We start from the raw sequence: 72,089 nt of genomic DNA on the forward strand, positions 1-72,089 counted from the left end.
ATATCTCACTGCACTAACAGTGCATAATGATTGAGCAAATCATAAATATGCACTTGACGGCAGCATCCCAGCTGCTTCACAATATGATCGTGAGGGATAATAAAACCTGATAGAGAAAATAGTAGTAAATGTCATTATAATCATTGCAGTCTTCGATACCAACGTGAGGCTCTTCATTCTAAGCCTTTTTCTCCCCTATTGCCAATCTACAATTATTACCCCTACTAACTGCTAGGTAGCCACTTTAACTTCCGAGAATAGAAGAACTTATTGTATTGGGCAGGATTGACAAATCAGACTCTCCTTGTGAGAGCCGAAAGCCACAAGGAATAATATACCTGAACTGTGCAAGCAATGACAGTAATGAAAACAGGAAACTATACAGGCCTGTTACTTTTATAAAGAAAAAAAAAATCCGCTCAAAAATGTCATCCATTTCCTATGAAACGGGAAAAATCCCCGCATAACAGTGTAAAATAATCAAAATCGGACAAGAAGAAAGGAAGTGATGACATTCTGTGATTTATAATTTTTTTATTGTAAAACAATATTTTTGACCTGTCGTTATGAATATTCAAATTAGCAAGTCGATTATGTTATGCTCCCACAATTTCTTATTTATTTCATATACAGAAATAAAAAAAAAATCTCTTAAATCAGCTTCATGAGTGTAAACATGCCTTAAAAAAACACCCAAAGTAAAAAAGAATGAGTATTACCTGTGATGTATTAGGTACGGAAATACGTTTTTCCTGTAGGACCCTTATTAGCTGATATGTATTTTTTTCCAAACTTCATTTGTATTGTACGTGAAAAATTGTGAAGGCATGACATCATCAACTCGCTCAATTGAGCATTCATAAAGACTGGTCGAGAAATGTTTTCCGGAAAAAAAATGGCATTTCAAAATGTCATACTTTCCTTATCTCTTATCCAATTTTTGGAACCTTCTGTAAGGCATTTTTCTCTTCTTTTGGAGTTTATTTATTTTCAGGGTGGATTTCGTGTTTAAGTTCATTCCAAAGGACTAAGCACTGAGGATAAAACGCCCTGCGTATAGGTCCCCAAAAGGCGTGCTCAACTTTAAGTGTAAAGCTTGTGAACCTGTTTTATTTGGTGTCTAGCTCATGGGCTGTATGACTCCTGGGCAGCTACTGTATGTCTCGTGGGTGTCCAGCTCGTGGGATGTTAACAACTTACTGTATATGGCCAGAAGCACGGCTGCGACGACCATGAGGATGAGGAGGAGTAAGGCAATGATAGACGCAACGAAACACAGCATCCGCGTCTTGCGTAATCCATCCATGCGCCTGTCCGGGCCGTACATGTGGTGTCCTCGGCGGTCATATCCATCGAAGCTGCCATTGTGGCCCCTCCGGAACAGTCGATCGTCGCCGTTTTGGTCGCTGTGGAAACCATCGTGCACCACGCCGAAGAACATATCCTGCCGCGCGCTTGGAGGTCGTTTCGTCAGAGGTTGACGTGGGGTGGAGCCGTTCCTCCGCGATTCGTGATAGCTGAATCCATTGTACAGATCTCGAGCAACCTGTCAACATTTCAGACACATCTTAAACGTTCACATACACTATCAATTTAGGAAACATTTGTTATGGGTTTTTTTTACCAGACATGACGTGTAACGCCACAAACTATTTTGAAGTTAAAAGGTCTCAACAAGCAAAGTCGTACGCATTTTAATTGTAAACGTCTAGCCGTTTGGGACATAGGCCTATGCGACATACACGGGTGATGTTCGTTTTTCCAAAGGTTTGCTTATCAGGAAATAAGATTCTTTATTCCCACGGTTAGTTATCTCAAAACACAGAAATTACTCATACCTGGAAAATTGTTAATCCGAAAATGAAAAAAAAAAGTTCTGTAGTCCGAACACTTGAGGCATTATTCCGAAGGTTCGTTATTTTGCAGGTTCGTAATTCCGAAAACGAAATCAGATTCGTTGATCCGAAAATGACATAAGGTACGCTGTTCCGAAGTTTCGTTGATTCGAAAATGATAATATGATGTTCGGTTTTTCCAAAATTTCGTTGACAGAAGGTTCGTTGATCTGAAGAATGATGTAAAAACGTTGCGTAAAAAATGAATCTCCGGCATATCATTACTGTCCGGAATTCGAACCTCATTTCGTTATCGGATTAACGAACCTTCTGAATGAACAAGCTTTATCTCTTTTTCGGATTAACGATCCTTGGGAATAACGGACCTTGCTTTATTGTCGGAATGACGAACTTTCCAAATAACGAACCTTTGCAATAACACCACAAATGTTCGGATTTACGATACTTGTTTAATTTTCTGATCAACAAACCTTCGAAAAGGCGAGCCTTTGGAAAAAAAGCCAGAAAAGTCCGGATGAACGAACCCTTTTTATTTTCGAGCGAACTGTAACCTTCATTCAGCACATTGCGTGATCTATTCAAAGGGAAGACACAACTCTCATCATTCTAAGTAAATTGCTGGATAATACTTTCATTCTTTGGATGAATCAGAGTAAGTGTGAACAAAGGTTTTTAAGAAAGAGGGAACTTAAATTTGTTTCCAAAATAAAGCGATTACAAGAGGATGAAAACATATTTTGTTTTATTGTGTTGTGCATAAACATCGATTAATTTGAAGCCCAAAATCTTTTAACATTGAATGTTAATACTCTGACTCACATCCTTTCAAAGCCATGTTTCGGAGTAATAGTGATAATAATAATAATTCAAAGTTTTAAAACGCATAACAATTATCAGTAATTCTCTATGCGCTCGACATAACATATACAATCATTAATTTCTTAAACAGGTATATGGTATATCAAAAAGAATAATGTGGGCATGCATTTCCGCAATTTAAGAGGGCAGATACATCTCATTCACGATAAAGTTGAAAAAAGGGGTATTAACTAGTCATGGAAAGTTGTCGACGACTAACTGTTCCCTATTTGTCACCAGATATCTATAAAAACAAACTATTCATTGCGCAATATTTGGTTCAAACATTCTCAAATTGATATTATACAGATTTTGCAAACCTTATGCTACAGTCAACGCAGCATATGGAAGTTCTCCCCGTGGAAACATACGGCATGCAAATCGATCTATCTCTTGATCGTGACATTATGAGATTCAAAGTAAGCAGACTTAATAGTGCCAATACTAACTGTCGTAACAGGAATTTAGTGTATTGCAAAATTCACATTTTAGTGTGTGACCTTCTTGGATGATTTCGATGCATATTCATCAGATTGTATAGATCCATAACATCGCGTCAAGAAAGAAAAATTCCTGCACCGACAGTTTTTGCTCCTCAGGTAACCTATGGTGAACACCACTGGATTTTTGTCACACGGAAGTCCGGTATGTCAACATCTTTAAAGAATAATTCGCTTTTATTGTTTATGCTGTATTAACTGTACAGTAATCAGGAGCAGGCTGTTTACATAATCATGTTGCATTGTTGTGGTAGCTTATTGTCTTTATTCAATTTCAAAAGCCTTTGGTGAATCTCCGTATGTATTTGTGAAGGGCGTTCCACAACTATTCAGCTAAAGAGACATTACAATGGTGCTAACCAGATAGCGTATAGAATCGTGGGTTATGGCTATAACGGCAGTTTTTGCACTGTAAAATGTAAAATTTTCAAGCTCCCTCGTTCCGCTCGCTCGCATGTGATCGTTATGCTCTCCTGATATTGCTGCCAGTAAATGCCAGCAGTTGCGCACGATGCGCCCCCCTTAAATTCCAAAGCGAAAAAAATATAGCTACAAACGGCAGTTTTTTTTTAACTGTAAAATGTCACAATTTTCAAGCTCGCTCGCTCCGCTCGCTCGCATTTAATTGTTATGCCATTCACCTGATGTTGCTGCCAGTAATTGCCAGCAGTTGCGCCCGGTGCGCCCCCCCCCCTTAATTTCCAAAGCAAAAAATACGGCTATAAATGGCTGTTTTTGGACTGTAAAATGTCAACATTTTCATGCTTGCTCGCTCCGCTCGCTCGCATGTAGTCGTTATGCCTTTCTCCTGATATTGCTGCCAGTAATTTGTTCAACAACAATTTCCATCAAAATGTACTGCTACCTTAAACAAGTGTGACACGCAAAAAGCCTGCATCAAATTGCACCATTTACAACATCAAAATGCAAAAAGTTCTCACCGTGGGAGGAGGGGGGGGGGGGGGGGACAACAGGCACTTCCACACCCCCCCCCCCCCCTTGCTCGCTCCCTCGCATACTAACACCCCCCCCCCCCCCCCCCCCCCTCCAAGATGAAATCCTAGATACGCCGGTGCCCTTTCCCGCTTGGTTTCCCTAAAAAAAAAAAAAAAAAAACAGTTAAAGTCTAGGGATTGAGAGCTTCCTATATTCCAAATGTGTGTCAAAAAAAAAAAAATATCTCGTTACATTTAGTGTCAAAACGCACCCCCCTTGAAAAAAAGCTGGTGACGCCCCTGTTGTGTAAGCCTTTGGTCCAATGATTACTTTCTTTTCAAAAATTGAAATTAATTCAGACTTAAACCTGTGCATAGTTATCACAATTGCTGTGAAAAATAAAAATCCTGATTGAATACCTGACTTTTTTGTACCGGCCTAGAGCCATGTGAGGTGCCTGATGCCATAAAGGAGTCTGATCTGAGGTGTCGGCGAACATACAGCTTCAGTAACGATGAGGAGAGGGATTTCTCTGAGGGATGGATACCAGCCAATGTATCAGGTGAACTTGAGTAGAAGAAGCACCTGGTGTCCATGGTAGAAGTCAAATTATGCTCAAGGACTCAGCTATACTATATCATGAAAAAAACAAAACAAAAATGAAAAGTCCTGTAGACAACAGGTGCAAGCATGTTCAGAATAGACCATTATTAGTAAAATGTTTGTATCACTGAATTGTTGTTTCATTGTAACATTTGATGGTCTATTTCAAATGCCCACAGCCAGGTGTTGTTCCCAATTCTGTTTTTGTTTTTTTGTTTTTTAATTGCAAACTTGAATTTAAGTGTAATTGTGACCACATGAGTGTTTAAAGTTGAATCAAAGTCGAATGAATTGATATGCAGTTCCATCTCTCATAGTAACCATTGCATGATCTGTATCAAATTTTGTATTTTTTAGAATTGATTGAAATGGAGGTACAAATGCTGTAGTGATACTCTTTATGCCAGATTATTCTAGAGTTGTCATGCCTCTTCACTAGTAAATGTTTAAGATACTAAATCAGTGATCGAGAAACAATACATGATTTTCAGATTATCCATCATTGACAAAGTCAAGAGGAGAGTTTTGAGGTCTTGGCATTTGTTATCCCCATCTCTGTACAATGGAACTCTTCAGTAATTTAGAGTATTCTGCCCTCTACTATCCACAGGTCCTCCTGACTACACTGTCTGGAAGAACTCTGTGTGGGAGCACCATCACTGGGCGGACATCGACTCCTTCCCGTACTGGGGCATCCTAGCAACCTACAAAGGAGGGGGTTATCTGGCCCCACTTGACTGTACCCCACAGTCTGCACTGGGTAATGGGGCATGATTTTACAGATGTTTGTTTTGTGTCATGATTGTGATATAGTGTGTTTTTGTTTCATTTCATTCTAGGTATCTTTATTGAGTTTTAATTCAATTCAGTTTCATTTATTTTGATTCAATTTAATTTGATTGTTATGTGTTTTATTCAATTCTGTTCTATTGTACATTTAATATCTATCTTATATATTCTATTGTACTTAAATTAATTTTATATATCCTATTATACTTAAATTAATTTTATGTCAATTTATTGTATAATATATTATTTCATTTAACTTTTTAAGTTTTTTTTTCAGTTTGTTTGTCTTGATTTATTTTTGCTTCATACTCTGTTTTTTATAGTCTTCATTTCAGTATGTTTGGCAATGTTTCATCATTCCGTTGTTTTATGTACATGTATTTCACATTGCCTTGTCTTACTTTAGAATTTTATCTTTATTTCTTTGGAAGACAAACTGTTGTGACAATACACTTAGAGTTTGTTTACAATATTGGTCCTTGAGAGTGTACATGATGACGCAAGTTACAGCTGATTGCAATGAGATATTGAAACTTTTGCATGTTATCACACCACTAAAAAGTGTTTTATAGACCCTGAAGACACAAGTAGAATATTTCTGTCTCTCCTCCTTTGGTATACAATCTTTAGCATTGCAGTATTATGCACCACCGTTTTCTTTGTTTTCAGATGAAGCTAGGTACCTTCGAAATTCACTCTGGATAGACCAGTACACGAGGGCAGTGTTCATAGAATTTGTCGCCTACAACCCAGTCATCAACATGTTCTGCATTTCATTCCTTCTGGTTGAATTTCCTGCCATTGGTGGTGAGGATCATCATGTTTGTGAGAGATATATTCTGTTATGCAGTTTGTTAAAAGGATGAAAAATCATAGCAAGTGGCATAATATTTATCAACTGCATATTCATTATCTAAACAGAATTACTTTAAAGTTAAAGTTGGTTGATGCCTGACACTTACGTATTTTTGAAAATATACCACCTGCATTATAAGCTTTTTCTGATCCAGTGTTTCTTGGTTTATGCACACGTGCTACATTAATTTCATATTAGTGGAGCGGCATAGCCAAACAATTGTGCATTTTGTGATAAAAGCACCAAATTTCGTACAAATGTTGACAATAACGTTTAGATTAAATTTAGATATTGGGCCATCGAAAATAGCGCCCTCAACGTCCATGGCAGCCATTTTTTCAAAATGGCTGCCATAAATGCCATGTTTTCGTAAAATTTGCTAATTTTAGGAGAGAAAAGTTAATAAGATTTGGGTTACAAATGGGAAATTACATTCAAAATAAATCTAGATATCTGGCCATCGGAAATAGTGCCCTCAACGGCCATGGCAGCCATTTTTCAAAATGGCCGCCATAAATGTCATTTTTTCAAAATATTTGCTAACTTCAGAAGGGAAAGCCAGTAAGGTTTTGCAAACAAGTGGGAAATTACATTCAAAATGCATTTAAATATTTGGCCATTGTTAATTGCGCCCTCAACGTCCATCTGTCTAATAACAGAATAATGTGCCAGTTCTTCGATGATTTTGAAAATTTCAGATGGGAAAAGTTAATAAGATTTTGCCCATAAATGTTGATTACATTCAAAATAAATCTAGATATTTGGCCATTGGAAATTGCGCCCTCAACGGCCATGGTAGCCATTTTTTTCAAAATGGCCGCCATAAATGCCATTTTTCGTTAAAAAATGCAGATTTCAGAAGGGAAAGCCATTTTTTTTTTCTTTTTTGCAAACAAGCGGGAAATTACATCCAAAATAAATCAAGGTATTGGGCAATTGAAAATTGCGCTCTCAATGGCTATGGCAGCCAATTTTTTTAAAACTCTTTATGTGCCATGGTGGAAACCCCCTGTGTGCCACGTTATTCTGAGACACGAAGGTAGTCATGCTTTGAGAAAGAATTCTGTTTTTATAATTTGTATAACTTCTACAAATTTCTGTTAAGATGGGCGTAATAGTAGGCAAAGTTAAAGGGGAATGCCAAGCTTTGTTTCGATATAAATTGTATGCCCACTCTATTTTCAAATTTTTCTTTTAATGACTAGTTGCTACATTACTATAAAGGCATGGCTTTCGCACATTAAACATTGTCCCTCGGATAGGACATAAAATGGAGGTCCCGTGTATGAGAGAGTCACAGCTCATGCACGTAAAAGATCCCGCTTCATTCATTCATCGCAAAGAGCAGGGTGTCTAACCCGGTGAAGTGGTCCTACCCCACATCCAACTGGACCCCATGGAAGACCAGCTTAGTGTAGCTGAATATGGGCTATCCAGCCATCTTCACAGATGGAAAATGAACAACCGTGACAGAAACATAGAATGTACGAGTAAATCTAATTGGGAACATCGCTTGATTGTCGATCACCACATAGAATGCAAGCCGTATATGAGAGGAACAAAAGCACGAGAAACGCTTTCATTGTGCCGCGGGATTAGCAGTAATTAGCGGTTTATCGATCGGTCTTGGCGGCTTTGTTTGTTGAGTAGAATATGCGAAGTTGGCACGCCGTCGACTGAGTCAGAGGTGCGAACGTGGCACATAAAGAGTTAATGGGCACCATAAGTGTCACTTTTTCATTTAAAAAGAAAAATGCTAATTTCAAAAGGAAAAGTCAATGAAATTTTGGTTATTAATGGGAAATGACATTTGAAACAAATCTCCATATTGGGCCATCGGAAACTGCGCCCTCAACAGTCATGACAGCCATTTTTCAAAATGGCCGCCATAAATGCTATATTTTCGAAAAGATTTACTGAAATCAGAAGGGAAAGCCAACGAGATTTTACAAACAGATGGGAAATTACATTAAAAAGTAAACTTATTGGGCCATTGCAAATTGCCCCCTCAATGGCCATTCCAGCCATTTTTCAAAATGGCCACCATGAATGTCTTTTTTTTCGTAAAGTGTTGCAGACGTCAATCAGAATTTCCACAAAGGTGAAAAATTACATTCAAACTGAATTTGATAATAGGCCATCCAAAAGTGCACCCTCAACAGCCGTAGCAGCCAAGTTTCAAAACAGCTGCCATGGATGTCCCCCCCTCCCCCACGTTTTGGTTTTTTCTTTTTTGCAAAAATTTGCTGATGTCAGAAGGAAAAGTCAATAAGACTTTGCAAACAAGTTAAAAATTATGCTCAAAAATAGATTTAAGTATAAGGTCTTCTTAGAAGGCGCCCTCAAGGGCCATACTGACCGCCATGGATGTCTGGTTTTTTTTCTTTTCTTTTTGATAGAAAAAAGAAGAGTGTATTGAAGCCATTTTCACAAATAGCTGAAATAGCAATTGAGAACACAGCTTATGATGGCTAAATGTCTAAACTTCTTTGTTTGTAATTGTCAACTTGCGCAAAAAAAAAAAAAAAAAAAATGTTTATTGTCTTCTTCCGGCATTAGGACATCTTCATTAAAAAAAATGGCATCTATGACAGCCATTTTGGAAAATGGCTGCAATTGCCGTTATTAGCAATTTTTTCTTCTTGAAAATTTGTGAAGGAACAATTTCTAGAGTTAATGTAATCTAGATATATTGTTTGATTTAAAACATGATTTTTCAATTTATGTACACATTTTTTAACTTTTCTTTCAGAAATTACCATTTTTTAAAACAAAATGATTATGACAATGGCAGCCATTTTGGAATATGGCGGCCATGGCCGTTGAGAGCAGTATTATAGTTATCTAATACAAACATTTATTTCAAACATAATTTTCAAATTGTGTGCAAAATCTTACTGACTTTTCCTTTGGTGAAATCAGGAAATAAAAAATAATGGAATCCATGGTGGCCATTTTGAAAAATGGCTGCAATGGCCATTGAGGGCGCTATTCACAATAATGTAATACATAGGCGCAAGATATATTTCAAGTGGAATTTTTGAATTGAGTGCAAGATCTTATTGACTTTTCCTTCTGGAATTAGTAAATTCAGAGAAAAAGGTGGTATTTATGGCAGTCAATTTTAAACATGGCGGCCATTGGCGTTGAGGGCGCAATTTGCAATGGCCCAACATCTAAATTTATTTTGAATTTTATTTCCCACTCGTTTGCAAAATCTTGTTGATTTTCCCTTCTGAAATTAATTTTTATAAAAAATTGAATTTATGGCGACCATTTTGAAAAAAAATGGCTGCCATGACCGTTATGGGGCGCAATTTGCGATGGTCCAATATCTAAATTTATTTTGAATGTTATTTCCCACTCGTTTGCGAAATCTTACTGATTTCCCTTCTGAAATTTGTAAAATTTTACGAAAACTGGCATTTATGGCGGCCATTTCGAAAAATCCCTGCCACGGCCATTGAGGGCGCAATTTGTGATGACCCAATATCTAAATTCATTTTAAATGCTAAATTCCAGTCGTTTGCAAAATCTTATTGATTTTCCCTATTGAAATTTGTAAATTTTTACGAAAAATGGCATTTATGGCAGCCATTTTGAAAAAAATGGCTGCTATGGCCGTTGAGGGCGCTATTTACAATGGCCCAATATCTGAATTTATTTTTGATGTTATTTCCCACTCGTTCGGAAAATCTTCCTGATCTTCCCTTCTGAAATTTTTAATTTTTTGCGAAAAATGGCATTTATGGCGGCCATTTTGAAAAATGGCTGCCATGGCCGTTGAGGGCGCAATTTGCGGCGGCCCAATATCTAAATTTATTTCAAATGTTATTTCCCACTCGTTTGCAAAATCTTATTGATTTTCCCTTCTGAAATTTTTATGAAAAATGGCATTTTATGACGGCCATTTTGAAAAATGGCATTTTATGACGGCCATTTTGAAAAATGGCTGCCATGGCCGCTGAGGGCGCTATTTACGATGGCCCAATATCTGAATTTATTTCAAATGTCATTGTCAACATGTGTGTGAAATTTGGTGCTTTTATCATAAAATGCACAATTCCTCTAATTTTTCAAGCTATGCCGCTCCACTATATCTCACATAGATATCTATGTTAGTAGTGACTTATGTCATTGCAATACAATAGTCATCAAGATGATAATTGATTATTTTTAGAATAGAGAGATATGTTCTGGAAATTATATTAGAGCTGTTTTATCAAAAGATGAAGATATTTGACTGATTGAGTCCCAGAAGCCACATTTGTGTGGATTTATAGTTTGCCCCTATGTCATGATTTCAATTGTTCGTTAGTATTTGTTAACCCAGTGAGGACGGACCGATTGTGCTATAACGTGCATTTCCCATAGACACCTGCCCGATTACCTGGTATACTCAGGACTCGTCCTCAATGGGTTAAAGTAGAAACACAATCATTTTTCACTTTTAATGGTCATAAGTTAGTCATATGGGCCTACTGTTGTTTCTACCATTTGCAAAAGTAGTGATAGCCTCTATATCACAGAGTTCATAACTGATTCTTAAACTAGGCAGTGGAGGATTTGTAACTTTTTGTCTGATTTTGTGCCAATTTAATGAATTCAACCAGTTTATTTACTCTCTCTCCAAAATAACAATGTAAAATTCAGACATGTTAATTGAATGAGGACAGGATGAAATCTTCTGCTGTGCAATTCCCCAGAACTTAATGGGTTAACTGGCTTCTACTTTACTTTTATTGTCTAAAAATCATTTACAATAATAAGCATGCCAGAGGAATGTAGTAAATCAAGCCAACTAACTGAAAAGATCAATACCTTTGTTTATGCTGGCAGACAAGTTGACACAAGCATTATAATGATTGTATACTTATGAATCATTACAAGTCATATGATATGCAATATCATACTGATCTTTACTTATATCAACATTGAAAAGTGATGATTATCAAAGAAGACATATTTTCACACCATGGCAGACAGTCCAGAAATGCATCAAAGTCTGTGAGATTCAAAGAAAGACATTGCTTGCTTCTTATCATCTGGGCACAGGTGCCCTTCCCTACACTAGCTTTCGGACGATCCGATTGGACCGCTACCAGGGCAACTTTGCCTACTTCGTGTTGGCGGGAGAGGTCATCTACGTGGCCTTCTTGCTGTACTTCACATACCGTGAGGGGAAGCAGCTATGGAAGAAGAAAAAGGACTACTTTGGCAGTGTTTGGAACCTCCTTGAGGTGGTGACGCTGGTCCTGGCCTATGCCGCCATCTCGTTCTATCTCTACCGACTCTTTATCGGGCGTCGCCTGGTCAACCAGTACAGGGAGGACCCAGAGTCTTTCATGAACTTCCAGTACATTGCTCACTGGGATCTGGTGAGCTGTCACTTCAAAGTAGCATGTTGATTAAAACTAGGCAGATAGTTTTACTTATAAATTGAGCTAAATAATCATGTAAGTGTACTACTGAAATTCAGCAACTTGATATCTGTTGCTATTACTTGATGATTGTACTTACCACTTATAAGTTATTCTGAAAAGAAAAACTAAAAATCAAAGCAAAACAGTTTGAATTTGATTAAATAAAAATAAAGATTCAGATAGAGTTAAGGTAAAAGTTAGGGAAGATATGAAAGAATAAAGTTTCCTGAATTTTGATGAAACAGATCCTTAACTGTCAATATGAATATGCAAATGTGTGAGCTGACAATGTCTTTAAGGTCACAAGATCTAAAAAGGAATGACCTTCTTTAACGTAAGCCTTATGTAGAGTATGTAGAGACTATAAAAGTGTTATACGTAAGTTTGTTTATGTGATGTGGAGATTTATTATCTTATCATAAACTCAAATTTTTTTCTTGTGTCACTCTTGGTATTTTGCTCTCTCTCCCTCTCTATCTATATATCTATCTCTCACTCTTTTTATTCTCTCTCTTTCTCCCACTCATTCTCTCGTCATCTTAGATGTATGGATACATGACAGGCCTGGTGGTATTCATCGCCAACCTCAAGTTTATGAAGCTGCTGCGCTTCAACCAGCGCCTCCTCCTGCTCTCGATGACGCTGAAGAGCGCAGGCTACGACATCCTCCACTACCTCGTCGTCTTCGGCATTGTCTTCATGGCCTTCAGCACGATGGCCTTTGCCATGTACAATGCCTACCTCGTCAGTTTCAGCTCGTTTGGAGCGACCATTGAGACTCTGTTCTCAACGCTTCTCGGTGGGTCACATGACAAATATGCCAGATATCATGAAAAGAGAGGTTTAGCCATACCATTTGGTATATAAGAAAATTTCAACTCTGTCATTTTCTTCTACAGTGCATCATTCTACATCTGATGTGTGTTGTGCAGCTAGTTATTTTAACTAGGCCGAGCTATTTACAAGTAGTTGATAGAGCCGGGGGGGGGGGGGGGGGCTCCCAGGCCCCCCTCCAGATCTCGGCCGTCGACCGCGCGATCGCGACGAAAATTGGCACACACATTGCCTATGATGTAATCTAAAATATCTTGAAGTTGATTTTTTAAAAAATTGTCATTTATGCTAAATTATGCTAATTTATGCATAATGATGCATGAAATCAGACTATATGGTATAAATCACAAAATAAAGCTCAAAACAGGCACATTTTTTTGTGTAAATATTCCTTTTAGTGTCCTTAGCAAATATAATTTAAAAAAATTGTGATATCAGAAAAAAATTCTTAAGTATTTTATTGTTTTTTTGAATTTCTTATGTATTTCTTTGTTTTTTCGACTTTATGTTTTTCATTGTTTTTTGGATGAAATTTGTCCGCGACATCGCTCCGAACATGAAAATATGTTATTCATTGATTTTAATCAATAAAACACCAAAATAATCATGCTTTTATGAAATTTGCCTGTAAGCGCAGTTTGCATTGAAATTGTACACGAATTCACGTTTTTGAGCAATTTTTGGTCTGACATGCATGTACATATTTATGCGTAACTTCACAACCGTGCGCCCGGGCGTCGCAAATTTGGTGTCAAAAGATGCGCGAGACTCGAAAGAAAAAAGTCATGAAACGTCGCGGCGATAGCTTTTTGCGATTGCGATACATCGCGCGGAACGTCGAGGGGGGGGGCCTCGGAGGCCCCCCCCCCCCGGCCTAGTTAGGGAATAGTACATCATAACTCATTCAGTGATTGCTGAGATAGCAAATACAAGTTGCAATAACCAAGCAAATTGATAAACAGTGGTTAATCAGTGACAAAGATAAACTTAGAATAAACTAGAATAGATTATGATAGATTGAATTAAAAGAGACTGAATTAGAAAATTAGAATAACTAAGTTAGATCTGGCACTCCCAATTTCATCAGTGTTGAGTATTTGTTGTATCAAACTGCAGGAAAGTTCAAGTTTCATGAGATGCTGCAGGCAAGCCGCTACCTGGGGCCCGTCTTCTTCTTCTGCTACGTGGTCGTCATCATGTTCATCTGCCTCAACATGTTCCTCTCCATCATCAACGAGGCCTTCACCCAGGTCCGGCTGGAGAACGCTCGCGCCGAGAACGAGCTCGAGATCGTCGACTTCATGATGGACCGTTTCAAGAAGTGGGTTGGGCTGGGCCAGTCCGATGGACCAGCAGCCCAGAGGAAGAAGAAGAAAAAGAAGGAGGAGGAGACTCCGTATTACTGCATTGAAGGTACGTTTTAATGAATGATGGCACTTTACAAAAACAATGTAGACCCCTATGACTTTAGAGTGCCACATGAAATACATTTTCAGTATCATACATTCCAGTCCATAGTATGCCATTATCTAAATTTGTAAATAAAGCTAGAGGACTGAGAGACCAATTGATATACTGTACAATGTATCTTTTATCCAGTTGAATCTCGTAACAATGTGGCAATAATTGACAAAATTTATTTATTCATTCATGTATATATCAAATACGCATCGCAATTAAGGAGAAACACAACGTTAGTTTGTTGATACTTGAAGGAGCATTTATTCAACGAACCATGGTAGTGGTACAAGTCACCGTTATACTGCTTATTATCATAGATGGCGCTATTGCATATCAATTCAACAACACCTTAACTGGCGTAATCACTTCTTTCCTCCTTGCAGCAATTATACAAAAATTAACAGTTTTACATACCGCAACACTTACCTAACTTCACAGTACAAACTTATAGTGACATGAGAGCAAACACAATATGAAAATCCTATAAAATATATGTTTAAGTCACCTAACAAATAAACAAAACTTTTACACTATACTTTCTCCAATTAACATCATAAATCAACATACATATACATGTACCTATGTCCATAAATGACTTACATGTAGGGTAACAAAAAACCAATATCACACGTTGTATCTTAAGAAATAACTGCTTACAATCTTCAACATGGGAACAATATGTTTTGCAAGCATCACACTGCACAAATAGCCATTTCTCGGTATCATAAAAACTACATTGTATCAACTTTCATATACAAATATACCTTACTACTGCTGCTCAAACAATTATTATAAACAAAATCTCAAAACAAAGCAAATCATTGTTTTTGTTTTTGTTGTCTGTGACATCACCTACTAGTCATGGCATCGGCTACCACTGCTACGCCGATGACATACAGCTCTATGTGTCATTTCCTCCAACCTCCACCTCGATGTCATTAGCTGTAAGACGCCTTGAAGCTTGCATCAAAGACATCCACGAATGGATGTGTGCATCTGGTCTAAAACTGAATCAGCAGAAGACAGAGGTTATTGTTCTGGGCTCAAAGCAAATGCTCGGCAAAGTTGACATGAAGGACCTTGGCATCCACGTTGGTGATAACGTCGTCTACCCATCCCCCCAGACTCGCAATTTAGGCGTTATCTTCGATGTCAATATGTCTTTCAATGCCCATGTTTCTCACATATCAAGATCCATAAGATACCAACTTCGCAACCTTAGCTTCATTCGTAGTTATCTGACCAGAAGTGCAACAGAACAGCTTGTCCACGCTCTCATCTCCTCTCGCCTTGACTTTTGTAACTCTCTCCTCCTCGGCCTTTCCCAACGACAGCTCTCCAAACTTCAACGCCTCCAAAACTCTGCAGCTCGACTTGTCACCCTCACTAAGAAATCCTGTCACATAACTCCCGTTCTTCAGTCACTTCACTGGTTACAAGTTGAAAAGCGTATCATCTTCAAAGTTCTCTTACTGGTTTACCACACAGTCCATGGATCCTCGCCACTCTACCTCCAGAACTCCATACATTTATATCAACCCCCTCGTAGACTCCGTTCAGCTGGTACTTCACTTCTCCATGTTCCTCGATCCTCTCACTCTTGGGGAGACCACAGCTTTTCCCACGCCGGTCCTTCTCTCTGGAACAATCTTCCCCTTTCTCTTCGTCAGGCTTCCTCAACCAATTCCTTTAAGCAACTCCTCAAAACACATCTGTTTAATTCCATATCGTGAATGAACGTGATTGTTATAATTGAGTCGTTTTGTACACTGTATAAGTTACTGTATAATTTGTACATGAAGGGTTTTTCTTATGTTCTGAGATTGATTTCGTTATGTATAGTAAGCATCTTGTTTTTGTTTGTTTTTCATTCGCTATTTCATATGTAAGAGCGCCATGAGCATCATCATTGATGGACTTTCAGCGCTTTATAAGAGGCCACTATTATTATTATTATTATTAGTGCAACCAAAAAAAATTCCAAACCTTAAAAATATTGATAAGACATCTGATCGCATCGGGCAAACATGAATATAAAGTGGATTAATCATAATTGAAAGAGAAATAAAGCTGGCACCATAGGAATGGGAGAAACTGAGGTGACAGACTAAAAATATACCGACATACGTGTATCTAATAAAGAAGGCATGTGATTAGAAAAAGGGGGATGCATGAACAATGATAAAAGACATGTGTGAAACATTATACTCTGTATAAGATACAATATAAACTGACTGTTAAAATCGTACTATACAGCACTTGGGAACAATAGCACAATTCGCCTTGACTAGCATTGTACAATATCTGATAACAAACAAAACAGCTTGGTCCCAAGGACCTTATCATAAAGATTTCCCCTGCATAACAAAAACATGCCAGTAGCTAACACACATAATCTGCATGATGTCAGACAACCTAATAAAACAAATAAAAAGAAGTCTCCTTCCTTGGAGAACCTTGATATAAAGAGTTTCCCCATAGAACAAAAATATGCCTGTAGCTAGCACATATCATCAGGATGACCTATTAAACAACAAAAGAATGAATGTACATTGTATATAGTACATGTGAAACATAACATCAAATGTTTTATCAAAAATCACAGTCCTTGAAAAAAAATTACTAGCTGGGGGATCGAATGAGCACCAGGCACTAGTTACTACGCAAACTGTACATGGGTTGTCACATGATAGTGTAAAACAACAAAGTTCAGACTACATAGTATGTCATTGACGAACAAAACCGGGGGGGGGGCCTCGAGGCACTGATCTATTCGAGAACATAATCGGAGAGGTAAGGCGGGGCATGTCGGCTGCGATGGGGATATCGTCGGCTAGGTGAGGGCACACCAGGTGTCTGACAATTGTCTGGAGGAGCTGGTGGGGGTATAGGTTCATCGTGTGGGGTAGACAGTTCATGTGGGATATCGGGGGGATCCGGTGGACGGAGGTCAGGTTGCACCGAAGTGATAGCACTGGGATGCAGAGGGGGCATGTGATCATCCGCTACTGTAGAAACCTCAGGAGGATGTGGCGGGGGCCTCGCTTGATCTGTTGCATCAACACTGGGTAGGTAGCTCACATCATCACCATCAGATTCAGGGGACCGAGAAGGTAAAGTGGGGACATCGGACGGAACCTTCAGACAGTCAGAACGGCACACACGGTAAGATGTGGACCGAAGTTGGTTACCGACGAACCTGCGAACGTTGCACCACTCATCCTCAACACTACAAACGAGGTAGCGGGGTCGGGAATGCATCTTGGAGCGATCCGTGCGGAGATAGACAAGATCACCAACGTGAATGGTGATGTCTGGTGAAGGGGGCGGTCGTGTGGGTGCCTTTGACTTGACACTTGGAGCATGATTAGCACGACGTCGGTTGTGTTGAGTCATGATGATATCTTGGTCTTTGATAGGGATCTGTTCACTTGTGAACTGATCACGTTGAGTCCAAAGCTCCCGAGCAGATAGGCCATTACCACGGAGCCGACTGTTGAGGCGATTTGTAGCAAAAGCAAGGGCAAGGGGGGTAACTGGGCCACCATGTGGATCATCACGGAGTAGTTCGTCTTCCAGTTCCCGTACTGCTTTTTCAGCGACAGGGTTCTTGTTGACGTTTGTGGGTTGACCAAGTTCGAGGGTAATCCCCTGTCTACGAAGCAACTCATCATTCCGGAGGGCTGCAAAGCCCGGGGCTGGATCTGTGCGCACTACAGCAAGAGGGCCCTCTAGCGGTCGTAAAGGTGGGCACAAATGGAGTAGAGCATTGCGGAGGGAGCCAGCACGTTCATCCGGGATCAGCATGCATGAGGTATACGATGTCACTGTCTCTCTGATGACGAATATGAGCTGTCGTGCACGCTTGATGACATCTGCTGCAAATGATACACCCACCACACATGGCGGATCACTTGTGGATTGGGGTGTGGCAGCATGAGGCACATTCCGAAGTGAGAGACAGCAGTGGCAACCTAGGCTTACCTGCTGAATGGCAGCATCAAGGTCCAAGGCGTAGAAATACCGAGACACCACTTGTTTGAGCTGGTGTGGGGTAGGGTGACTCAGTTGGAGATGGAGGGCAGTGAGGATGCCAGGAAGCACCCTGCGGGGAACTACAATACGCTCTTGCCGTGGCTGGAACGCGCGTTCTTGCCGGACAACAAGGAGGCCGTCACTAGCAATGGTAGCGACCTGTAGGTAACGCTTCACATCGCGAATATCCGTCAATTTCTTTGAAGGGCGGGTACCCTGCTTGAGATGGGCATGTGTACGACGGAGGTCTGCGCATTCAGATTGAATCCGTGCCCACGCATTGCGGGATGTGAATGGCATGCGTGTACGTCCAGACAGAACTTCGTCTATGGTATTGCGGTGAACAGCGGCGCCCTCCAACTGAGCAATGAAAGAGCAAATCTGACACTTGGGCTCTTGACATGGAGGAGCATTCCTACTGGCAAAATCAGCTGGTACATTCGCAGAGCCAGCTAGATGGCGAATGGATACCTGGTACCTACTCACAGTTGTTAGGAATGTGGAGACTCTGGGACTAGCAGAAAATTCTCCACGGCACAGCTTTTCATAGGCCTGAACACATGGTTTGCTGTCAGTAAGGATACAGACAGGGTGATGTGACTGAATAATGAACGGGCTGAAATGCTTGGTGGCAGTGGCGATTGACAATGCCTCCACCTCACAGGGGAGCCAGGTGACTTGGCGGCCATGCAGCTTAGCACTAAAAAAACCAGCCACAAGGGGTTTCTTATCTCTTGTCACATACATGGTGGCACCGAGGCCATGTTTCTTGACTGACCCATCTGTGACAATCCACAACTGGTCGGAGGGGCGTGGCAGAGTGATAGTCCGTGAAGACTGAATGGCGGACTGAGCCTTGGTGAATGCACCATGCAACTCATCTGTCCAGTGGATGCGGTCTTGAGACTTTAGGCCAGCAATAGAATCGTCAAGGGGGCTCACGTACGAAGCACAGCTGGGGAGCACGCGAGCAAGCATCTTGTACGCGCCAATAAACGATCTCATGCCCTTCACCGTAGTAGGAGGGGAGCAGGTTGACAATGTTGTCATCCTGTGTGGACTTGCACGGAGGGTTCCTTCAGACCAGATCCACCCTAGGATAGTTGTAGTCCTGGGACAGACAGTAGTCTTGGTCGGGGACAGGTGAAGGCCATTGGCAGCTAGGGCCTGCAGTACCCGCGACCAGTTCTGCAGCAAGGATTGTGGTGTGTCGGCACCACAGTACAGATCATCTGCCAACTTGACAACAACGCCTTCAACCAACAAGTCTCCAAGCACGCGACACATCATTTCCTCCAAGGCAGTCTCAGAGCCTGGCATACCCATGGCACAACGGGTGTATACCCGGATACCTCGGAAGGGTGTAGCAACACCACAGTATTTCATGGACTCCTTTGAAAGGGGTATCTGATAGAATGCACTGGCAAGGTCTGATGCAACAATGTACTTCCACTGACCAACTTTACGCAATGTAGAATCAACATCAGGGAGCACCGAGGGCTGAGGCTTGGAATAACGACCTACATCAGCAAAGGCTGTGACTAGCCGGTGACCGCCATTGGGTTTCTTGACCAAGAAGGATGGGTTGACATATTCAACAGTGACACCAATATCCTCTGGACGAGCAAAAACACCAAGTTTCTCCAGGTCATCAAATTTGTCCTGCAACTCGACAAGCTTGTCATGGGAATACAAGGGGAGCCGCCCTTTGCGTTGAGGTGGTTGGACTGGGCCCATGTTCACAACAGCCTGGAATGGTCCAGAAGCACCGTTATAACCCTTGTAAGAGGAGCTAAACACACTGTCACACTTGGCATGAAGTGCCTGGAAAGCATGCCTAGTCTGTGCTGGGAGAATCCCATCTGGATCGAGAATCACTGATTCAGCAGACTGGGCAGAGGAGCCTTCCCCATGGGGCGGGGTGGTGGGCGCTGCAAGCCGACCTGTGATGGGTGGGGTAGACAGACCTGTATCCTCCATACACATGGGGCTGACCTGACACAAATGCGAATTGCGCCGAATAATACAGGGCGCCTCAGACAGATTGGGAATGCGGATCTTACCAGCGATACTCGGGACCACCTGGGGAACCGGGAAAAATTCTGGCAGGGAGGGAGTAGGAGGAGAGTCTGTGCGAGGCTCTAACACAAACGTCTCCTCATCTGCAAACTGGGGAGGCAAGGCAAGCTCAAGGAATTCTCCTGGCCAGAGAGTCATGGTTTTAGGAGGAGCTCGGAGAACGTGGGCACGCCTAACAGCATGGCCAACTTTTGACTTCCCAGTGGAACCATAGGAGTACACAGTGCCATCATCCAATGATATCTGCCGCTTAGCTGGTCGAATAGCCACATCATTGCGCTCCATAAATGGGGTCCCAGCAAGGACCTCAACATCCAAATTCTCCACAACCAAGCCCTCAAAATGGAAAACATGACTATCACGAGACAACGTGAGACGGGTTTCACCAACGACCTCCAAGGGGGATGATCCATCGGCTTGGTGGGCAGACTGGAATGTGGGAGCCACAATACATCCTAGTGCATGTGCTGTAGAGGCCCGCATCATGTTCCCAGTTGCACCGCTGTCAACAGTGACACGAACAACATGATGATTGTAAAAAGCGTCAAAGTAAGGAGACTGACGCACCTGAACACGGAGTGTAGCAGGGGAGTCTCTGGAGTCTGGCCCAGACACCGCATCTGGGTCAACCCGAGTGTCCTGGGGTTCAATGTCATCCGCAAGCATCTCATCACTATCAAAAATCTTAGCGACCTGGCGGGCTTTAGCCATGTACTGCCTATCAGATTCTGGGAGGTAGGGGCATACACTAAGAAAGTGATTGCTGGGGCGGCCAGCCTGGAGACAGAGGGGGCATGACCTAGCAGGCTTAGCGCGAGGTCGAACACGAGATTGTGGTTGAGCGCGCCTAGGGTTAGATTGATTGCGATTGCGCGGAGGAAGGGCAGCGGCACGCATGGCCCTAGAACACTCAACTGACTCAAGGAGACTAGTGAGGGCCTGAGATATTTCAGGCTTAAGAGAAGCAAGGGTACGTGAGCGGAGCTCTGTGCCGTACCGCTGTTTGACTAGCTGGGGGAGATCAGGATGAAGCAATTGGAGCCAATGCAACACTATGAAATTTTCGATAGTGGGAGTGAGCTCTTCGTCTTCTGTAATGGTATCGCCATGGTGAGTAATACCTCCACCTGAGGTCAGCAGGTTATCCTCTACAAAGGCAAGTATCCTTTGGTACAAGTCCTCTGGCCGTTCATCACTTTCCAACTTGATGTTAGAAAAATCAAGAAAATGGGCACCGGTAGACTGAAAACCATAATGGAGACGAATTTTTGACCAAATGTCATTGAGTGAAGTGGAACTGCGGACTATACAGTTCCTCGCAATCACAGGACAGAAATTGGCAGTCTGTCCTAGCATTAAATCAAGCATGACAGCCTTTTGCTGAGCTGTTTTGCGAGAATCTGTGGGGACAGAGCTAGTGTCATCAACAAAGCCCCGATTAGGAATTGCCTTGGTCTTTTTGGACCATGTCACTGACTCGCCTAGGAAGGGTGCAAAGTGCTGGTCGAGATTTAAGGTGTACAGGAGATTCTGTCTCCAACTCTCAAACGAGGTGATGGTTTCTATTTTACCCAAGCACCATTGCTTTGGCACTTTGGCCGTAGCACACGCCATTGTGGGTGTGTGGGACTGTACCGTACAAACAAACTAGTTGCTATTGAAGTCCTAAGTAAAAACTTACGTTTACGGTGGACTTGGCTGTTTTATTTCAGCAGAATTTCTTCCTGTGATGGGCAAGATTTAACTTAGGCTGTGGGTAGTATTCCAGCGCTGCCACCACGCAATTAAGGAGAAACACAACGTTAGTTTGTTGATACTTGAAGGAGCATTTATTCAACGAACCATGGTAGTGGTACAAGTCACCATTATACTGCTTATTATCATAGATGGCGCTATTGCATATCAATTCAACAACACCTTAACTGGCGCATAAATATTTGCATATGACGATTAAATGCCTATCTCAGCGTATCTGATAGTGCAGAGACTCCAACCCTAAGCACCTTCTGATCTGGAGATTCTCCCGCCTGACACCCCTAGCAAACGGGAGACTCCAACTTGATGTGCGTGAAGCGCACATCGCGAGCACGAGGTTCCTTGGGTCTAGGGTTCTAGACGCTCTCTCGTGCTATCTAAGGCTCATTTTTCAACATACCATAAAATTAAGTAAGAAATCATTTCAAGCGGGAGAAATTAAATTCATTCAAATAAACCTAGTTCAAGGATAGTGAACACTCAAATTATTTGTGACAAACCTTCATTTTAATATTTTGCCAGTTATGTGAAACTGTAATCACACATTGTCGAGACATTTTACTATAGGCCTATTCGGAGAACCGTGCATTATGGCGGAGGCATACCATTCGCCATAGCGACATTTCTAGTTTTTGATATTATAAAAGGAGAAGAGAGACATGATGCATTTTGAAGATACTATTAAAATGTTTGACATTTGACAAATTGTTCTTTGGTTTGTATCTGTCAGTGCAGTATATCTCATCTGTCACCTCTTGCCTCTGATCCTAATTTACATAGATGAAGACCCTGTGGAGATTGAGTGCCGGGAGATTGAGAAGAAGACAGAGAAGATGATGCGCCTGCTTGAGTCTTACCTCAAGGAGCATCAGTCTCCGGATGATGCCAAACTCAGCAAACGGAGGATCATTGTTACATAAAGATTTGCAGACTACTTGATGTAATGGAATCATATGTGCGAGCATGTTCATTGCCAAAAAAACAAAAAGCAAAATAAAACAAAACAAAACACAAAGTTGACAGTTTTATATCTGAGTGACTTTAAGAGCTGCATTTTGATTCTTAAATTTCTTATACCACAAGTCATTTCTATTTATTTTTTTTTGAGAGAGAGAGAGCAGGGAAAGTGATTAGGAGAGAGTTGCTCTTTTCTTAGGATGACATTTTGATAAAATGTCAAGATGGCACATTACGCAATAGAAAATTTTGGCAAATCTCCTTCTCTACACATCATTAACAAAAGTTATTGCTAAAAATATTCTTGAAAATATTGAATTTCATATAAAAATATCTCTACTCCATGAAGTCATAAATAAGCAAATTTTCATGAAAGAAAGTAATCATGTGAAAGTCTCCTTTTAAACAGTGGGCCTACCTGTGTCATACATCTTGTATCTTTGCATGTTTGAATGTGTACATGTGAGTTATTAATGTAAAAGTGACATATTCAAATTATGTGTATTGATATTTATTTCACAAACAACTGGCAACACCCATATTGGCCTAGTGCACACTTAGATTACCAGTTTATTACTCTGAATTGTGAAATGATTTTGTACATAGTGTGAGTACTATAGTGGACTTAGATATTATGACTGTTATTGTATGAAGTCCTTTATTCATCTTATATGATATAAGAATACCATTAGAGTAAGGATAACCCCAGAAATTTTGATATCTTTTAAACCTAGATAGACTGGGGGGGGGCTTTTTGGGCCCCCCTCGACATTTTTCGCGATAAATCTGGAACGTAAAAATCTCGCGCCGTGACGTTTCATGACTTTTTTCTTCTAAGTCTTGCGCAATTTTTGAGACCAAATTCGTGGCGCCCGCGTATGCGGTTATGAAGTTACGCAATATTTTGTAAGTGCATGTCAGACCCGAAATTGCTCAAAAACGTGATTTCATGTACAAACCCAATGCAAATTCTGTGTCTGAACAAAATTCATAAATCTCGGGGGGGGGGGGGGGGGGGGCCCAATGAGCCCCCCCAGTCCTACAAGGCATCAAAATAGCCCAGTCTTTTTAGGTTTAAATTTATTTCGATCTATTGATGGATTCCACTCTAAATCTCCTACACTTGTCAGAGTAAAAAATGTCTTTGTTTTGTCACTTGCAAATAAATGTATTTCTCAAGGAAGATGGATTTAAGACTAATAGGGCACAGTTGGGTTAAACACCTGGGCCCAAATTCACGAAGGTGGTCTAAATTTAAACCATGGTTTATGTATATTTCTTCTGTGTATTTATGATTGACAGATTGCGTACGCTAACAGCCATCCAGTAAAAAAACGTGCATTGATGCGCGCAAGTATTGGTACGCCTATTTAACGCTTATTTTAGACCATGGTCTAAATTTGTACCATGGTTTAAATTTAAACCACCTTCCTGAATTCGGGCCCTGTTGTTTAGATTTTATGACATGTATCCAAAACCACAACATTGTGAAATATTAGATGGAAAGTTGAGGATTGCTTTCATAAATAAGTTGATATCAGTATGGCCTATAATGCATGCTTAGCAAGAACAATCTCCAAACACCTTGTTATATATTAATTTTTGTGGAGAAGAAATTAAGATGTTCAGTTTTATGTACCGACATTGATCTGTATTTGAGTAAGCATACAAGTAAAACATATTGTGTCAAAGCGGAAATTGTAATGATAATTTATCACATGAATATATGCACACATTTTATTCTCTTAAATGCTGCAGAGGAGGGTGAACATGTTAATAAACAATGAGATAAAGCAAATCCAGTACGATGAAACGCCAGTCCTTACCACTAAATTTTATGTGATTTTTATTTTCATCTAAGAAAGCAATTTGAACAACTTTGCTATTTTCATCTTGGCAGGTGGGATCATTACATGAAGCTAAATATTTGTCCTGTACCTCTTTTCTTTTTTCATTATTATGATAGAATGTCGATTGGAATGTAACAATGTGCAATATATTTCCACATTATGTAGGGCTATACAATGTGTATGTGCACCAACAGCTCTGTGTCTGACAGAAGTTATCGTGTTTTTATTCATAATGTGTGAAATTAGAGAATAAATGAAGTGCCTATAGCTGATCTATACATATTGCATAAGACTGCTTCTTCATTTTCAAGTGCTGTAAAATAGAGATACATTAATAATTGTCAGAGAAATTAAATTTTCACCATAATTAATACTTGTGATGAGGACATTAGAGCCGAAGAAGTACATATAAGATGTAATATTGTTTTCTTGAATAGAGATTGTTGTGTTTCTGAAAAAAAGTGTTAAAACCTTATGAACATGCCCCAAACTTTAAAGTGATAGTTCCTGATGAGTACTGTGCAAGTACACAAATGGATTTATTGGTCCTTAGAAACATGTTACCCAATGATGGACCTTTGAAATGGGTAAGTTGATTCAGGATAAAAAAAGTATAATTGTTTTTCATACATCATTTGCAAAGGCACCTGATGATAAAATGTAGCAACACATTAAGATTATCAAATAATGTTGTAAGCTTGTCTGCAGTTTATTTCTTTGTAACAAATGCATGAAATTCAAAAGAGAGAGGAGAAGATTCTGCAGTCATTCCTTCAGTCATCTATTTTCAGAAGCAAGAAACATTTTCTGCATGTAAGCTCAGCAGACAATGAAAATTATTCATTTAACATTCCTGGTTCTCAGGCAAGAAAATGAACATGGTCTATGCATGGGCACGTACAGACCTATACATGAAATGGATTAAAAGCAAGTAAAAGAATTAAAAAATAACAAAAAAATACACAGACATATCTATAATGCCAAACAGATAACTCGTATTACAAGGGTGTACTATGTATTCCATACTACTAATATATCTTGTGTCATCAAAAAATCAAAATGGATTATGATCTATGTATGGAAAACTGCTCTGATAGTGTCTGTAGGAATGAGTACACCAAATTCCATTCCATTCTTGGCAGGACCCACTTAATTTCTTATATGTTTATGACCCTTATTTTTCGTTTGTAGGCCTATATGTGTGTGTGGTGTTGTGTCATGTAGTGCTTGTTGTCGGTTAATGGGTCAAAGGCCTATGTTCCTTATTTTTGTGTAGATATCTGAGTGGAAATCTATGGAATCCTAAAACCATGATGTTGCAATAGCTTAATTATATTGATTGAATGTGCCTTGGAGATGAAGGTACAGTATATACCGTGTACATTAGATAGATATTAGATAAAAAAGAGAAAATAATTAAATCTAAAAGACAAAATAAACATTCTTTCAATCCGAAACACAAGAGCCTAAACCTCGAGCAAATTCAGGTACATGTTTGCAAGAACGTTTCTTGCACAGTTATTGTAAAAACACAAAGATATTAATGTACCCCTGCATGTAATGTATGATTTTGAATGCGTAAAAATAAAAGAATGAAAAAAAAAAAAGATCAGATGATTATGTAGGGCCTATATGTATTTGTAACAGGATTATGAAGAACGTGTACCGTAGCATTTGGAGATTCCCAATATAACAATATGTATGCGGTTATGCTTGCACGAGCTAAACTCACAACAATCAGTAATATCATGTTAGAAATTAATGTGGTGAATATTGATCCCTGTGAGGTTTCTCTTGAAAGGAACAACCCAGGCATGCACAAAGGCGGGGATTCCCCGCGTCGAGGTTTTGCCTGATCGATCACATGCAAAATGTGTAATCGAGGCACAGTCTAGTCTTGTTTGAGTCGCGATTACAATTGTCCCTGGAACTAGAAGTCGACATCTCGCTGAGCTGCTGGAGGAAAATTTCGGAACTCGTAGAAAACATGGAAATTCGATTCGATGGAAAGAGAGCCCTTGTCACCGGTGCTGGAAAAGGTAGACGCAATGCTGGAATAGAGTACTTACACAATATAGATTTTAATGGGCACATTCCTATTGGAGAGGCAGGGTTGTTTATGGAGAGGCGGGGTGTGATGTTCAGTCTGCTACCGTGTCCCATGTATGTATTTCTGTGTCAGTGTTGTGTTGGAAGCTACATTACATTTAAATTTACCTCTGTTTTCCTTTGTTTTAAATTATCTCAGCCATTTTAAAGCCGATTTTCATCATATAAGCTTTGAATTCCTCCTAGACTTGTATGCTCTTTAATAGTTCATATCTTATTGGTGTTGTAATTATCTCTTAAAAAGTTCAAACGGCAAGGGCAAAGGGGCGGGGGCCATCATCATGATCATTGATTAAGGCATTATTATTTATTATAGGCCTGGCATTGGTAAGGCTTGGTAGGCCCTACCCATATTCCATAGATGCAACTGTTAGTAATAATAATGTAACATGTGTTAAATCATGTGGTGGCATATTTTGAGTAAGCTTAAGTTTGATTCAAGTGGCTACAAACATTGACAAAGGAAGCAATTATATACCAAATGTGTAATGCCAATGATAGCCGAACTTGTTACAGTGGGGGAATTGACACTAATGACAGCTTTTGAGGATAAAGTGACTTGCCCTCGGGCATATCCACATATTACTCACCGACTGACTGAGTGCTTGCAGCGCGCTAATATGAACCAAGAACCGGAATATCAAGATTAAGAGTCTGTGTCTCAATACCTCCTTGCAGTAAGTGAAGACTTAACGTTACCCCTTACTCCCATTTTAATCTGACTTTTACATAATGTACATTCAGGTATTGGAAGAGGAATCGCGATTGCCCTGGCAAAGTGCGGTGCCTCTGTAACTGCCGTGACGCGGTCACAGGCTGATCTGGACAGCTTGAAAGCAGAGGTAAGTGTCAAATTGGTGCTATTGTCATTGGAAAGGTATGCACCTAGTTTTGCCAGCACCCCAGACTTCTTCAAATATTCAATTATAGCCATCAGTGTCACCAAGACACAATATGTGTTCTGGAAAAGGAAAACAAGTTTTTTCCAAGCAGTTTGTGTCAGATATTCTAAACCTGACATTTTTTTTTCTGTATGTGCCACAAAAGAAGTAAAGAATTAATTGAAAGAACAGCTTTTTATTATGGAAGTAAAAAGATATGCAAGTATGTCTATGCTAGAAGTGAAGTAGGATTTTCAATATTTTTCAGCCTGTTCATGATGCAGATGTTGAAAGTTTGACAGGCACTGTATCAATATGTATTTTACTTTATTTTTCATTGATCATTTTCATACCAATGATATGATAGCCCAGGGTACAAAGGTGTCATGCAGTTATTCTGAAGGTGACACAATGATGTGCTTGTCTAGCAGGTCAATGTTCTATGACTTTCCCTGCAGATTCCATCAGTAGAGACAATATGTCTAGACATACATGACTGGAACAAGACCGACAAGCTTCTGTCCCCTCTTTCAGCCTTTGACCTCCTCGTCAACAGTGCAGGTGTATCCAGTGCGGAATCTTGTCTTGAAATATCCCCAGAAGCATATGACGAGTAGGTAAAATTCTCCTTGTTTCTGGTGATTTCAGGTTATTGTTTTGTGGTAATAAACACAACTTTAAAAGTAAAATATCGCACCACCATTATTAAAGCAAAGTTTTGCATAGATGTGACGGATCCAGCAAAGAATTTTATGGCTTTAGCCTCATAAGAGTCAGCTGCTTTTATTCTATATGCCTACCAGACTTATCACCAGAATTTCATATAGTAATTGTTTGGGTGAGATGAACAGACAATTAATGTTCATTTGTTTGTCTGTTGTCCTGAATATGTTAATGTACCATCACCTGATACATGGAGGAATGAAAGTGTTCTTATGTGCAAATGTATGTCATCATGTATTCTATATTTTGAATGGCATAATTGTTTATAACCAGTGGTCTTTTATCGCGTACGAACATTGTCGTGTGTTAATTTCTTGACAAACATTATAAGGTTACATAACTTGCATAATGTTTGATCTTTGCAGCGTTATGATGATCAACCATCGAGCAAGCCTGCAAATCACTAAGGTAAGTACATTCCAGTTAAGGTATCATCTTTTTCATTTAGAGGCCTGTTTTGCTTGGCAAACCATCATAGCAATGTTTGCAAAGTTTTCCGAAAGTTATTGTAATGACCGTAATTGGGCAGAGAATAAGGAGACAAAGGTTGATTTCTATACCTGCATATTCATGCAATTTATTTTTTAATTCATTCTAATCAAATGGGGTATAAGAGGAGTGGGATTATTTTCAAACATTAAACAATTGAATGCATCAAAATGGTAGTAAAACCTAATAATTAGTGTTGCTATTTCATTTTCATTTAAGAACACCTGGTGGAAAGGAATTAGAGAGAGATAGAGTATACAAATTGGGAATTAAAAGACAACATAGACTACTACCAACTCTCCTGTGTCTTTGACATACACATGCTTTCTTTCTCTCTTTTATTTCAGATTGTTGCAAAGAAAATGATTGAGAAGGGACAGGGTGGTTCCATCGTAAACCTATCCAGCATTGCCAGTTTACAAGGGCTCAAGAACCATGCTGTCTATGGTAAGCTCTGAACAAAATGATGGCAGACAAAAACAAACACCCAAAACCATCCTGCTTGTCAGCATGGGGTAGGGAGTGGGGCCCTCAAAAATGGAAAGTCTGGCCTGTCAACCATTTGTGTATCTGATCCTACTTGATCTTGTGCAAAATATTGTCTTACCTGTTCCTTACGGGAACCTGGTTTACCAGGTTCCCGTGGGAGCAACTGATATAGGGGAACCTGGTTTACCAGGTTCCCAAAGTGAAGACAAGGGTGCCTGCTTCAGTGGCCTAAATTCATGTTTCTTTACATTAAAATGCTCAGAAAAGTGGGTTTGAGGAAAAGATCAGAGCTTATTCTATCAGGATTTGTTCTCCTGCTGTTTAAAAAAAGGGGGCATTACGGTATTATGTACCTTTTCCTGATTTAGTTTTTTGCTTGTTCTGCTGTAAACTCGTACGAACATGTAGATAATGATCAAGGCTGAGATCAGTTAGAAATGCGGGTTCGCTGACCCCAGTCACTTCATTCAGGTACCTGGTTTTGTGTAGAACAAAAGATTCTGAGAGCTCATCAGTGCACGCTCTATTCATACCTCGCACCTGATCGATATTTCCAGTGTTCACGGGCACATGTAGTTGACCGTAGAAAGGGGGACACAATGAACCGCTTGGCTGCCTTCACACAGCTGGATTACCAACCTGTGTGCCTCTCTGTTGACGGGCGAAAAGAATCTCGTTTGGGGGCATTAAAGGCACTCTGAGAATTGCGGAAGGAACTGGTTAACTTGAGAAACAGAATAGATGCAAACAAAACAGTCTATGGGGATTTAGAATCTTGTTTGAAGTGGGTTAACCCTTTCTGTGCCAATGAATCAAATGCTCACAATTTCACACACAAACCTATGGGCAGGAAATTAGTTTGGCACGCAGAGGGTTAACAGGTGTTGATGTTAATAAAGTCCAGAGGATTTAACATTGCTTTGTCACTGTCATTTGTTAACACAGTTAGGAAAACTGCTTCTACTGAGACATGGATGAATTATTATTTCAGAATTCAGTATGGAATGGGTTAGCAAAGAAGCGTGGTGAGGATTATGATGTTTGTGGCAATTGTTATCATTGCTGTGATTATGATGATCGTAAAAATAACAATGATAACCTAAGTACAAGAACAATAATAGTGAATGATATTAATAGTAATATTAGTAGTGATGGTGACAATAATGATATTGTAATGACTACATACTGTAAGTACTCAGTATCATATATCTTTTATCATCACAGTTAGCTTTGTTACCACCATAATCTGTGATAACAGGAAGAGTAGACTGTTGTTGGTTCTGTCATCATAATGATATTTTTTATGACATCAGTACCATCCCTATCCTCATTTTTATCCATATATCTCCATGAGTACAAATATCATTGCATGTGACCAAGGATGAAATATTTCTTTCCTGACTGCATACAGTAGACAAGCAGAAACGGATGATTTGATTGCTGTAGTTTAATAGTGACCACACTATTGGTGTATACAGCTCCAGTGGCTTAAAACTAATTCGGCTGATGTATTGTTTCTGTGGTTGACATTTTGTTTTGTTCTCCAGCATCGACAAAAGGAGCACTGGACTCGTACACCAAGGTGGCCGCACTGGAGTTTGCACAGCACAAGGTGAAGTCTTTCTCTGAATTCAGGTTTCAACACATACTGAAAAGCTCCTTTCTGTAAATGTCTCCTAAGTTGTGCTCCTGGGTTTAGCTCTCATTTATAAGATGAATGCCAGCCACACTACACCTGTCGTGCATTGGCTTCAAGTTGACTTGATTTTAATATGATTTATCACCTTTAACCCTTCTGAAGTTGCCTCTGCTGTTTATTGCAAGACAACACTTATGATTATGATGCAAAGCATCAGAGGTTTAAATATTCATCTTGATTTAACTGATTTCTTCTGCATTTCGCCAAGAACCTTCAATGCCCCCAAACTAGATGCTCATTGTCATACAACAGACAGGTTGCTAATCGGCCTGTGTGAAAGCTGTCAAGGAGGACATGTATCCCTTTTCCACAGTAAACTGCATGTGCCATCGAACAAGGCAAATTATCATCTATATAGGACGTTTTAGCGGCGCATTAAAAACGCGTATTGTAGTCCGCTCAATTTTTACCGTTCAATATCAGAGCATATTGAACGAATCGCATAGACCAACGTATTAATTCCCCATAGGCTACCGTTGTTACTTGCCGTTCAAGATCACACGATATTCAATTCTGTCTCGTCTGTTGCGCGAGTGCTTGCTGAATGCGCAAACGCTTGCTACTAGTGCGCGTCATTTTGTTACATTTTTCACAAGCGCGCAAACATCTTGCTAGTTGCTTGTTTCATACGCAATTTTAGGGGCTTCCCCTTTTCAGCGCTGGGATGGGACTGCCGAGTCAACTTCAAAGACGAGTAGAAGCCGGTTAATTTTGTGCAGTTCATGGTTGCTCTACTTGATTGTATAGATGATAATAATTATATTGGATGGTCTTGATTCATGGAATACCAGGGAATATTGCACTCGTTAGAGTCAATATTGCACTCATCTTCGATTCGTGCAATATTGACCCTAACTCGTGCAATATTCCCTGGTATCCCATTCATAGCCATCCAATATAATATAAATATCAATCAGACATGAGATTTGAATAGAGCATGTACTTGGCTTGCAAACTCTGTAATTACTCACTTTATAAGGGCATCTGAATAAAGTCTGCTAAAGTGAAAATCTAGTGAGCTCAGCCTTGATTACTACATCATTTGTCATAATGAGTTTTATAGCAAAACAAGAGCACTACATTGTAAAAGGTAAATTAGACAAAAATGCACGTAGTTTGGATACATAAAAGAAAGACAGATATCGATAGAAGAAATTCTAATCTTCCTATTCAAAGGGCATTTTATATTTTCTGGTCAGTATAACACAAATAAATATGAATATACATATAGGCCAGGAATACAGACACTCTTGTTCCCGTTTGAGTTGATGATAAAAAGGGACACTTATTGCCACTGTGTGTGTAGGTCAGTTTGAGACTTGTGAAATCGTGACAATATTATTTCATCTACTTGAGACTTGTGAAATCGTGACAGTATTATTTCATCTACTTGTTGTTTCAGCTGCTGTGGCTGATGTTCCATTTCTTTAAACTTTTAAGCCTGAGTGATATAACTTCTCTATATTTCTCCTTTTTAATCATTATTAGTATTTTTTATTTTCATTTTTCTTTATGCAAGTAAAGCCAAATGGAGTGTGGTGTGGAATTTCACTTGGGATACTGCTGGTGAAATAGATGTATATTATATACTTAACATATTGTATTATGTTTAGTACAGTGCTCTCTGCGTAATCGGGTATCATTAAAACGGGTACTCTGTTTAATTGGGTAGTAATGTCAAAATCAGTTCCAATGCACATTAAAATAACCTGATAATCGGGTTGCCTCTCCGCATGAATGGGTACGCGGTAAATAATGTTCTTCTAATCTAATTTCTACCCACATTTTATCACAGACATAACACTTTAACCCTAGAAGGGCTGGGGGGCGGAATCCGCCCCCCTTGATGTTTGAGCATAGCCAAAAAAGCCCGGCCCTTTTAGGGTTAAGAAATCATGAATGTCAAATTTTCCATGGCTAATGGCATTCTCTGCTTAATTTGCAAAGAAGACCGATCATTTAGGGAGTGATAAAACATGAAAACACATGTACCAGTACCGACTTGCCACACATAAACGAACATTACATATGTAGCTGGCACTCACATTTTCATAGGCAGATAGGAGTTGAACACACTTGCATTCCTCCCTTGCTCCGCATCAACCTTCACAATACGAGAAGTTTGCAGTGAAAGTCAGGCCATGCACCAGCTCCATAATTTTGCTTTTCCCCAGTCACTACCTGGTACTCGAAAAGTTAGTAACCTGACGTTCTACTTGTAGGTGACTAGTGCACGCAAAGAGACGTGTTCGTTTCGGAAAACACCTGCCTGTTAGCTAGGAGTCTATTGTCAAACGACAAAGCTTTTTGAAGACATATTTGTCCATAAAAAGAGTGTATATTATTGCTCGTGACTGAGCAAGTGTAAGGTATGTATAATGTGCCGTGCAAGCACTTAAGCATACAGTGTAGGAGTTTGGTGCGGTGTACAATGCATGTACATACACATTGTGTCTGTCAAATGTGAATGAGACGTGTTCTTATGTTAATCGGGTACAACTCCGCTTAATCGGGTAAGAAACGCTCTGCCCGAGCCTACCCGATTATGCAGAGAGTACTGTATAACAGCATTGATAACAAAAAGAATAATACAGTATAGTTGTAGTATTGATAATAATAATTATGATAGTATCAATTATGATAATGTTAATGACACTAATGTCAATTATGATAATGTTAATGACACTAATGATAACAATAATAATAATAATGATAATAATAATAATAATAATGAAAAGTAAAGTAGTGTTCATGATTATTGACATTTTTATTGCCTTTTATACAATCATCATTATTATCATCATTTTTACCGGTCTTGTGATTATCAGTAGTCGTTGTAGTTGCATTATATACATGTAGGAAAGGAGGACATAATGTGTTGGAATAGCAGTAGAGTGAAGGCTGTGTGTTTTGCTTTGTCTTTTGATACCAGATTCGAGTGAACTGTGTGAACCCAACGGTAGTCTTGACTCCAATGGCCAAGAAATTCTGGGAGCAATCTGAAACCAGGGACAGCATGCTGGCCAGAATCCCTCTCGGAAGATTTCTAGGTAACCAATCCCTTGTCTTCAGTTGCCTTGCAAAAGGGCATTGATGCTGCTGACTCTAAAGATGTTTATGCCCTACCGCTGACCAATACTTAACTAGTCATTTGAGGAGCTTATCCAGTTTTTGTAAAATGTACCTTCCCACACAAATTCACTCTCACTTATGAGTTTCCTATGTAATCCTAAGCCAAGAAATTTGAGATGACTCCATTTGAGCAGCAGGATGGTAGTAACAGCTTGCCAAGAGTTAGCAATGTTTTATGTTTATTTGACTAGTAACTAGATGTATTCTAACATGGTTGACACAGATAATGCATTGATGGCTAATGACAAGTGCTGAGTACAGGCAAGATTTGAACTGATTTTATTTTCCACTTTTTTCATCACATGTGAAAAAGAGGATAAAGTTTGGTTCTTTCAATTCCAAATATGCATTTATGTACAGGGATTACCGCTTAAAAAAATTATGAAAATGAAAGATTCAATAGATGATTCACTAGTATTTACTGGATATGGTATCCTTTCTGTCCTCAGACATGGATTAAAAATACGTGTTAAAACCTGATTAGTGATGATGATTATTATAACTTATCTTTGTTTGAAAATATATACCCATTTTTGTTATTCATGAGATCCATCACTGACACTGTTGTGTTTCTTTGTTTGCTTTTTCATGTTCGCTTGATATAAATCATGAATAAAAACAACAGAGGTTGAAGATGTTGTGAATCCGGTCCTGTTCCTCCTGAGTGACAAGAGTGCTATGATCAACGGCATCACCTTACCCATTGACGGGGGCGCCCTTGCTGCACTTGTCTAGAGAGGAAGCCTTACTTGGATTGGATTGTCTTCCTTCCCCACAAGCCCTCCCACCCCTCAACATAGTTGAGCACTGAGTTGGTTTATGATACTACTGTGCATTCCCGTTAAAATAGATATGATTAAAATTCTCTTTAAAATGAAGTAAAAATTCAGGACACAAAGTTATCATCCATATTATATCGTTTATGTACTGGACTATTCTGGACTGGACTGCATCAAAGTTTTGATATAACATAAAAACAAAACAAAACAAAAACAAAAACCACCAGTCCCAAGGATTTTATAGTAATGAGTCTAATGTATAAAATGTCAAATTCAGACCATGGTTGCATGGTGCTTCAGATATACAGTGTGAAAGCAATCCTACAAGTGTGTATTTTTGTTTATTTCCTTTGTGACACATTCCAACAACTCATTATTGAAAATTACTCATGAATACAATTAACCTTGCTTAAGTCAACCTCACACAAGTCGAGTAATTGCCTCTAAGTCAAAGGTATTTCAAGTCCTCTTCTCTTTATATTCTATTGATTTTAATCCCTCATTAGTCAAATTTTCTCTGTTTCAAAGCTATTTCTTATAAAGTCCTCATAGATTCAACTTATAGGCAAGGTTTGATTGTATTTCTCATGCCAATTGTACTGTAGCGTGATTGTTGAATGGAATCCATGCCTTAGACTAGGCTAAACTAGGCTCGGATAAGATAGAAAAATGATGACAATTTTGGTAATTTCAAGGAATCTGTTTTGGACCACATCCCCCTCCCACTATCTCCCTCTTTCCATTGAGAGAAGAAGTCTGGGCGTAAAGTTATTATGATAATAATTTACTGCCTTTGAGTCTCTGTAGTTATGAAGGTAGGCCTTCTGTTTTAACCCTTTTCGTACAGGATCCTGATGTGTCCACTTCAAGCTTTATCAGCATTTCAGAAGCATGCAGAGAATGGGTTAATGCAGTGCAGTCTGAATGTTTGGCAGTCATTTATTTTGTGACAATCCCTAGAAGTGGTCATAATTTACAACTGAATCGCTCAAATTGACTACTGTAAAACGAGGAATGTTCGAGTGCATTTTAATTTTGCGAATTTCGCAAGAGCCAAGATTTGTGCAGTTAAAATGCATGCAGAAGTTCTTATCTACACTATTATGCATTGAATGTTAGAGGCAACTCGCGAAAATTTCATGCCGGGAAAATACTGGTCTGTGTTTTACAGTGGTATGTAGAGACAATGTACATGGTTGAATGTTAGGTGAATGTGAAAGAAGCTGTGTTGTTATTTTTTGTACCTTATTTGTACATAGAAGAATCTCACCACATTTTACAAGTATAAGACTTTTTTGAGAAATTAACAGCAGACAATATCTTTCAAACAATAATTTTAGCTGATTTAACAGTAGTGACATTTGGTATTAGTGCATAGGCCCTATTTTGCTCATGTTAAACTGTCTTAGCACATATATAGTTTGTATTGTATTGCCTGCACTTGCATGGCAATGCACAAACCAACATTAATAAGTGTATTGACAATGCATGATTGTATGTACATGTATGAGTATAAGTACATTATGTATTGGTATGTACAATGTATGAATGCATGTGTGTGTGTATGTATGTATGTACAACACTGCGTATGTTTGTAAGTGGCATGTGACAGATTAAGTTATCAAATTTTAGCAAAACTTTGTGGAATAAAACTCTAGGAATTAGAGTACAGTACAACTGTAAAAGACGATGAAAAAAATATATACCAAGCCAGAGAGTGTATCTTTAATAATGAGTCATATACTAGTATTTATCATCATGATAATGGTGATGATTGCATTTCAAATGCTGTACAGCAATATGAACACTTGTTGTTTTCTCAGGGAATATCTGAGTGTACACGTGTGCGTTTAAGAGCCAGTTTCTCAGTGAATTCAGATGAAATAATTTTATTCTCCTCTGACTTAGTCACAAACATTACCAAGAATATTGCATGTACAGGTGCATTTTTTTTACAATAAATAAATATATTTCCTTATGCAGATCTAGAAACAGGTTTCCATTAACCTATACATCCTCAATGCAATGTTGAATCTAGTTTGCATACATTAGTTGTTGCTAGCTGGGTATGCCTCGGGCAAGCTGCCTGGTTGTCAGGGACAACCTTTGTGATTAAGGTATGTATAAAATTTGAATACATCAGTACATGTATAATTATGTCAGTAGACCGGTATCTTATTGTATGTGTATGACACAGGTCGAAGAAAACTCTCAACAAGCTTGGACATTGCCATGGAATACAACGTATACACAACTGTCATTTGCTAGAATGAGCAAGATGCAGGGTTGTCATGGCAACCTTTGGTACTGATCTATGGATGACATCTATTGAATGCATCCTGAAAGTGATCTGTTCCTATGTGACAAGAGTATCCACAAAATAACATTATGTAACTGACATGTCAATTTACTCAATATATCATGCTTTATATTTCTTTCTGTCTGGAAAATGAAATAATAACGATAATAAAAGAGAGACTCTTATAAAGAAATACAATTTTGTATGAATGATAACCCGTTGAGGACGAGTCCCAAGTATACTCGGGCAAGTGTCTATGGGAAATGCGTGTTGTAGCAATATCAGCCCATCCTCAATGGGTTAAGAAAATGTAGAGAAATATAAAGAAAAATAAATATAAAGAAATATGAAGATTTTTTGTTTTTGCTTTTTATCAATTTCTTTGTTTGTCGAACTACACATTATGTACCTTTTTTGTTGCAACATCCACTATCATGTGATAACATATACTTATCGCCACAATTTTCCAAGGTTAATTTGAAAGTGCGCACAAAATGTGTACACCTGTATACACGTAGTACCGTAGCATTCGGAGACTCCCCATGCCATGTAACGTGTGTGGTTCTGCTTGCACGAGCTAAACTCATGTAAACAATCACTGACATCATTTTAGAGATACAGTATGATTAAGCGTTATATCAAGGAGGTTCAAGAGAATGGAGTCACAACTGTCTTATTTCCTTTTACTAGATGTTCGATGCCGCCGCTCAGAAATATTTGAAGCATGTGCCAAACAGGATCTGCCACGCAGATAGGAAGACAATTGACTCGTGACTCATTGCGTAATCACCAGCCACTTTCTAAGGAAGATACAGAGCTACCAAGTCTCACGCATTCTGCGCGAGACTCAAGAATTTAGGGGCCATCTCACGATCTCACGCATGACACCCATTTTTCTCACGCATAGAGCAAAGTCTGCAACTTGGGCCTATAATAATGAGCATAGCTCAAAAGATTAAAGTGATAGTTGCAATTGAAGGTATACACGTATTTCCCTTTTGTCTTTCAAAATAAGTAAAAAATAATCACTGAAGTGTGCACCTGATCGCACCATTAAGAGCTAAAAGTTGAAAAAGCTCCCTACCATGGGAGGCCATGACAGGGGGGAAAAACCCTCCCACACCCTCGCTCGTGCGCACATTCGCGCGCCGAGATACCGAGTCATGAAAATTTTACTCATAAAAATTGTTTGAACTTGGCATCCCTGAAGATATGTTTTTGTGATGGTAATTACTTTTCGCTATCCCTTCTTATACAAGGTAGGTGGTACAGACACGAGGATGTGCGAATAGAAATTGCGCAAAAAAATGCTGAAATAAAGATGAAAATTACTCGACTGGGCATACCCGGGCACTAATCTGATATATCTATCAATAAAGAATTATATTTGAAGATTATTCCAGGTCAGTTTTATTTGTCGGAATTAAGCGGAAAAGTGATAAAACCGGCTTTCCAGGATGGTACAGTTTTAAACATTTTCACATGATACAGCTCTGATTTACACTTCTGCACAAATTTTTGCACGGGATTGATTTTTGTTTTACATGCTTTATCATTAAGTGAAATTTCATTTCATTTAATAAATAAATAAGCAAAATATGGCTAATATTATGTTAACGTTCAAAATGAATCTTCAAATTGTTCAGCGAGAAGGCGGCTTCGAACATCGATCATCAAAGGCACAAATGCACCTGTGAAATTCTTTTGTACATCAATAGAAATCTAACAACTGTTTGAATAATTACAGCCAGTTGGAACTCCAGTTCTTAAACCTCCTTGGTTTAATATATTAAGCGTTGAGTATTGATCTCTGTGTGAAGTTTCCCCTGATGTGTACGGAGCACACAGGGCCGGTGCACTGTTTTTAAAAGTGTGGGGTCCACTTCTGGGTTTCATGAGCTAACAAGCAAAAAAAAAAAAAAAAAAAAAAAAAAAAAAAAGGTCCTCAGCTCATCTCTCCCCGTCCACTTCCGGGTTTCTTCGTACTTCCGGGTTGAAAAAAGTGTGGGGGCCCAAAGTGATGACACCTTATGTATTCCTTTGTATGGTGCACAAAAAGTGTGGGGCCCCCACGGCCCCCACGGCTGCGCCGCCCCTGGAGCAGACGTGGCACGCGCAAGGACGGGGATTCCCCGCGCCGAGGTTCTTTGTCATTCGATCACCTGCGAAATTGTGTAATCGCTCTTTCTTGTCTCTGCTGCTGAGCTTGAGGAAGGAACAACATGGAAATTCGATTCAGTGGAAAGAGGGCCCTTGTCACCGGTGCTGGAAAAGGTAGGCATATTGCTGTAGTTAATAACTTAAATGAGGACACGACATTATTCTAAATGGGCACATTCCCTTTGGAGGCGTCATTGATTGAGAAGCGGGCTGTGATGTTCAGCATGTCTGCTACCGTGTCCCATGCATGTATTTATGTGTCAATATAGTGTCATTTTTTGTGTTGAAAGCCACCATGCGTGCACCGCCTCGTATATTACTGTATACACAGCCCACGTAACCCTGCCCTGGTCTGGCCTGTCGCTGTACAGTAGGTCCTACACAAGTGTGGCTACCTTTCCGGTAGGATCGCTCTGTTTAACTTTTTTTTAACTTTTTTTTTTGGATATCTTATAAATTCAAAACTTTGAATCGGTGTTGTAAATCTTCTCAAAAACTTCAAAGCTGAATCGCCATCTCATTGCGATCAACCGAAAACTAAATTGTGATTTTAGTAAAATTTAAATCTAACGTTAAAGAAGAATGTACCATGTGGATGTGGTAGATCTAGGCCTAGGTCTATGTGGGACCATCCCTAAAAGAGGGCCGTAACTCTTTAAATGCATCGGATTAAAAGAATATATTATTTTGGAATATTGCCTTGAATCTTGCTTTGACAGTGTTTGGTCTTGAACATGTTGAAGTTAAAGTAACTTTGATATAAAAGTTTAGGCCCAACTTCCCTTACGGTACCGGTACCTAACGTTACAGTTATCAGCAAGAGGAGTAATGATTTTAATTTTTATGTCATTTTAATTTAGGCACATGTGGTAAACTATGTTAGTATGTGATAGATCTGTATCTTTGCTTTCAGGATTAAGATTGAAATTCAGGAAATTTGCCATGGCATTGTTATAATATAAATGTTTTAAGCAGCATCTCTCAAATGAAATTTGGCAAGTGCTACTCATATGATCAAGAGGTACTGATAAATGAGACTGTTAGTATAGACTGGTGTGTCATGTGGTGGCACACATGTTTTATGTATTTTTTTTCTCATTGCTACATTGTATTTTGTGAGTATTTTTAATGTATACATGGCCATTTGTTAACAATGTCTGTAATTCAGCCTCCGGGCTGCGAAAGATATTGATTAATAAAACACCATTTCAATTCAATTCAAAAACTGATTTGATTTTAGAGTAAGTTTGATTTAAGTGGTCACAAATATTGACAATGTCCCAGTCGTTTTTCCTTACTGAAAAATATATTTTTAACGTATTTTTGGATATTATTTGAGTATTTTCTTTAAAAATGCATATTTTTGTGATTTTTTTTTGTGGGAAAATACTCTAAAAATAGCATATTTTATTCATTTTTTTTAAATACTCTGAAAATAGCATATTTTGGGGGTATTTTTTGAGTCTTCAGATGAGATGAATATTTTTTCTATATTTTTTCATCTTCCCTATAAACGTTCTTGCCAGTTTGTAGAAATACTCTAAAAATAGGATATTTTTGGGATGTTTTTGTCAAATTTGAAATACAATTTATATTTTTCTGTATTTTTTCAGCTTAATTAAACAAATTAATTGAAAAAAGCATTGAATATGCTTTGAATTAAAAATGTGGTAAAATTGTAGTAAAAGTGAATTCAGTTGGTACAAATTGAAGTCAGTTGACATTTCAACTAGCAAACTATTATGTAGACCAGGTATGTATAATGCACTTGTGTGTGTTTGTGTATGTGTGTATAAATATATATATATATATATATATATGTGTGTGTGTGTGTGTGTGTGTGTGTTAATTTGTGTGTAAACAGTTTGTTGACACTTAAAAGCTAAGTACCTGACTGGGCTTGCTTACCCAGTTCATTCCAGATTAAAACCCAATAACCACAATGCCAGTTGATTCCAGTTGGTTTTTACTGGTTTCTTCTGGTCACGCATATTCATAAGCTATTCAAATTCTCTATGAATGGAAAAAGAAAAATATAATTCTTGATTACAATAAGCTTTCAACTGTGTTAAAAAGTTTACTCAATATTATTGTTGTGTTATTCATAATTTGATTCAACTTGTGTTATGAGGAGGCATTTTCATTTTTCAGTATCAATTTAGTGTAATTTACTTGGTAACCATGCCTTAAAACATTATAACAAAATCGCCCTTAAAGTGAGTGTGATGTGTCTGGTATCAACTAGGGATAGGGTGTAGACATAGGTTTGCATAGGCCTAGGCTCTAAGACTAGACTAGCTGTAGGGGTATGATTGTGAAAGGTTAATTGAGATATTGATAATACCTTCACATAATTGGAATATATGTTCTGGGATATGCTCAAATATCAACATATCTCAAGAAAATGATATTTATTTTGTCCAAACTCGAACATGTCAAATAAAAATATTTGAAATATATATTTTTGCAATATTTTTGTATCCCCAAATCATAAAGGCATTAAAAATAGCTAGGAAACATATTTTTACAGTATTTTTTTTTTTTTTTTGCTGTAGCAGCGCGACGTAACAAAAAGTATTCAAAAAATATATTTTTAACATACATTATTTGACGTTCCAAAACTGTACGAAAAAAATATATTTTCAAAAATATATTTTTGAGGTATTTTTCTTATATTCTTAACATATTTTTATATACAAAACTATCGTAAAAATATATTTTTGGGGTGATTTTTGAAATATTTTTAGAATATTTTTGTGATTTTTTTTTTCGAGCAGGGTGGATGCAGTTCAATAGCCAAATATGTTACATTGGGGAATTGACAGCTTTTAGATCCCTTTCAAGGCATCAGACAGTGCCAATGAGGATAAACTGAGGATAAAGTGACTTGCTTTCAGGAATAAATTCACTGAGTGCTTAATGGTACAGTGAATTTGAAGCAAGAATATCAAGATTGAGAGTCTGTGTCACAATACCTCCTGGCAGTACTGTAAAACACAATTTTTTTTTTCACGGCATAAACATTTATGTGAATGGGAGCTGACAGCCTAGTTCGCAGCATGAAATTTTTGCGAGTTGCCTCAAACATTCCATGCATTGTAGTGTAGACAAAATCTTTAGCGTGCATTCTAATTTCATGAATCTTGGCTCTTGCAAAATTCACGAAATTAAAATGCACGCGAACATTCCTAGTTTTGCAGTATGTGAAGATAACTCCCCTTTTATGATTCCGACTTACATAATGTACATTCAGGTATTGGAAGAGGGATTGCAATTGCCCTGGCAAAATACGGTGCCTCTGTAACTGCTGTGACTCGATCACAGGCTGATTTGGACAGCTTGAAAGCAGAGGTTAGTATCAAATCAGTGCTTTTGTCATAGGAAAGGTATGCAGCTAGTTTTGCCCGCACCCCAGACTTCATCGAATATTCATTCAATCATTGTAGACACCATATATTTGGAAAAGAAAAACACGTTCTGTCAAGCAGTTAGTTTCAGATATTCTAAATCTGACATTTACTTTTTGTCTTTGCCACAAAAGAACCAAAAAAAAAAGAATTAACGACGCATCTTTTTATTTCTGAAGTGTACATAGATGTCAATACTAGAAGTGAAATAGGATTTTCGATATCTTTTCGGCCTGTTCATGGTCTCGGTGTAGTAAGTTTGACAGGGCCATATTTTGTATTTTGCTTTCTTTCTCATCGATAATTTTCATACCAATGATATGAATGCCCAGGTTTCTCTACAATGTAATACATGTACAGACAAAGGTGTCCTGCAACTGTTCTAAATATGTCATTATGATGTGTTTGTGTAACAGGTCAATGTTTGATTTTCCCACAGATTCCTTCAGTAGAGACAATATGTCTGGACGTACTTGACTGGGACAAGACCAATGAGCTTCTGTCCCCTCTTTCCGCCTTTGACCTCCTCGTCAACAGTGCTGGTGTATGCAGAGGCGAATCTTGTCTTGAAGTATCAACAAAAGAGTATGAGGAGTAAGCAAAACTCTCTTTGTTTCAGATGATTTCTGGTTAGTTTTTGTGTGGTAATTGACAAAACTTTTAAAGTAAATTATCGCAATACCATAAGCAAAATTTTGTACTGATGTTATTCCATTGAGGACAGGCTGATTTTGCTACAACACGCATTTCCCATAGAGACCTGCCCTAGTATACTCAGGACTCGTCCTCAACGGGCTATGGATCCAGCCAAGGATTTGATGTTTTTTAATCACAAGACTCAACTACTTCCATTGTATGCCTAAGAGACTTATCACCAGAACTTCATAGTAAATATTTGGGCAAGATGTACAGATAAATGATGTTGTATATACATGTATGTCAATGTACATCACATAATACACTGAGAAATCAAAATTGTATGTACCATCATAACTCGAATACACATTCTACCTATTTTTAATGGCATAACTGTTTGTAACTATCATGATCCTTTCTTGCTGACAAATATTATCATGTGCAATTTCTTGACAAACATCTTAATGTCATATAACCTGACCTAATCTCTACAGTATCATGATGATCAACCATCGAGCAGTCCTGCAAATCACTAAGGTAGGTACATCCCTATAGTCCAGGTGTCACCTTTGTGATTAACCTGTTTAGCTTGGAGAACCATCATAGCGATGTTTGCAAAGTTTCCTGAAGTTATTTTATTAACTGTAATTGAGGGGAGAATAAGGAGACAAAGGTTATTGCTATGTTTCCATATTCATGGGGATAGTGTTTAGTTCAGTCTAAAAAAAGTGTGGTGTAAAAGGAGTGGGATTTTTTTTTTTTTTTTTTGGGGGGGATCATTGAACATTGAATGCTTCAAAATGGTAGTGAAGTGTGATGATTAGTGTTGCTATTTCATTTTCATTCAGGAACACCTCATGAAAAGGAATAAGAGAGAGATAGAGTAGACCAATTGGGAATGAAAATACAACATAGACTACTACACTGTACCAACTCTCCTGTGCCTTTGACATACACATGCTTTCTCTCTCTCTTTCAATTCAGATTGTTGCAAAGAAAATGATCGAAAGGGGACAGGGCGGTTCCATCGTGAACATATCCAGCGTTGCCAGCTTACAAGGGATCAAGAACCTTCCTGTCTATTGTGAGCACTGCACAAAATCGTGGCAGACAAAAACTCATTCTCTAAAGCTAATTTGGTATCCTCCTTTTCTGCATGGGGAAGGGGATGGGGCGTGAGTCTTAGAATAGAAAGTCTGGCCTGTTAACCATTTGTTTATCCGATCCTACTTGATTGTGACTTGATTTTGGTTGTGACTCGAGAAGCATGGAAAATGCAAACAAACTAAATTAATGATTTATGGAAATTTCATAATCTCCTTGGAAGCAGGTCAGAGGGTGATAATGTTAGTGAAGTTCACTGTCATTTGTTGGTACAGTTTATATGAAAACTACATTGTAATTATACCAAGACATGGATGAATCATTTAAACAAATAAATGATAAAATATTCTTGGATTAGATTACTCACTTTTATTGTCCCCGCCGAACGAGTTCGAGCAGGGGACTATGAAACGGGCTCCGTACGTGTGTGTGTCCGTGTGTCTGTCCGTCTGTCCGTGTGTGCGTCCGTGTGTGATCAAAATCTTCAATTTGCTACTTCTCTGTCATTTATGAGCCAATTTTGATTGTTTGCTTTATATGATAGCACTACATGGGAGCTTTGAAACTTCTACACAGAATTTCAGTTGTGACCTTTGACCTTGACCTTTGACCTATATTGTACATTTTGCTACAAAATGCTACTCCTTCGCCATTTCTAACCCAATTTCGATTCCGTTTGCTTTATGTGATGGCACTAGGTGAGGGCTTCAAAACTTCTACACAGAATTTTGACCTTTGACTTCTTTGACCTTTGACCTTGATTTTTGACGTATATTGTACATTGGCTACAAAATGCTACTCCTTCGCCATTTCTAACCCGATTTCGATTCCGTTAGCTTTATGTGATGACACTAGGTGAGCGCTTCAAAACTTCTACATAGAATTTTGACCTTTGACTTCTTTGACCTTTGACCTTGATTTTTGACCTATATTGTACGTTTTGCTACAAAATGCTACTCCTTCACCATTTCAAACCCGATTTCGATTCCATTCGCTTTATGTGATGGCAATAAGTGAGGGCTTCAAAACTTCTACACAGAATTTTGACCTTTGACTTCTTTGACCTTTGACCTTGATTTTTGACCTATATTGTACATTGGCTACAAAATGCTACTCCTTCGCCATTTCTAACCCGATTTTGATTCCGTCAAAATGCTACTTCCGGCGGGGACATATATTATGCACCGCGTAATTTCTACTTTTCCTTGTTTGGTATGTAACCATTATTTAAACATAAACTTGGAGTAGATGATTCACTTTTAGTCGGTGCAGATCAGACCAGAATCTGAATTCGATTTCATTGAATGCATATCTAAAGTATTCAAAGCAACCAAAACTAGAGTCTATTCTAAGCCTGCTTTGTTACATTACAACTGGTTTTTGCCGCAATCAACATTTCGAGCATCATTACTTGTATCATGTGTGTTTCAATAAATTCAAATTGATGTGTGTGCACTTTTCAAGAAGCAATGTCTACAAGCTCATGCCCGATTTCATGCTGATCATGATTACTGGTGTTGTAATTATAGAGTGTGCACAAGATTCTTCAATTTAAGAATCCTTTTCATCAAGAATGTGTGTTTCTAAGCCCTCTTTTGACTGTAAAGTATAGAGATTGATACATGACTGATCCACATCTGTCATGTGTTATCTTTAACCTGTTCTGTATGGGAACCTAGTGTTCTGTGTATTAAGTCTATGGTCATTTCAGAATTCAGTATGGAACGGGTTAAGAAAGAGGCATTGTGGTGATTATGATGGTTGTGGTAATTATCATCATGGCTGTAATTATGATAGTATACTGTAGAAGAAATTACAATAAAGAACATACCACAGCAAAATCGTATGTTAGGAGCTGTGAGCTGTGAGGAACTGTGAGGAGCTGTCAAAATCTACTCTTGGAAATTGCTATTTTGTATCATCTGAACAGGGACACCCAGCTGATGATGTCTCTTTAATGGTTTAAAACACCTTTGCAGGTATGTCACACCAGAACATTTTGTGATTGTTGGATTTTGAGTGTATTTCTGAAACACTACTTCGCTCTAACACTTCACAGAGCTTTCCACAGTCCCAAAGGCACATTTTGCTCAAAAGTAGACTCCTCTAACAAGTTTTTTTCATCAGTATCAGTTGACCTGAATCATGCCTCCTAAAGGAAAGAAAAACGTAGCTTCCAACACAACAGATCCAGTGGACTTGGGTGATCAGATGTGTGAAGAAGTGAGAGACTTTTTTTGAGCAGCCAGTATTTCAAGGACTTGTTCAAATCAGCTCAAGAATGAGCTCAAAACAAAAGCAACCATCATATCTTTGATGCAGAAAGAACAGGAAAGCAACAATGACGAAATCGCCAATCTGCAGCGCAGCTTGAACGATGCAGAATAATACTCGCGCAGGAACTGCTCGCGGTTGTAGGGTATTCCTGAGGCGGATCATGAAGACACTGATGAAGTGGTGCTCAACCTAGCCAGCAAAGAGCTGGATGTGAGGCTGAAGCCTGAGGACATCGACAGGTCCCATCAGATTGGGTCATCCACGTCCTGTCAAGAGAGGAGAGCAGACGAAGCCCCCAAGACCTATCATTGTCAAGTTTGCTACCTACCGTGTTCGCCATCTTGTCATCAGGAACAAAAAGCGACTGAAAGGGAAACATGTTGGCATTGAGGAGGACCTGACAGCAACAAACAGGAATCTGCTACAAAAAGCAAATGAGTTAGTCAAAATGAACAGTTAATGTGATTGCTGCTTGGTCAACGGACGGAAGGATTCTGGTGCGCTGCTCAAAGCGACGAATGGCGGCACTGTGAAAAAGAGGCTACATTCAATTACTGACTACGTAGCAAAAACTGCAAATCAGTAACCCCAACACAAATCCTGCGATGTGATTCCGAAACATTCATCATATTTCATATTTGATAATCACCTGGTGTACAATTTCAGGTTGGTCTTTTTACTATACTGCGATGACTGCCACACCTTGTTAAGTATCCTAAATACATTTCTCAGGCGATTCTGCATGTCAATGCCTGCTCTTCCGTCACATCTAACTGTACTTCTTAGGTAAGTAGACTGTTCTGTTGTTGCAAGTTCTTCTTTGTAAACAGGGATGGGTGAGGGGTTTGGAACATTAGCGTCATTATCTCAGTTTTCTTTTGATTTATCTACAGCCCAACTTTGTGCATGTCTACTGAGCCTTGTTGTCTTCTCTTACACATGTCTATGCGTGTGTGAGAGCAGTGCTAAGTCGTTAAAGGTGTCCACCTGATTCCCCCTGGGTGGCCTTCTGTTGTTCGTCTCAAGACCCAGTCAATCGTAAGATTGAAGAGTAACGATGATATGGCACATCCTTGCCTGACTCCGGTCTTCACTGTGAAACTTATGTTGACATTTCCAACTCGACACTTAAAATTGCTATAGAAACTTTTGATAAGAAGAACGAATTGGGGAACGACTTGGGGATTTTAACTCTGTATGTGGAAACCCCCTGAGTTCCACATTATTCACCAACGTAGTCATGCTTTGAGAAAACACTCTGTTTTTCAAATCTTAACTTCTGTAACTTCTATGTAGATTTCTGTTAAGTTGGGCATGTAGTGAGCAAAGTTGTAGAGAAAATGCCAAGCCTTGCTTTGATGAAAATTGTATGACAAATTGATTATTGTTTTTCTTTGAAATTACCAGTAGCTACATTACTGTGAAGGTATGACTTTTGTACACAAAACAGTGACAGAAACTTTTACAAATACATCTATTAGGGAACGCCACTTGATAGTCAATCACCACATAAAAATTCAAGCCATTATAGATTATGTGAGACGAATAGAAGCACAAGAAAAGGTTTAATTGTAATGCGGCATTTGGCGATTTATCGATCGGTTTGGACGGGTTTGTGGGTTTGAGCGGGTTTGAGCAGAACATGCGAAGTTCGCACGCCATTGACTGAGTCACATAAAGAGCTAACAATATCACCTTCTGTCCATTCTTCTGGTACTCTCTTTTCATTCCATATCATTGCAAACAGTGGTTAAAGTACTTCTGCTGCAAATTCTGGGTTTGCTTTAAACAATTCTGCATTCATATTGTCTTGTCCTGGTGCTTTCTCATTCTTGAGTGATTTTATAACTGCTACAATTTCAGCTTGACGAGGTTGGGTGGTATCCACTTCATGGTCGGTTTCCACCTCCTGTATGTCTCCCTCTTATATTGGTGGTGGGCTATTATGGATTTCGTTGAAGTGCTCTGCCCAGCAAGCTTTCTTATCTATTCTGATGTAAGAACATTGCCCTCTTTATCTGCAATTGGTGTATCATTGCTTCCATGGTATTTACCTGTGATTACCTTTGTTATCTTGTCCACCTTTCCTTGTTCTCCCTTTCTGGCTGCATCTTCTGCCTGGTCAGCGAGATCATCTACAAAAGCTCGCTTGTCAGCTCTTGTCATTCTCTTCACAACTTTGTCTGCCTCCCTATACTCTTGCTTGTATCTCTACCTCAACCTTTATGATTTTGTTCCCAAGATCTTCTTCTTCACATCTTCTACTTTCAATATATTGCCAGGTGTTTGGTTTTGTCCATTCCTTTCTCTTCTTCTGTTTTGTTCCAAGACATGTCTCACTAGCGTGAGTATGTAGTTGTCCGCAACTGTTCCCACTGAGCATTGATTTCATCGTTGTCCTGTATGCTTTCCATATCTGCCAAAACTTGGAATCTATTTTGTATGTGGAGTACAAACGCATTCTTTACCTTACAGTCTTGTTGTTTCTGCACATCGGACTGTTGCCTCATAGCTGGCTTTGGACCATTTTTCTTCAGGTTTTGCTTCACTGTTGCATTCACCTATAGTGGTGGTCACTACCTACATCCGCTCCTCGTTTTACTTTGACATCTAGTAATGATCTACACCATGACCCATTTATTGCAAAATGGTCAATCTGATTCTGGTCTCTTCTATTTGGGGAACAAACACCAGGTGAGTTTGTGTATATCTTTGCGTTGATAGAAAGTACAGTACTGCCAATTACAAGATCATGTACCTCACAAAACTCGAGAAACCTTTCTCCATTTTCATTCCTATTGCGTATTCCTTCTCATCCCATGACTCACTCATGGCCTATGTTATCCTTCCCAAACGTTGCATTTAGATCTCCCATTACAATCTTCACTTCATGTTGTGACATACTTTCTATCTCTGCCTGTAGTTGATCTTAAAAGGCATCCTTACTTTCTTTCTCACTGTCATTGGTTAGTTGGAGCATAGCACTGTAGAATGGTGGTAGTGATGTGTCTGCCTTTTAGTCCAACTCTCATCATTCTGCTGTTGATTGGTTTCCATTCCATTAGGCTCTTTTCTACTCCTTTCTTCAATATGATTGCTACTCCAGGTGTCTGTTGTCCTCTTTTCCAGAGTACAGTACTGTTTCCCCTGTAGAGGGTTTATATTGCCCTGCTCCTGTCCATCTACTTTCGCTTGCTCCCAATAGCTGTAGATTGTAATGTCTCATTTCTGATGTTACCTGCGCTAACTTTTCTGTATCATAGTTCTTACATTCCAAAAACTTTGGTTTTGGTTTTGGTAGTCAGGACTCCCATCCTCCTGTCAGTAGAGTCTTTTTGGCTTTCACTACTGCCATTCATTCATGCCTCTTTTGATGGCTTTGGAAGCCCATTACACCAAAATGTGTTGTTATCCTTCGTTGCGGTTTCCGTAACAAATGTTTGTTTTTTTGTTGTTTTTTACGAAATAGGGTTGTTAGCCCTGTGTCCAACCCCCAACCTGGAGGACCAGTGAACATTCTTTGTCTGATCTCTCCCTTTTGACCTGTCTGGCTTGGGTGGCCCTACCAAGAGTTAGAAACTCCCGCCAGCATAGCTCTCAAGATCACAGAGACACACAAGCCCCTTGACCACTACAAAGTGGTGTTCCTCTCCGGAGGGAAAATATGTCTTGTTTAAGAAATATTTAAAAAACCCAACAGATAGTAGAAGCAAAGTGTATAAACAGTGTAGAAATAAAGTTAACAATATTATAAGAACAGCAAAATGAAAATATTATGATATTAGATTTAAGCATGCTATGAATGATGCTAAAACCACTTGGAGAGTCATTAATGAAATATGGAATTAAGAAAAAAGAGAAAGCATCATTAAATGATATCGTGTTTGAGGTATTTAAAGTTAATCACAGATAAACAAACAAGAAATAAGTAATGTGTTTAATGATTCTTTAGTAAGATTGGAAAAGAAATTCACAATAATGCACATTTAAACATGTCTGAAAATGATTCTTTTAAGAATTATGTGTGGAAAAGTTACTGATTCTTTATTTTTTAGTCCTATAACAGTTTCACATGTTTTGAATGCAGTTTTAAAATTAGATAAAAAATAAATCAGCAGGGTATGATGGATTTCACACAAAAGTAGTAATAACTTCTATTGACGCAATTGTGTCTCCTTTGTGTAATATTCTTAATGCGTCTCACTTGAACACAACATTTTTCCTAGTGCATTAAAGATCACCAAAGTGATACCAATTTTTAAGAATGGTAACAAAACGTCTTCAAATAATTATACAGACCTGTCTCCATTTTATCGATTTTAAGTTTAAAAAAGAAATAGTGTACGAAAAAATGATCCAGTTTTATACAAAAGCATGACATTTCATATCAAAGACAGTTTGGTTTTAGAAAAGGGGTGCAGTATGTCACATGCAATAATTGATTTAGTAGATAAACTTGCAAAAGCTTTTGAAGATGAATTCAAAATACTTGTTTTTTTTTAAAGATTTATCGAAAGCTTTTGATTGTATTGATTATTTTATTTTATTTGATAAGCTTAGGTTTCTATGGTGTATGGGGTATAGCAATGAAATGGTTTCAGAGTTAATCAAGTGATAGAAAGCAATATGTTTGGATAGCTAATGTTAATTTACATTTTAGAGATATTTCAAGGATCAAATCTTGGTCAACTCTTATTTTTAATATGTATTGATGATATACAATATGTAAGTGATATTTTACCTGTAATTTTATTTGCTGATAACACCAGCCTGTCTTTACTTGGAAAAGATGTTGTAATGATTAGTCAGCTTGTGAATACTCTAATGGAGAAAGTGCAGTCATGGTTTTTAGCCAACAAATTACAGATAAATTGTGCAAAGTGCAAAGACGAATTATATGATTTTTAAATCTGGGAATGCAAACGTTAATGCAAATTCAGTAAATATAATTAATAACGTCGAGATTGAGACATTTAAAAGTATTGAATTTTGGGGTGTTATTGATGAATGTCTTAAGTTGGAAAGATCATATTAATCATATTTCTTTTGAAATATCAAAAGTAATTGAAGTACTGAATAATTTGAAATATGTATTACCATTGAAAATCTTAGTAAATATATATTATAGTATGATTTTATCACATTTATCATATCGCAATATTGTATAGGGTAATTGCGCAGTGAATGTAACGCAGAAACTTTTTGAACTTTAATAACGTGCAATACATGCAATAACTAAATCACATTATTTGGCACACACCGAAGAATTGTTTCTAAAATTGGATTTATTGTATATTTTTAGTACCAACAAATTTCAGATTGAATAGTACAGTAGTCCTTCACCAAAGAATTGATTTTCACCAAAGAACCCGATTTTTAGGTGATACGCCGTTAGCGTATCACCTATATGTGTTTGCTCGAAATCTTTCTTTCTTTGTCATTCCCCTTTCTTTCTGACGAATTTTGTGATCAAAATATTTCAATAATGACTTGACCAATTCACATGAAATTTTTAGTCAACATATCTCATGACAATATCTGAGTACAGTAATATTCTCATGACGATACCTTACCTGAGATGCCATCTGGGCGCCATTTTGTGATTTTCAGATAATACCAGAAGATCGATCATAGCTTCATAACTCAATGTCATTTCTTTACCATTTTTGGTAGACATAAAGTTCAGGTCACGTCTCATCGTGCTGTACTATGCAAATTACCCAGGTCATCACCCAGGTTCAAATTACCAAGGTCATCATGGCGCGCATATGCGCGCGTCGAAAAAAAATTGAAATGCTCAAATCGACTTCCCGACAGGTTTTTTCAATGTTTCAGACAATTTTCTGCGGTTCAAAATATTCGGTGCGTGCGCGTCCGTCTGCGCGTATTCGCGCGCACAGCGAGATAGCAACGTGAAAGTGCACTTTTCTCGACTGATTTGGCCTCCTGAAACATCCGGTGACAATATCCATTGATTCTTGATTGATTTTGACCAATGACAAAGCAATGCGCTTGCGTCAAAGTTAAAATTCCGCGCGCGCGTCTATATGCAGATGAAGTGAACCAACATGCCTTTGTTTGCTTCGCTATTGACCGATTCTGTGACGCGCTATGTGTATTTTTGGCATGGGCAGCGCCATACTGGGTGTATCATCCGACCCCCCCTCCGCACTCCCCCACCCCTCTCCCTACATTAGCACGCGCGCAGAATGAAAAACTGCTTTAGCCAATAGGCGTCTCGTACTGAGTGCGCGAATGCTTGCTAGTGCGCGAACCTTTGTTACAAGTGCGTGATAAACATGTTGCCCGGGGGTGGGGGAGAGCAGGGGGGGGGTCGGCTGATACACACCGACACACCCACTATGGCTGCGCCCTGTGCCGTAAAATGTCTGCTGCCCTCAACGAACCCGAATCGGTCAATAGCTCTTCAAAATGACCAAGGACCTCCTGTTTTTATTACATATTCCCGAAGGATATGTGTTGTAAATAACATTTCAGATATCCATATATCAGACAAATTAGCTGATGTCATATATCATCTGAAATTAAAAAAAAAAGTGGAATTTATTTTTTCGAAGTACTGTTTCTGACATTCATTTGCGCGTATCTCAGTCATTTTTGCTCTATATCCCCCCAAATTTGGATATGTTGTACTTTGGATTATTGTCAGCATCATTGTTTTTCAATTTAATGACGTCATCGTATTGAAAAATTAGGTAACATGCAAAGTATCAAATTTTGCCGAGTTTAGTGTTATGTCTATGGGAGGTGATTTTTGCCCATTCATGCATAAACTTGATGACGTTCTAAATCCTGTATCTCAATTGATTTTGCTCCATTTCCTCTGAAACTTAAATATGTTGCTGAGACAATAAGCTGCAGTAATCATGCATTTCATTTTTTCAAATCTCCTCATCAGATTGACAATTTTGCAGCTTAAAACTGAAAATGACAATGGAATGTGAACGAAACGATTCCTGATTTATCTTTCACATAATATGCTTACGTTCCACACACTTTTTTTGTTGAGGTGTATGGCTGGGAGGTTAAAGGTGCTGTCTCTGGCGCCAGAGATGCCAGGTTGCACACTTCCGGCTTCGAACCCCACAAGAAACAAAAAACCTCCTTTCTTTTACTTTTTTCAATGGAGTAATTCCACTTTCTTGTGGAAATGCACCCATACACACACACGCACACACACACACACACACAAGATCACTTTGTTTTTGTTTTGGAGACTGCATTGCTTCCACGGCTGCAAAATTTTGCAGGCTTATAGACTTTGTCAAACTGATAATATTATATGACGACGAGATGGGACATAGCCACCTTGGTTATATGCAAATAATGTTCAAAGTTCATATTTGAAAATACAAATGTTAAAGTCAAGGTGACTCTTAAAGACTTTTTCGCCATGTTTCATTTCTCTTTTTTTTTCAGTTTGAAGACATAAATTGGTAAATATTCAGTTAGATAGCCTGTCAAATTGACCTGCTAAACTCGCACACGCCGACACACGCAGGAAATTTCCTTTTGGTTGCATGGCAGAAACAATATGATCTGAATTATGTAGGCATAAAGAACTGGACTTCGCAAATGTAACTCAATATAACTTCAAGTCGCTATTTTACATCATTTTCGTTGTCGATCACGGGTGACTGATATCTGATGACCCCCAGTGTATCACCTAACTCGTCTTCAGTGACGAGTTTCATATCTCATTTAATGATTACTTCATCTATAATTTTGATGTGTATATGTATGCTATACCAGAGCCCAGTTTTATGAAGAGTTAAAACTGATTATATAGTTGATTTCAACTGTAAGTCTATGGCAGCCTGTGTGGTAAGGAAATCTAAAATCGATTTTATCTTTTGATAAAACGGGGCCCAGAAATTCCCATAAGATGTATATTCCTCCTTATAGATATAATTTCTCGAGAACAGTGATTTCTTATAAAGGTCCTGTATATAACTTGGAATAGCATGGTAGATAAGGTTAAACAGTGTTCTCCTTTAAGTGATTTTAAAAGGAAGTATAAATTTTATTTATTACAGAAAGAATAATATGTAATATTCTCTGAGATTATTATACATGTAAGTTTTATTGATTGCCTGTTGTTTGTTCATGTATTGTTTGTTATTGTTGTTGTCGCTGGTTAGCTTGTTTGTATTTGTCTTCTGAGTTCACCAGTAAACCTCTGTCGTGATCAGTGTTTTTTTCTTATCTTGCCATGTCAGTGCTGTCTTCCAAAATTTTTTTTTATTTCTTTTTTTAATTTTCATGGTGCCTGACTGTCTTTTTCCTTGTCTCCGTTCATGTTCATTTATGTGTATTTGTCTTCAATAACTTAAGAAACACAATTTTTAAAATGCAAACTTGTAAGATGCAGTCCACCAGGGGTGTGACCTTTGACAGGCCAATGGCCTTTGTCATTCACTCACATCTGCTGCAGTTCTTACTGTTTTTATTGTATTTATATATTACTGTAACTATTCCTTGTACTGTTTGTGTTTTCCATGTTATGTTATGTACATGTTATACATACATGAATATAATGTCTTTGTGCATTTTTTTAGGAGATGTGAAATGAATTGAATTGAATTGAATATTCATGATAATATAATATCATAATTGTAATTTCAATGTAAGTAATCAGTAATATCACATTTTTACATTATTTTTATCTTTACTATCATTGTTACTATCATAATCAATGGTAGGGGAAGTAGTAGACCAATGATTGCTTTTGTCATAAAAATGATTTTTAACAACACTATTATCATCTTCATAATAATATACTCATCTGTCCATGAATACAATCATCATTACATGTAAACAAGGATGAAATATTTTGTTCCCAAATGCATTTACTGTAAAGGTAACAATTTTCCGCTGCATGAAATATTTACAAATAAAATTGTAATTGGCAACTTTCTTTTTTGCTGCATACAATTTTTCGTGAATTGCCAGTGGCATTCAATGCATATTGTGTAGACTAAAACTTTTTTGTGCAATTTTATTTGCGAATCTTGGCTCTTGCAAAATTTGCAGAATTAAGATGCATATGAACATTTCTGGTCATATTGTATACAATTAAGAAAACTTTCGTAGCAAGCAATGATTTTACATGTATTGCTTTAATAAGTGACCGTACTGTTGGTATACAGCTCCAGTGGCTGAAACTATTAACGTGGTTGCCATTTCATTTTGTTCTCCAGCATCGACAAAAGGAGCACTGGACTCATACACCAAGGTGGCAGCACTGGAGTTTGCACAGCACAAGGTGAAGTCTTTCCCTGAATGCCGGTTTCAACACATACTAAAATGCTTCTTTCTGTAATGTCTCCTCATTTGTGCTGCTGGGATTAGCTCTCATGTATAAGATGAATGCCAGTCACACTTTACATCTGTCAAGCACTGTCATTGGCTTCCAGTTGACTTGATTTATGATTTATCACCTTTAGCCCTTCTGAAGTCACCTGTGTTGGATATTGCAAGACGACAACAATAATTATAATGCAAAGCATTGAGGTTTATTCTTCTGCAGTTCTCCGAGAACCTTCAATACCCCCAAACGAAATGCCCATTGTCAAACAACTGACAGGTAGCTAATGAGCTTGTGTGAAAGCTAGGTTATATCAAGGAGAACATGTATGTATCTCTTTACTACAGAAAACTGCATGTGCCATTGAACAATGCAAAATATCAATCAGACATGAGATTTGAATAGAGCATGTATTTGGCTCGCAGACTCTTTTATCATACACTTTATAAGGGCACCTGAATAAAGTCTGCTGAAGTCAAAATTATGTGAGCTCAGCCTTGATTACTACATCATTTGTCATAATGAGTTTTATAGCAAAACAAGAACACTTACTACATTGCAAAAGGTGAATTAGACAAAAATGCACACACGAGAAATTCTAATCTTCCAATTGACAAGACATTTTATATTTTCTGGTCAGTATAACACAAATAAAATGAATATGAATATAGGCCAGGAGTACGGACACTCTTGTTCCCGTTAGGAATGAGTTGATGATAAAAAGAGACACTCATTGCCACTGTGTGTTTAGGTCAGTTTGAGACTTGTGAAGTCATGACAACATTGCTTCATCTATACTTGTGGTTTCAGCTGCTGTGGCTGATGTTTCATTTCTTTAAACTTTTAAGCCTGATATAACTTCTCTATATTTCTCATTTTTAATTATTATCATTTTTAATTTCACTTTTCTTTATGCATGTAAAGCCGAATGAAATGTGGTGTGGAATTTTAGTTCTGATACTGCTGGTGAAATATATGTGTTTAACGTAATGTATTATGTTAAGTATAACAACATTAATAACAATAGCAATAATAGAAGTAGTATTAATAATGATAATAATAATAATAATTAAAAGAGTAATAAGGATAAATAGGAAAGTAATGTCATGATTACTGACATTTTTATTGCTTTTTGTAAGATCATCATTATTACCTTCATTTTTACCGGTCTTGTGATTATCAGTAGTCGTTGTAGTTGCATTATATACATGTAGGAAAGGAGGACATAATGTGTTGGAATAGCAGGACAGTGAAGGCTGCGTGTTTGGCTTTGTCTTTTGATACCAGATTCGAGTGAACTGTGTGAACCCAACAGTAGTCTTGACCCCACTGGCCAAGAAATTCTGGAATCAATCCGAAACCAGGGACAGCATGCTGGCCAGAATCCCTCTCGGCAGATTGCTCGGTAACCAGTCTCTTGTCTTCAGTTGCATGGCAGAATGACATTAAAGACATTATTTACCATTTGCAGATGAAGCGAAAACCCAGCTTTAGTGCTATAAAATATTTCCAGAATGTAAGTCAGGAATGGAAACAACCAATGTAGAAATTTCAATCAGTATAATCAATGTTAAGTATTGTTCGATATACGAAATGTGAACGATAGTTAAGGACTTATAACAAAATTGTTTCTAAACTAAATCGTCTACAGTTATGGTTTATTGAAAAAATGTGTGATATCTCCTGATATTTTAGGCTTTTTTGCAAAATTTATACATGGCAGGATGTCTTGTGATACAACTGACCTACACATATGCATCAAATATGATAACTCTAACTTTTTAAATCACTGCTCCTAATGGTAAACAGTATCTCTAATGCTGCTGACTCTGTAAAGATGTTTATGCCCTGCTGCTTACCGATACTTAACTAGTCATTTGAGGAGCTTATCCAGTGTTTGTAAAATGTAACTCCCCACACAAGTTTACTCTCACTAACGAGTTTCCTAAGCCAGGAAATTTGAGATGTTTCCATTTGAGCAGCAGAATGGTAGTAACTGTTTGCCAATCTTATGAAGAGTTAGCAACATTTGATTTTTACTTGACCAGTTACTAGATGTATTCTATCCTGGTTGACCCAGATAATGCATTGATCGCTTGTTACGAGTGCTGTCTACAGGCAAGATTTTAACTGATTTTATTTTCTACTTTTTTCATCATACCTGCAAAAGAGGGTAAAGTTTGGTTAGTTTTAAATCCAAATTTGCAATTATGTACAGGGATTACCACCAAAACAATTGTGAAAATGAAAGATTCAATACTTGATTCACTAGCATTTACTGGGTGTGGTATCCTTTCTCTCCTTAGACACGATTAAAGCTACTTGTTGAATCCTATTGGTGAAGATAATTATCTAAACTTATCTTTGTTGGAAATATCCCTCCTTTTGTCCCATTTGTGTTATTTGTGAGATCCATGACTGACACTGTTGTGTTTGTATGCTTGCTTTATTCATGGTTTGCTTGATATACAACATGAATAAAAACAACAGAGGTTGAAGATGTTGTGAATCCGGTCCTGTTCCTTCTGAGTGACAAGAGCGCTATGATCAACGGCATCACCTTACCCATTGATGGGGGCGCCTTTGCTGCACTCGTCTAGAGAGGGAGCCCTACTTGGATTGGATCGTCTTCCTTCCCCACAAGCCCCCCCCCCCCCCACCCCTCAACATAGTTGAGCACAGAGTTGGTTTATGATACTACAGTGCAGAAAAGTGACACATTCCAGCAACTCATCATTGAAAATTCTCATGACTACAATCAACCTTGCTTAAGCCGACTTTGCATTAGTCGAGTAATTGCCTCTGAGTCAAAGGTGTTAAGTCCTCTTCCCTTTATATTCTATTGATTTTAATCCCTGATAAGTCGAATTTTCTCTGTGTCAAAGCTATTTCTTCAGTCCAAATAGATTCGACTTAGGCAAGGTTGATTGTATTTCTCATGCCAATTGTACTGTAGCGTGATTGTTGAATGGAATCCATTCCTTAGACTAGGCTAGGCTAGGCTTGGATAATATGGGAAAATGATGACACTTCTGGTAATTTCAAGGAGTCCGTTTTAGACCACATCCCCCTCCCCCTCTTTCCTTCTTCCCATTTAGAGAAGAAGTCTGGGTGTCAAGTTATTACGAGAATACTTCATTGCCTTTGAGTCTCTGTTGTTATGGAGGTAGGCCTTCTGTTTTAACCCTTTTTGTACAGGATCATTTCAGAAGCACGCAGAGAATAGGTTAATACATTGCAGTCTGAATGTTTGGCAGTCATTCATTTTGTGACATACGCTATGTGTTACAAGTGGTGGTAATTTACAAAGGAATCACTCAAGTTGGCTATGTATAAGACACAATGTACATGGTTGAATGTTAGGAGAATATGAAAGAAGCTGTGTTGTTATTTTTTGTACCTTGTTTTGTACATAGAAGAATCTCACCACATTTTACAAGTATAAGACTTTTTGTGAGAAATACAGCAGGCAATATCTTTCAAATTCATTTTCAGCTGATTTGACAGAAGTGACATTTGGTATAAAGTGCATATTTTGCTCATGTTAAACTGTCTGAGCACATAGATAGTATTGCATTGCCTGCATGCACATGCCTACCAATGCACAAACCGACATTAATAAATGTATGGACAATTGTATGAATGTATGTATGTATACATGTATAAGTACGTTTATACTGGTGTGTACAGTATATAAATGCATGTGTGTGTGTATGTATGTATGTATGTATGTACAACACTGCCTGTGTTTTTAAGTGGCATGTTACAGATTAAATTGTCAAATGTTAGCAAAACTTTGTGGAATAAGACTCTAGGAATTACAGTATAACTGTAAAAGACTATAAAAAAATACACCAAGCCAAAGAGTATATCTTTAATAATGAGTCATATCTTTTATCACGGTAATGGTGATGATTGTATTATCAATGTTGTACACAAGCCATGTTCAGACGAATTTCTAGTCTGAGTAAAAATTTATGGCACGGCAAGTAAAATTCAAATTAATGCATATCTTACCACGACCCTTGTGTCCACGCGACGGTAATGGGAAGAAACTCCGACCAATTTATGTGCGAGGGTCGGTGTAACTTCCGGAAGTGGTAGCGCCGCGCACGTCGACCATGCGATTGTTTTGTTTTGTTTTGTTTTTGGGTTTTTTTTTTTGTTTACCAGTGGCATTTCTTTTCTCCATTCTTGTTGATGGAAATTTCTGCATCAGCGCTAGCTTCTTCGTCGCGACCGACTAGGTTGTGCACTACACGCGCACGTGTAGTCGCAAAATGTCAACATTGCGATTTGACCCAGGAAGTTTTACCTAGGTCGTAAGTTATGTATGTTCATAGATGCTCCGAGGGCTTGTCCTCACGGGCAATTTACTCCGACCGGCTTGTCGTGGTAGCGAGATACTCCTGACAAAACTCAGGAGTATCTCGTTCGAAGGAAGAGGTCGTGGTAAGTTCCTCCGATCGGAGGAAGTTACCACGACCATGTTCAGACGGGCACTACTCCGACCTATCCTCCGAAGTTACTCCGACCAAGCTTCCTCCGACCCTTAATTCCTCCGAAGTTACTCCGACAAAAACTGCCTCCGTCTGAACACAGTTACATACAGCAATATGAACACTAAAAACCTCGCTCTCAGGGAATATCTGAAAGTACACATGTGCGTTTAAGAGCCAGTTTCTCAGTGAATTCAGATGAAAGAATTTTTTCTCCCCTGACATGGTCACAAACATTACCAAGAATCTCGTATGTACAGGTGCATTTCTTTACAATGGATAAATTCATTCCCTTATGCAGATCTAGAAACAGATTTCCATTAGCCTGGACATCCTCAATGCAATGTTGAATCTAGTATGCATATGATTATTAATTGTTGCTTGCTGGGTATGCCTTGGGCACGTATTGGGCACGCTGTCTGGTTGTCCAGGACAACCTTTGTGATTAAGGTATGCATAAAATTTGAATATAGTTATAATTGTGTTGGTAGACCGGTCTGGTATTACATATTATGAGACAGGTCGAAGAAAACTATCAACAAACTTGGACATTGCCATGGAATACAACGTGTACGCAACTGTCGTTTGCTAGGATGAGCAAGATGCGGGGTTGTCATGGTAACCTTTGGTACTGATTTATGGATGACATCTATTGAATGCATCCTGAAAGTGATCTGTTCCTTTGTGACTAGAGTATCCACAAAACTATTATAGTAAATACACTATAACTGATCTGTCAATTTACTCAGTATATCATGCTTTATATTTCTTTCTGTCTGGAAAATGTAATATGATTTTTTTTCTTTTTTATCTGCTTCTTTGTTTGTCGAACCAAATATACATTATGAACCCTTTTTTTTTTGTTGCAACATTTTTTTTCATCTGATTATAAGTGGGTGCCTACATATCGCCACAATATTACAAGGTATGAAAGTTGCAATTTTTTCATTATTAATCTTTAGAGGATTTTTTTCGCAAGATGATTATTTTTCATTAAGCTGATTAAATTTCTCAGCTTGGATTAAAAAAGAAGTTATGAATAATATTATATTGTCATGTACGAATATAGCATAATAGTGTAATATATATGAGTACAATGTGTATATATATAATTCCATGAAATGGATCCTTTGTTCTCTATATGCAACTCGCTTTTTAAGTTCCGTTTCGGCAGTCCATATTTTTTTTCAATGAACTTTGCAGATATTGCGTCTTTGAGTAATCATGTCATGAAGTGAACATTAAATACTAAATCAAAAAAAATCTTCCTTCAAAACTTGCTTCATGTGTTGTTATAAGGTACCACCAACGCCTCCATTACTGTAAGCTCAAAGTGTCTTAAGTAAGACACTCATTCACGCGATGTATGCGAGAGGGGAAAAAAAGAAGAATGTTATTGTCCATTCTTTCTTCATGACCCTCACGGGGGAACCTTCGATAGTTTAAACGTGATAATCGAATCGAAGTGCTATCATGATAGTTTAAAGAGGGTACTGCACTTAAACATCTACTCTAAAATAGTACAATGGTATGACTCTACCCTTTAAACAGTCCCGACTGCGTAGGCACTCACTTAATCACGTTTTCACTACACTGCCAAATCTTTACGTCTCTCTTTCGAGACAAATTCCTGCAATTTCAATAGGCTAGGTACTATTCAGCTGTCATTGAGAATTAAATCAATTGCAATGATATCCGTACTTTCATAACGATTACATGATTTTCGATGTCCTCAGTTCGGTTGATAAAGTCACCGCCCGTGTTCTTTGCAAACCGATTTGTGCGCTGGTGAGCATTAAAGCAAATGAAAGATGAGATAAGGAAGTTAGCGTGCAACGAAGAAGAACTGAACGTCCTTGGCGTGTTTACCACACAGGACGTTCATACTATCCAAGATGTACGTCTATTTGTGTTGAGGAGCCTATACTTTACTATTATCATCATACACTTGCCTTTTCTGAGTTTGTTGAACTATGCTGCTTGTAAGGAGATGCTAATGACGGGGGTGGTACTGAAGATGAAGATGATGATGATGATGATGATGATGATATTGGCATTGGTATAATTCTACTGCTGCTCCGACTTCTGCTGCTACTCTTAAGAAGGATGGTAATGATAATGCCATACCACTAATAACATTAATGTTAATGATAAATGAACTAGGCCTAATGATAAGAATTGTATTACGATACATTGTATTGGCGTTTCTTAATCAAGAATGTTCGTGTTTCAGAAACTATATGATCTGACACCAATAAAGTAAGCGCTCTAACCATGCACTTTTACTAACCTTCTAAGCTAGCCACCTTCAACGTTTCTGGATGTATAGTACCTGACGTATATGTCAACTGTTTCTTAAAAGATGATAAAAGGAAATGGTATTGACACGATAGTCGGTTAAAGGTGTCACATATAAAAGGAAATGGTATTGACACGATAGTCGGTTAAAGGTGTCATAATATCTCGCGTTGACTTGAATCCCCGGAAACTTGCAAAACGAACATGACTTTAGAATGTAAGCCTATCAAGTAATATCATGTAATTTTCCAAGCCCTTATAGAGTTAAACACTAGTGATCTTCAACGTTACTTGCCGGAGTTAATGCTGTCATCTTACAGCAGAAAGACTCGAGTACTGATTATAGGAAGGACATCGCGTCCAGGCATAATATCCAGGGTGGATTTATCAAATCGATTGATAACTCAATGGTATAGATTCTTGCACATGAGAGAATGGAGATATAAGCTGTATAAATTGTATCAGCCTATTGGCTGCTCATGCATGAGATAGTGATAATTCTCATGCGAGTATAATCCCAACAAGGAGATAGTATAATCGTAAGGTGTACAGAAAGCAGAGAAGTCCTTCACGATGAAGATGTAAAGGGGGATTAAGTCTTTGTGTGACTATAGCGTTGTCAATTCGGTATTTGCCGAACTGATTTCTCAAGCTGTGTGGGCGGTGTTTGTCTCCCAAAGAGATTGTATGGATTGAAAGGAGTGAACGAATCGAAGCATGCACTGTAATGAATGTTGAATAACACGCATTTTGGACTTTGCTCTCGTTCAAACCAAGAAGTTAACATAGAGGTAACAATACACAATGTTGCCGAAGAAACAGTGTTGGATATCCGTGCAATGCCAACATTGTGATCATAAGAATACTGTCAACCATGTTTCTTTTTTTTTTTTTCAAATCAATATGATTATTTTCGACCTAAGCACATATCATCTGCTTAGGCCGAAAATAAGTTACTTTAATCAGGGAAGTGAAATATAGCTTCCATCTCTTCTGCTTTAACTCCTTTAATTAACTTGTTTATGCGATGATAACGCAGCATTTAAATCAAACATTTTGTGCGACCTCTGGTTTACTCACAAATAAATAATGAGTACACCAGTCGAGCTTACAAAAAACAGTTACACACCACGTATGTAGAACCCTAAAAACCTGTTATGCGATCTCAGATTAAATGCCACTCTTCTGAATTTAAAAAGAAAGAAAGAAAAGAAAACTAAATCCTGCAGTGCGCACTCTGGTGTGTGCTTAACTTTTTCCCTGAAGCCCTGTCTTAGCAAATTAAACCGATAACGTCGGGATCACAACTTCCACAGAACAAAACTCCTCGCCTCGGCCAGTAAAACCGCTTTCCGAGAGAGCTCCGTGTGAATGAGGGATCCCAGGATGGATTCCGTGGCTGGACTGGCCCGTCCAGCAATCTCAGAACCTTCCGGGCGCGGGTTGCGCACTCCACTCCACGGATGGTCAGTGATGGTTGACAGTGATATGTTGGTCTTCCAAGTTCGACGAACCAGAGAGTGCGTGGACTTATAATTTACACACACACACACACACACACACACAAAAAAAAAACTAGTCCTGTATCTTGCCGTGTGCTTTTCATCAGTATTCAAATAATTTCTCCAATCCTTGATATTACTTCAAGTTAGAAAGCCCACTCTGGCTCAGTTCAGCTGGAAGGCAACAATGTGTAATCTCTATAATATTCTTGCAAGTGTAGTTTCCAAGCAATACGCAAATCGGCAAACAGAGCTCAGTGATAAGACAATAGTGACCTTGCAAAGCCTTCGCGTATGTATATATATATATATATATATATATATATATACACGCGAAGGCTTATGTTTATACAAATATCATAATCATACAAAGCTGTACGTTACCTAAACTGATGCAGGATTTCTACAGAACATAAAGTGCTTTGTAAGCCGCTTTGAACTCATTAAATACAATGATACTCCTCTATTATACATTGTAGGTTTGAGCAAATTTGGTGCTGACTTTGGGGCAATTTATTTCCTGCAAAACCAGTATGACAATAAGTATTAAAGGGCTTACTTAAAATGACGAACAGTTGGAAGCGGATAACCTTCGGAAGAAGCACTGAAAGTTGGAGAACAAAATCTTACAAAAAAAAAAAAACGTATACAAGAACTTACGCCAGCATACGGAGAGAGTTGCAAATTTGGGCGCGCAAGCTCTAGAGGTATATATATATATAGTTGCAAATTTGGGCGCGCAAGCTCTAGAGGTATATATATATATATATATATATATATATATATACCTCTAGAGCTTGCGCGCCCAAATTTGCAACTCTCTCCGTATGCTGGCGTAAGTTCTTGTATACGTTTATATATATATATATAAAAGAATGCAATGATATACCCGATGTCTTGTGTTTGCAATAATCTATGCTTCTCGTGATACCCTGGACACAAGATTATAACGAAATTTTTCTAGAATGCAATATAGCACTATGCACACTTTGATATTATAAAATGAAAAACTCATAACTGAGTATTGCTTTCATTGAAATTATTTTCAACTGTTTGAGATGAAAAATTACTGCATGATGCTTTGATATGATTTATTGTGTTGGCGTATTCGTATTTCTATTTTGGTATATAGTTTTTTTTTGTATCTCTATACAATAACATGAGATGAGTAAAGAAAGACGAAAAATAGCAAATACTGTAAACATCACAGAGAGAGAGAGAGAGAGAGTAAAGGAACTACGATATCATGTAATATTGATCAGTTTTATGGCCATGACTGTTATTTGCAGAAGTGATTTGTCACCCCGAGCTGTCAGCGGCTCTCCTCACTGTTTATACCCATGTCGCACTATTCTGATAACATGCCGATAACAAGGCAGAATTAATACCCCGTATTTGTCCACATCATGCCATATCGAAGGTTAGGTTAAATGATGCCATGTCGTCACATTAGTACCCTGTATCATACTTGATTTTTCGCCTTCGTTCTTCCGACATATGAATTATATCACACAATACTTGCTCCTCGTGCTATCGGGTATAGCTGTAATAATAATTGCATGTGTACTCATTTTTTAGCTCCTTGACCAAGGAAGTTGAAGAGATAGAGTCGCAACAGTTTCATTCCTTATACCTTTGATCCCATGTTGGATGCCGCCACTCAAAGATATCTGAAGTAAATATTATGTGTCAAACTGGATCTACCGAAGAGACAGGAAGACAATGGATCCACATCTTATTGAATAATACAACTGTACTCTACTTTTCTTCTGATTTTGAAGCCAATTCCACCATCACGATGTGGAATATACAAGTTAAGTCCCCATTTCCTCTTAAAGAGGAACAAATAAAAAGAAGATTGAATAACGGAACTGTACGAGACTCACTTGCAATCACAATGGCAAATGAATAGAATTTTACACTAGGTTCCACAATACATGTATTGTGTACACCAGCAGTAATGCCACGGTCACATTAACAAACATTACAAAATCACTCGAGGATGTATTGTCATCGACTCACAATGTTTTCCGACCGGCTTGGACACAAAATCTCCACTACAACTCTTCCAACTGCATTTCACATGTAAAGAATATTTCTCTGGCATCAAAATACTGCATATTTGTTGTTGGAACGATTTTTTTCTTCTTCTTCTTTACGGTTTCTTCCTCCCTCTAAATCATTGACAAAAACCAAATAGTGATTGTTTCAGAACACTATAGCATGCGATATGCCTACATGTAGACCCACAATGCGGGTGCGTAGTGTACTAGTAATTCCATGCAGACAACGATGTTACTGCATCATTTTATTTTCATTTTCGATTGTGAGCGATTATACTGTCCTATGGACCCAATGTTGAAGGTGAAATTTCGATTTCAAGCCTTTCTTACTGGGTGTCACTTTTGCCTCTCTGCTTACTAGTAGTAGTACAGTAGTTGACGCAACCCTGGGTCGTGCTGTGACCCCCGTCCCTCCCCCCCCCCCCCGCCACCGCTCCCCCACCCCCCTTTTCAGGTCGCGTGCATGTTACGTACATCGATCGGTAGACCATTCTTTTTTTGTATCTGTAGCGGCCACGCCTCCCTTTTTGCCGTGCCGCGCCCCCCTCGCGCCCCTTAAATTAGCCAATCACAATCTCACGTCACTATTATTATCATAATGACACCATAGCGCTATGGACAGCGGGATGCGTGGTTACTAGTATTCCATTTCATTCAAAATTTCGATTCTACATTCTAGAGAAGGTATCAGTTCCTTTGATTGTGTAGAATACAATAACAGCACGAAGTCATTATACCCATAAGAGAAGAATAGTACACGAGTGTGGTGATATGTTGCCTTGCTGAGATTGAGTAGCGATGGTTGTATTGTTTACAGCATGCTTTAGAACGGGGGCGTGGTCGATCGTGCCATGTTGTGTGGCGCGCAGGGGTCGAAGTTGAGACACGTGTACTGCGCGAGTCGACTATTGAAAGCCCATGATGCCATATTTTACAAATTCTTCATTCCAGGAGCAGTGTACGCAGCACATATGCATTTAAATGCCGGTGCTGATCACACTTTGTTGATCAACGATAATCACGATTATTTGGGTTGTGTACTTCTTTCACATTGTTTCGTCCGATGGTATAGCTGGGGGTTCCAGCCTCCGGCCCCTCCCCTTCCCCTTCCCAGTTTTGTTATTGATTTTATTTGGTAATTTTGCTTGATCCGTACAGTACTGTACATGCTCGGAATGATGAAATGGTCTCACAGGCTTACCATAGAGAATAGGTGGTGATCACGCAAGGAACAGTATCAGTGCGAGGGTGCTTCCCCCTGGTGTCAACGAACTCTCTTGGACGATCTCATTCGCGACAAGAGAGGGGTGGTGATTTTATTTTCAGTTACGCAACAACAATCTCGACTTTTGTTTGCACCTCAGTAACTCGTTTCCTACTTTATAATAACAAAATGACTTATTTTGTCAAATAAAACATGATACACAACATGACTCGTTCCAGATTATTCTAAAGTTCGAAGAGAAATACCCGTAGCTGTACATTATGTACTGAATGGAACCAGGTCATTAAATATTCACAGGAGCTCAGAGAGGGCCTCGGAAGAGAGACACGACCGCGCACGCTTTGTGAACCCCGTCTGTTCTCTCATCAGCAGTCAGCTCACGATTCGATCTCGTCCATCTGAATTGCAATTCTAGTACAAATTGTACCTGTAATGTCTCACTGCATGGGTCTACTAAGCACTACCTGACTTCCTCGGGTAGATGCTGCTCGGATCGTACATAGAGGGTCCCTATAATACATTATTGTACTATCGATATGTCATTTCACATGACGGAAATAGGAATGTGTTATGACGTTTGACTGAAGATGCCGCTACCATAACACTGCATTCAGCCTGGATGATGCGTTGTTTGCCGTTTCCATCAATATAAAGCCAGGAATCACATACATCCATCATTGCGGGGAGATGTTCGTTCTGACTGGTCACTGCCCTTTGTTTGCTCTTTCGACAACAGTGAGTGTGTTACATAATAGATCGTACAACTGTGGTATTTTGCCCTGAGATCGTGCTAACTGAACTCAGATATTTGTCGAAGGCTTGATCTTGTTTCGCTATGTTGCAGCCTAGATGATAGCAGGAAGCTGTAGGAACAAAGTCACGACTGTGTCTACGGATCAGACCTCCACTACGTTTCGTTGCAGTTGAGTGTAGCTCTCGCAGCTCTCTTGTGGATAATTATTCGTCATAGATTCTACTTGCAGATAAAGAGCAAAACAGAAAACCATGGTACGCTCGTTGATCAGGGATCTTGAGGAATCCTTTGATTCCCAAAAGCAGCTGGTGTGGTTCCATCATAACTGGTGGCTGGCCTTTGTGTTTTCTGGCATGTACTTCATCGGTGTCTTCAGCGGTCGAGCATGGATGGAGAGTCGGCCCAAATTCGACCTCCGGCGTACTCTCGCTGCCTGGTCCGCCGGGCTAGCGCTGTTCAGCATCCTCGGCGCTGTGGTCACCATTCAGGATTTTGTGGGCTACGTGGCCAAGGTCGGCTGGCACAGCTCTGTGTGCGACGCCACCATCTTCGACGGCAAAATCGGGTTCTGGGTGTGGCTCTTCATCCTCAGCAAAGTTCCCGAGCTCGGCGACACGGTGTTTATCGTCTTACGGAAACAGAAACTAATGTTTCTACACTGGTACCACCACATCACCGTCCTCCTGTACGCCTGGTACTCCTACCGAGATCACATAGCACCAGCACGGTATTTCATCACCGCTAATTTCACCGTACATGCTGTCATGTACAGTTACTACGCCTTACGAGCCTCGGGGATCTTGAAAATCCCGCGTCAAGTAAACGTTACGATCACGCTGATGCAGCTCATCCAGATGGTGATTGGCTGCGTCGTAAACATCTACGCTCTGCTCCAGCTTCAAGCAGGGAGAAAGTGCGACACCAATATGAGAAACATTGCTTGGTCCCTCATCATGTACTTCAGTTACTTTGTCCTTTTCGCCCAGTTTTTCTACGACGCATACATCCGCAAACCGGTTAAATCCAAGGAACCCTCAAGTTCTGCGATTGCGAATGGAGGCAGGAAGAACAACAGTTCTGTGAAGATCGATTAATAATCAAATTCTGTTGAATCAGTTTGTGCATGTTCTGTTTAAAACTACCGAAAAGAAAATACACTGATGTGTCTACCATGTGTATTGTAAGTACTGTATGTGAATATTATTTGAGATGACTCAATCGTTAAGACTCCAGCTTTTTTAATGTGAATGCATTTCAAAACTTGAGCAATGTATCCTTAAGTAGATATAGATCTAGTAGTATATAGACAGTCTATTCTATTTCATAGGATTCGTTTCTATCGTTGCAAATGATATTATTTACCGATTAGTATTGTGAGAAGAGGATATTAAAGCTATAAAAAAAAACTAACTAAAGCTCTAACCTGCATGCAGACAGAAACTGCAGTTCCGCGCCACATTTAGTTGACTGGCTTGAATAGAGCAAAATCTGACAAAGAAATGATATCAAAATCGGACTTTTTGTTTTATGGTATACACTTTATTGCAACTTCAACTCCTTCCTCGTGTAAGTGTCATTATTGTTCAATTTTTGCATTTTTGCAATTTAACATCTCATGCGAAGACATCTCATGCGAAGGACAAAACGTCTTCTTTTGATTCTATGTGAAAATAGAAATAAAAATCAGTGAGCAAATTATGACTGGTGACGGACAATGCGTGAAGGCATGGTATCATTATACCGCTACGTCATCTAACTTTGAATAGAAGCTCATGTAGTACGACTACTGATATGACTTTTTGGTGAATTTTACGTGTATCAAATCATCAGGGACTTTATCAAAGTGTGATGATCCTTCAGTATTCACCGACCATCAATACAACTTGCATCATTTACAACGCCAATAAAGCGCCTAAATTTATGTTGTATTAAGGCACACCACTTCCAACACACCATGCACATGTCTCCGTTGACAGCATTCATGCTCGAATTCCTGTTAAACATCTGCAGCCCCATGACGTCTAGAAAATTATTGTTCAGTCACTTTATTAAAGGGGAAACACGTACAGGAAATACACTGTATAGTCAGTGGAGTGCACCATGAGTGAGTGCATGCAGTCATATCAGTAGAGAACAACAGAGAACGTTTCACGAAAATATGACAATCCGTTCAAAGTTATGAATTTCGCTTCAAGAAAAAAAAGAGTTATCAATTCGTTTCGCTGCCGCCATTGCCGGATGAATGGACTATAACAGTTTGTGATGTCCCTGCAGAATAACGATATGGAAAACTATGTCTGAGAGATTTCCACAAAATTTCATTTTAATATTTTTTCTACCGTTTAGAAAGCAGGGGTAATACTAATGTTTACTGTGCTTGATATGTATCAACAACATGTCAAAGGAACGTGCGCTGTTCATAAAATCAAGTTTTATGAAATTCTCTTACTACTACAGGCTGTATTATTCTGCAGTCAGTGTCACACCCTGGTGATGTTGTAACCTTTTCATCCAGCGGCAGTGTCACTAAATCTTTAAACATGTGACTTATAATATGTGAACGGATTATCAAATTTTCCTGAATCTTTCACTAATGTTTTCTTCAATACACTGTACTGCTGTATTCGCTCAATCCACATGTACATTTTGGGAAACTTCCCCTTGCCTTGATTTTGTTATTCAACCACTCAGTTATTGTAACCATATGCTGCTTTGAATAACGACGGCAAAACGTGCAACGTTGTAAGTCCATGCAATGCCATCACGGTGAAAGTGCAAGATTTTGCTTTCTGTTATTTTGGCTATTGAACATTTATGGATTTTTGTTTTAAATGCTGTTTTTGGAAAAAAAACTCGTAAGTCTTTTAACCACTCAAAAAGAAGAAAAATTGAATTACCTCCATTTTTCAGCAGAGGATTCCTCTCCCCTTATTTTTTCGTGTATGCTGTCAAAATTAATGCATTCCGACTCCTCTTAGTACTCTCCATAGTGGTACAGTTGTATTTTCGATGACTAAGTTTACATCGGATAGTAATACACTTCAAATGTGATAACGCGGTGATCATGTGGAATGTTAAACTCCATTGGTCTAAGTCCCGAGAGCACAGTCTACAGCATGTTTTGGGATCAAATTCCAACACATTCTCATAATAAATGCATTAACATTCCATGTTATATTGTGAAATTTCGACTGAATGCGAATGAAAACGTGAAATTTGATGTGATAATTTTCAAGGCGGTAATCGTATTAATGACAATTTCACGTTGGACGTACTAACGTGTTTGTAGTTAAGCGTATGTTTGTATTATTATTTCCTTCTTTCAAACGGTGTGTGCAGTTCATTAATGATCACTTTCATTATTGTTACTTGAGTCTAGAAATAAATGTTTCGCACATGAATACTTTGTGATTCATTATAAAAGTCAGTTAAGTCTTGTAAGCA

At 38.6% G+C, this 72,089-nt stretch overlaps 4 protein-coding genes and 1 pseudogene across 4 annotated transcripts; all 5 read left to right on the plus strand.

The window, feature by feature from the left end:
* Positions 1 to 11,667: 11,667 nt before the first annotated feature.
* On the plus strand, positions 11,668 to 22,905 carry LOC139710312 (polycystin-2-like protein 1). The gene is made up of 4 exons (XM_071622231.1): positions 11,668 to 11,776; positions 12,365 to 12,620; positions 13,772 to 14,068; positions 22,766 to 22,905. The coding sequence occupies exons 1-4, from the start codon at positions 11,744 to 11,746 to the stop codon at positions 22,903 to 22,905; spliced, it is 726 nt and encodes a 241-aa protein (XP_071478332.1). The 5' UTR covers positions 11,668 to 11,743.
* Positions 22,906 to 26,736: 3,831 nt separating this feature from the next.
* On the plus strand, positions 26,737 to 35,198 carry LOC139710311 (L-xylulose reductase-like). Its single transcript, XM_071622230.1, has 8 exons — positions 26,737 to 26,831; positions 27,646 to 27,743; positions 28,241 to 28,395; positions 28,871 to 28,913; positions 29,342 to 29,441; positions 31,031 to 31,095; positions 34,115 to 34,232; positions 34,940 to 35,198. The coding sequence occupies exons 1-8, from the start codon at positions 26,780 to 26,782 to the stop codon at positions 35,047 to 35,049; spliced, it is 741 nt and encodes a 246-aa protein (XP_071478331.1). The 5' UTR covers positions 26,737 to 26,779; the 3' UTR covers positions 35,050 to 35,198.
* A 4,332-nt stretch (positions 35,199 to 39,530) lies between these two features.
* Positions 39,531 to 58,935, plus strand: LOC139710328 (L-xylulose reductase-like). The gene is made up of 8 exons (XM_071622253.1): positions 39,531 to 39,666; positions 42,806 to 42,903; positions 43,399 to 43,553; positions 44,090 to 44,132; positions 44,580 to 44,679; positions 56,198 to 56,262; positions 57,592 to 57,709; positions 58,795 to 58,935. The coding sequence occupies exons 1-8, from the start codon at positions 39,615 to 39,617 to the stop codon at positions 58,902 to 58,904; spliced, it is 741 nt and encodes a 246-aa protein (XP_071478354.1). The 5' UTR covers positions 39,531 to 39,614; the 3' UTR covers positions 58,905 to 58,935.
* Positions 45,023 to 48,643, plus strand: LOC139710329 (uncharacterized; annotated as a pseudogene).
* Positions 58,936 to 68,258: 9,323 nt separating the features above from the next.
* LOC139710335 (very long chain fatty acid elongase 6-like) lies at positions 68,259 to 70,022 on the plus strand. Its single transcript, XM_071622259.1, has one exon. The coding sequence runs from the start codon at positions 68,897 to 68,899 to the stop codon at positions 69,737 to 69,739; it is 843 nt and encodes a 280-aa protein (XP_071478360.1). The 5' UTR covers positions 68,259 to 68,896; the 3' UTR covers positions 69,740 to 70,022.
* The last annotated feature ends 2,067 nt before the right edge of the window (positions 70,023 to 72,089 follow it).

Source organism: Diadema antillarum, unplaced genomic scaffold, assembly GCF_040938485.1.
Source record: "Diadema antillarum isolate AM-2024a unplaced genomic scaffold, OU_Dant_1.0 seq00001521_RagTag, whole genome shotgun sequence".
NCBI lineage: Eukaryota > Metazoa > Echinodermata > Echinoidea > Diadematoida > Diadematidae > Diadema > Diadema antillarum.

Bases quoted from the DNA above. Each gene is read 5' to 3' on its own strand.
- LOC139710328 (XM_071622253.1), top strand. From the start codon at position 39,615: ATGGAAATTCGATTCAGTGGAAAGAGGGCCCTTGTCACCGGTGCTGGA. The intron at 39,667-42,805 runs GTAGGCATATTG...ATGTACATTCAG, and splicing joins TGTCACCGGTGCTGGAAAAG to GTATTGGAAGAGGGATTGCA. The intron at 56,263-57,591 runs GTGAAGTCTTTC...TTTTGATACCAG, and splicing joins TGGAGTTTGCACAGCACAAG to ATTCGAGTGAACTGTGTGAA.
- LOC139710311 (XM_071622230.1), top strand. From the start codon at position 26,780: ATGGAAATTCGATTCGATGGAAAGAGAGCCCTTGTCACCGGTGCTGGA. The intron at 26,832-27,645 runs GTAGACGCAATG...ATGTACATTCAG, and splicing joins TGTCACCGGTGCTGGAAAAG to GTATTGGAAGAGGAATCGCG. The intron at 28,914-29,341 runs GTAAGTACATTC...CTTTTATTTCAG, and splicing joins CAAGCCTGCAAATCACTAAG to ATTGTTGCAAAGAAAATGAT.
- LOC139710312 (XM_071622231.1), top strand. From the start codon at position 11,744: ATGAACTTCCAGTACATTGCTCACTGGGATCTG. The intron at 11,777-12,364 runs GTGAGCTGTCAC...TCGTCATCTTAG, and splicing joins ACATTGCTCACTGGGATCTG to ATGTATGGATACATGACAGG. The intron at 14,069-22,765 runs GTACGTTTTAAT...TAATTTACATAG, and splicing joins TCCGTATTACTGCATTGAAG to ATGAAGACCCTGTGGAGATT.
- LOC139710335 (XM_071622259.1), top strand. From the start codon at position 68,897: ATGGTACGCTCGTTGATCAGGGATCTTGAGGAATCCTTTGATTCCCAA.